This window comes from Humulus lupulus, chromosome 3 (assembly GCF_963169125.1).
Source record: "Humulus lupulus chromosome 3, drHumLupu1.1, whole genome shotgun sequence".
Classification (NCBI taxonomy): domain Eukaryota; kingdom Viridiplantae; phylum Streptophyta; class Magnoliopsida; order Rosales; family Cannabaceae; genus Humulus; species Humulus lupulus.
This window is the reverse complement of record NC_084795.1, coordinates 281,963,931-282,036,019: the sequence shown is the minus strand read 5'-3', so window position 1 is coordinate 282,036,019 and position 72,089 is coordinate 281,963,931. Positions and strand designations below refer to the sequence as shown.

At 39.6% G+C, this 72,089-nt stretch overlaps 4 protein-coding genes across 4 annotated transcripts; 3 read left to right on the top strand and 1 right to left on the bottom strand.

Annotated features, from left to right (window-relative positions):
* Window positions 1-45,844: 45,844 nt before the first annotated feature.
* Window positions 45,845-48,548, top strand: LOC133821704 (N-acylphosphatidylethanolamine synthase-like). The gene is made up of 4 exons (XM_062253860.1): window positions 45,845-46,183; window positions 47,059-47,144; window positions 47,461-47,598; window positions 48,276-48,548. Exons 1-4 carry the CDS (start codon window positions 45,859-45,861, stop codon window positions 48,546-48,548), a joined length of 822 nt encoding a protein of 273 aa, XP_062109844.1. The 5' UTR covers window positions 45,845-45,858.
* Window positions 48,549-50,959: 2,411 nt separating this feature from the next.
* On the top strand, window positions 50,960-54,980 carry LOC133824726 (N-acylphosphatidylethanolamine synthase-like). Its single transcript, XM_062257699.1, has 5 exons — window positions 50,960-51,402; window positions 51,938-52,023; window positions 53,214-53,351; window positions 54,299-54,577; window positions 54,681-54,980. The coding sequence occupies exons 1-5, from the start codon at window positions 51,015-51,017 to the stop codon at window positions 54,717-54,719; spliced, it is 930 nt and encodes a 309-aa protein (XP_062113683.1). The 5' UTR covers window positions 50,960-51,014; the 3' UTR covers window positions 54,720-54,980.
* Window positions 54,981-55,364: 384 nt separating this feature from the next.
* LOC133824725 (syntaxin-related protein KNOLLE) lies at window positions 55,365-56,700 on the bottom strand. Its single transcript, XM_062257698.1, has one exon. The coding sequence runs from the start codon at window positions 56,547-56,549 to the stop codon at window positions 55,611-55,613; it is 939 nt and encodes a 312-aa protein (XP_062113682.1). The 5' UTR covers window positions 56,550-56,700; the 3' UTR covers window positions 55,365-55,610.
* A 4,126-nt stretch (window positions 56,701-60,826) lies between these two features.
* On the top strand, window positions 60,827-65,660 carry LOC133824724 (aquaporin SIP1-2). Its single transcript, XM_062257697.1, has 3 exons — window positions 60,827-61,291; window positions 61,886-62,158; window positions 65,235-65,660. Exons 1-3 carry the CDS (start codon window positions 60,992-60,994, stop codon window positions 65,394-65,396), a joined length of 735 nt encoding a protein of 244 aa, XP_062113681.1. The 5' UTR covers window positions 60,827-60,991; the 3' UTR covers window positions 65,397-65,660.
* Window positions 65,661-72,089: the final 6,429 nt, after the last annotated feature.

Here is a 72,089-nt window from a genome sequence, read left to right as displayed (position 1 = left end):
GGTGTTTTTAAGGGTTTTTGGCTCGGGGTTTCAATCCTTAAGGCCCCGGATCGAATCTACTCACCGTGCGGGCATGTTTCGAGGTCTCGAGAGTGGGGTTTAGGTTAAGACCCTTTCATTGTTGATTTTCATTAATGGAGGTTATAATTGGTTATGATTAGGTAACTGCTAAGGAATCAAAAGGTCGATCGTTCTCAGGAGTTCGTTCTTATTATATTTCTTGCTCGAACCAAAGGTAAGAAAACTGCACCCTGTGTATATGACATGCATGATTATTGTTGAGGCATGTTGGTTGATAAATGTGGACATTGATTGCATATTAAATGCTAGCGGGTGTTGTTTACTTATGTATGGCACTGATTAGTCAGGGACGGCACTAGTCCCATATCACTAACCTAAGAGTCAGAAACGGCATAAGCATCCTGAACGCAGGGCTGACTAAAGATTAGATCTAATTGATATCAGCATTGAATGACTCTAAGGCATTAATGCTGGACCGACCCTAAGGTTAATGAAACTTATAAGCGCTTGACTAGTCTAAGCTAGTTACTCAGAGCCAAGGCCAAAGGCCTAGGTGACAGCTTGTCACATGGCAAGGGAGCAGTACTCCATGGTTATGACTCTATGGTCATGAGGAAGGTTATGTTAGTGACTAGTCATCATGCACCTATCATGTTAAAACTAGTGAAATGTTCACTTATTTGTTAAGCCCCGGTGACCCTATTGTCACATGGCTAATGGGAGCTGAACCCAGCTTAGTGACTTTTCAACTGTCACTTATCTGTTTTGGACTGAAAGTCCTGAATGATTATTATGATCATTGTTGATATTATATTCATGCTATATTGTGTTTTCTTGCTGGGCCTTGGCTCATGGGTGCTATGTGGTGCAGGTAAAGGGAAATAGAAGCTCACCCAGCCTTGAGTGGAGAGCTTAGGTGGTGTTGTGTACATATGCGGCTGCTTGACCACCACGGCCAAGGAGTTCTCAGAGGAACTAGGGGGTTTACCCTATTTTTGCCGCTTAGGTCAGCGGGTTTGTAAATTTGAAACAGTAATGACCATTTTGAGTTGTAAATAACTTGTAAATGTTTTTATGGGCCCATGAACAGTTTTATGTATTAAATAAAATATATAATTTCCTTTTAATTGATTTTCCACCTTAGCCTGTTAATAACACTTAGAAGCACGTTTTTAACCAAAGGACTCGGGTAGCGAGTCAAATTTCCTGTTTACCGTTCACCGTAACTGTTCTGGGGTAACTAGGGCGTTACAACCTCCGCGAGATGTTCACGTTCCTCCCCGCAGGCCCCGTGGGTGACCTCGTAAAAATGCTGCCACATGAAGAACGGAGCAACCTCCGCTACCGGTAGAACGGCCTGCTCCCTCGAGGCCCCGTAGAAACACCCAGGCCGAAGCTCCTGTCAACTCAACTGTTGAGTTACCAGCCGAAACTAGGAATAACTAAACACCCCCAGTGGCTCGGAGCCAGAATCCTGGTAACATGCAGAGCGTTCCCGAACTAGCACGGGTGAACTCGGGACCTTCTAGGCCCCGAGATGGGTGGCAACCACCATCACCCATACGACACCCACCGTCGCCGATAAGATATTCCTCACTTCCTTGGAGAAACACACAACCAACTCAGGGTGATAGGGAAAGGCGGGCTGGACGGAAACACGAGAATGGGGAAACTACTAGAGAACGTAGAGGTGCTCAGCCTATAAGAAGCCAAATGTCTCAATCTCACACTATAGAGACGAGACAGCCTAAAAGGGATCCATCTCAAAACAACTATGCAACGAGCCTTGCCAGCGAAGGCTTAGAAGACACAAGATCAGTCAGTATGTATGACCGAGGACACAGAAATACTGGAAATCAAAGGGACCACCCTGACTTACGGGAACACCTCAATCAGAATCGGGGTAATGGTAACCCCTCGAACCCAGACCTGAGAGTCCACCTAAATGGATGCAAGGATCCCATGCGAAGGCGTGAACCTGGAATTGTGATCAATGATGACCAATTTCAGGTTAGACCCCCTGTGGATCTAGTCCAGGAGAGGATTGATCAACTAGAGAAGGCATTCAGGCTCTTACAGAATGAACGAGGTCGGGATCGGGACGAAGAGTCTGACGAGGAACTTGAACCCTTTGCCCCCCATATTTCCAGCACTCCGTTTCCTCAAGGATTTCAGATTGCTCATGTCCCACCATTTGATGGGAAGTCTGACCCATACAGTCACTTAAGTACGTTTAACACCATTATGAGAGCAAGTAATGTGGGCTACGAGCTCAGATGCATGCTGTTTCCAGCTTCGCTTACAGGACCAGCAAAAAATTGGTTCGAAAAATTTAAGAGGAATTCAATTGCTTCTTGGGAACAGTTGTCCAGGGATTTCAAGAAGCAATTTAGAGCCATGATTAGAATAAGGCTCGAGGCGTCTGCCTTGACCAATGTCCGGCAACAATCGAATGAAATGCTGAAAAGTTACCTTACAAGGTTCAATCTGGAAGTCGCTCGAGCTCATGATGTAGATGACAGCAGCCATTTAATGGCTGTCCGAGCCGGGGTAATGCCGGGAAGTCCCCTCTGGGGAGATATGCAGAGGAAACTTGTGAGGTCCATAACCGAATTTAATCAACGAGCTCATAGGTTTATCAATTTAGAGGAGGCGAGGTCAACGCTGAATATGGCCTCTCAGCCCATAACTACAACGACAAACTTAAACTCTGCCTCGACCTCGGCGGACCCATCAGCCTCGAAACCCCTGCAGAAAATCCTTCCAAAAGAAAGAAAAATGAAAGAAGTAACCCCGAGGCGGAAGGGGGAAATAAGAAGAAAGGGGAAAGGTATTTCTCTGTGTACAAAGTGTACACCGAGCTCAACAAGTCTTGGGAAAATATTTACTTGGCTAACGAAAACCAGGTCCCTTTCAGGCGTCCAGACCCCATCAAAAACCAGAAATCCAAAAGAGACTCCAGTAAATACTGCAGATTTCATAGAGCAACCAGACACACAACCGATGAATGCAGGCAGCAGAAGGATGAGATCAAAGGTCTGATCTCGAGAGGATACTTCAGGCAGTATGTAAGGAACCAGAACAATAATCAGGCTTCTACCAGCCAGAAGACAGCTGCACCACCGCCTGCCCAAAACAATAACTCCTGAGCAAGGGAAGACGAGAGACCCCCTCCGATCGATGGAGAAGACGTCGTAACCATCTTGGGCGGGCCTCATCTCGTAGGATCGGGCAGGAATGCCCAAAATTGATACGTAAATGAGCTAAAAATTGGTGACGGGTCCCCTTATGAACCCGAACCTAGAGCTCCGAAATACCAAAAAGTTGAATCTCAACCTATAACCTTTACGGAGGGCGACGCGTCCCATGTCCAATTTTTGTTAGGAGTGTGTCCTAAAAGCATGTAGGGACATTTGTTTATTCTGTGAATAAATAAATACAATGGTATTATTTTTTTTATATTTAGATTGTTAAATTATTATTTGAATAATTTTGTAAATATAAAAAAAAAATCAATATTCATTATTGAGGATGTGATCTTGTATTAGTATGATTAAGATCACATGAATGAATAAAAATAGTCAACAACAACAAATGGGCATATGGAATTCTTTAATTGGAGTTGTAAGTACGGTTTATTGAGTATCATAATGGTACAAATAATCTAGATTCGGATTATTGATGTGGTAAGACATCTCGGTAAATGTGCTTTATATAATATGATTGTACGCCCTGATTTTCCCACGGGCTGATTAGTAAGCCGAGCTGCGACCTAACCATGATTGCCTCATGAATGACCCCCATTCCGGAGCTTTTGTCTCGTGGTCGTACCTCCTTAGCTCGGGAAATCCCCAAGGGCTCGCCAAGACTGCCCAAGGCTGGGAGGACTCTGAAGGCCGAAGGTCGGGTCAAGCATCCAGCCCGTGGTACAAGCTGGAGTTGAAGGCTATGACCCTTTATAAAGTCAGCCACGCAAGGTAAACGTGCACATATCAGACATCACGTGTCTGATATCTCCCTGACTTCTCGGACACGCAACAGGAACGTGCATATTCAGACACCCACGACTGGGTTGGGCCGTGCGGCCCAATATCTCCTTATCTATTGATTTGACCACACTTATGTGTCAGGTTTAGGAATTAATCATGAATGTCACAGAGTTGACATGATAGATAAAAGGGTCACGGGATGACCCTCTTACCAACTCCCAGGTGCCCTCTCCTATAAATATGGAGACCCTGGGACTCAATAAGGGTTGGATTCTCTCTTGTAAGAAATACCCTATACCCCGAATACACTAATAATATCGACTAGTGGAGTAGAAGGATTTTAACCTTCGAACCACTTAAAAAACGTGTCTCGAGTAGCCATTTCATTTTTCCTAAGATCATATATCTGTTTCGGTTCAACCTTAGCACTAATCCCTTTCTCTTCTTTTCTTAATTTCTTGTTGGCGAAGAACCGCGTCAACAGTTTGGTGCTTTCATTGAGAGCAAGTCCGATTAGTGTTGTTGCAAACATCCAACTATGGTGACTACTCGGTCCAGGCATGGTAACGAGACAGAACAACATGATGGGCAGGAGGCTCATCATACTACCATCCCTGGTGAACAAGTTCCTGAAACCCAGCAGCGGCCAGGAAAGCAGCCAGCAGGCCAAGATGATACTGGTAGTTCAGCGCCCCGGCCGCCTAATCCAAACCCATGTTATTATACTGCGGTGGAGATGGAGAACGCTCAGCTAAGGAGCCAGTTAGCAACAGCTAGTCAGCAAATCCAGGATATGCTGGCCCGACTACCCCCTCTCACAACCGGCGTTAACGTCAGAGAGAGGCAAGGCGAGGCTCCTAAGTCTCGCCGGGGTAACCGGTCCAGGCATAGCCGTTCGGATAGACTTCCAGCAGCCAACTCCACCCCTTCATCACACCATCGGGAGGCAGACTTCAGAGGAAGGCCTAGAGCCGAACAACAGCAATACAGCCATTCAGTCAGAACGTCGACTCCTAGCTCCCAACCATCCTCGAGCGCGCCCAGGAGAGCTCGAGGAAATTCCTGAAGGAGATCCGGGGAGGGCTCACAGCATCAGCCCTTCCCCAACAACCGTCCCGCGCCCCATCCAGATCGCCAGGTACGGGACCAGCGGGTTGGCAGGGCCGAAAGGCCCCCACCGAATTTAATCCGACCTGACGGAACCAGGATCGCCTCTCCAATCAGACATCTTCCATATCCGATCAGATATCTGTCTCCTCCTCGGCCCATCCGAGATATCCCAGCCTATGGGAGTAATAGGAGAAACCCGCCATCAGCTGAACCTTCCCGGCGTAGCAGGGCACCAAGGGAAAGACCGGATCATCACCACCGAGGGCGGACTCTAGACCTGTCTAGCAGGAGCCACGAGATCGACAGTCGCCGAAGTGATCTTTCAGGAGGAGACCTGCATCAGCATTTGAGTTCGCCACAAAGTCACCAAACCACCCAGGGAGGCGACCTTCGAGATCGCCTTAACTCTCATAGGGGAGACCGGTAGGAGGAGATAGCCACACTCGCTCAAGGGGGGCCCTGTCCGAAGTACGTAACGGAGGGAATGTCCCAAATAACCTATCTCAAGATAAGAGGGGCAATAACCCACCAAATATGTACAATGGGACCGGAGTTGTTGACTAGCCCCGGAATAACCACGGACATCAGGACCAAACCCTCGAGCGCCTAACTCAGATGGAGGAGCTGATGAGGAAACTCCTGTCAGAAAAAGAGAAAGATGAATATGATTCGGGGGACGAAATGGAACTCTTCGCCCCCAGCATAGCAGCAACGGCGTACCCATCTGGTTTTCGTATGTCACACTTGTCAAAATTCAACGGGGACGGAGACCCCTCGGACCACCTGGGGATGTTCAACACCTTAATGATGGCCCACAACATTGGCCCTGAGCTGAGATGCCTAATCTTCCCTTCTACCCTGACTGGGCCTGCCAGGCAGTGGTTCAAGCAAAGTAAAAGACAGTCAATCAGCTCCTGGAAGACTTTCTCAGCAGATTTCAAAAGGGCATTCCGAGCGTCTCAGGCCGCCCGTGTTCAGGCCAACTCCCTGGCTAACGTAAGGCAGCAGCCCGGCGAGACTCTAAAGGCCTACTTGAGCAGATTTGTGAACGTCGCTGCTCGTGCCAGAGACGCGGATGATAGCTCCAAGCTCATGGCCATGAGAACTGGAATCCTCGTCGGAGGGGATCTCTGGAAGGATATACAAAGGAAGGGAGTCAGTTCGGTTAACGAATTCCTTAACAGGGCTCAAGAGTGGATAAACTTGGAGGAAGCCGAAGCCGAAGCTGCGGGAACCAGCCAGGTCCCCGAACAGCCCGCTGGAGTGGGGACGGAGGTCGTGGCAGCGACCCAAAACGTCACACAGAACAACCAGCCCGGTGGAGGCAAAAGAAAGGGTAATGGTGAGGGCAGTCAGCATGGCCAAAAGAAGAATAAGTCTGTGGACAAAGTCAAGCCCATCTTCGCGACTTATACGGAGCTCACCCAGTCTAGGGAGAATATCTTCCTAGCCAACTCTACTCGCCTTCCCTGGAAGAGGCCCGAGCCGTTGAAGCACCAAAAAGGGAAGAGAGACACCTCCAAGTTTTGCCGCTTTCACAACGATGTTGGTCATAACATCGATGACTGTAGGCATTTAAAGGATGAGATTGAGACTCTCATCCGAGTCGGTCCTTTGGCTTAATACACACGGAACAGGGTTCCAGCCGCTCGACCTGCTCCAGAAGTACCAGCTAGTCAGGCCGGGTCTCGGATCGATCAGGACGTCCCCCCTCCCTTAGTTGGAGGAGAGATATCCACCATATCTGGAGGGTCGCATGTGGCTGGTTCGAGCAGGGGTGCCCAGAAGAGGTACGTGAACAAACTTAAGGCGCACAATGGAGAAGAGTTCATTTCGGAGCAGCGCTTGCCAAAGCAGCAGCGATTGGAGAAGCAGCCGATCATTTTTACAGAAGATGATGCGGACCGTGTCCAGTTCCCGCACAATGACCCCCTAGTCGTGGCAGTTCAGCTTGCCAATCGAAGGGTTAGGAGGGTGTTGATCGACAATGGAAGTTCGGTGAACCTCCTATTCCGGTCCACCTTAGAAAAAATGGGTTTGACCATCGTTGAGTTGAAGGCGACCTCCATGATGCTGTATGGTTTTTTGAGAGAAGGATCCGCAGCAATAGGGACGATCTAGCTGGTGATCACCTTGGGGGAAGGATCTCGGACAGTCTCCAAGCTCCTCGAGTTCGTGGTCATTGACTGCTCTGCTGCGTACAACGCAATTTTAGGACGACCTACACTCATGGCTTTCGAGGCCGTCACGTCCATTCGCCACCTCGCGGTGAAGTTCCCCACATCAACGGGAATATGCACTATCTATGGCGATCAGCTCGCTGCAAGGGAATATTACAGCATTTCCATGAAGGGAAAATCTAAACCCAAGTAGCTGGCAATGGCCATTCAAGGTGGAGAGGAATCTCAGGGACCCTCAGTGGATCCTGAGATTGAAAAACCTCAAAGCGCCAAGGGCGAAAATGACGTCTTAAGTGAGGATATTGACCCTCGAATAGGCGAGGACAGATCCGAGCTCCAAGCAATTGAGGAGCTCTAGGAGGTGAACATTGATCCACAGAATCCGTCACGTACGGTCAGGCTCGAGAAAAACCTCTGTAGCAAGAGGAAGGCGGAGCTGATCGAATTTCTGCGGGACAGCCTGAACATGTTTGCTTAGTCCCATGAAGACATGGTGGGGATCAGCCCCAGTGTCATCATGCATACGCTTCATCTAGATAAAAGCGTTCCCGCCAAGTCCCAGAAGCAAAGGCGTTTAGGAACAGCTCGAGCTGAAGCCCTGGAGGAAGAGGTGGCTCGGCTAAAAAAATGCGGCTTTATCTGTGAAGCCAAGTTTCCAATATGGGTTGCCAACCCCGTGCTGGTGCCGAAGCCTAACGGGAAATGGCAGACCTGCATCGACTTCTCCGACCTGAATAAAGCTTGCCTTAAGGATTGCTTTCCATTTCCCAGGATTGATCAGTTGGTAGATGCCACGGCAGGGCACGAGCTCATGTCCTTTATGGACGCGTACTCAGGCTACAATCAAATCGCGATGAATCCGGCGGACCAGGAACACACTAGCTTCATGACCCCGAAAAACGTCTACTGTTACAAGGTCATGCCTTTTGGTCTGAAGAACGCCGGGGCTACCTACCAAAGGCTGGTAAATAGAATGTTTGCAGATCAGATCGGAAAAAACATGGAAGTGTACGTTGATGACATGCTAGTCAAGTCAAAGACTGCAGATAACCATGTTTCCAACCTGAAAGAATGTTTTAAGATATTACGGGAATATGGTATGAGGCTCAATCCACAGAAATTCACTTTTGGGGTTGCGTCGGGGAAATTCCTGGGGTTCATAGTCAATACCCGAGGAATCGAGGCAAACCCCGACAAGATCAGATCACTGCTCGAACTTCCTTCGCCCAGGTCGCGAAAAGATGTCCAAGGTCTGACCGGAAGGGTAGCGGCCCTTAACCGGTTTATTTCCAAGTCCACCGATAAGTGTTTGCCCTTCTACAACATGCTCTGAGGAAACAAGAAGTTTTAATGGACAGTAGAATGCGAAAGCACATTCCTCGACCTGAAGGCACATCTTGCCGAGCCGCCCATACTGTCCAAGCCCAAAGCAGGAGAGCCTCTTTTTCTCTACATGGCAGTCACCGAGGACGCAGCAAGTGCCGTTCTGGTACGAGAAGAGGACCAGGTTCAGAAGCCAGTCTACTACATTAGCAAAAGACTTCTCGGAGCTGAGTCCTGATACCCGTTGATGGAGAAATTGGCGTTCTGCCTCATCATGGCCTCTCGAAAGTTCAGGTCGTACTTCCAGTCCCACTCGATTCATGTCATGACCGATCAACCTTTAAGGCAGGTTTTGCAAAAACCTAAAGCATCGGGACGTTTGTTAAAGTGGGCCATCGAGCTTAGTCAGTTCGAGATTCTATACACTCCGCGAACTGCTATAAAAAGTCAGGCCCTGGCCGATTTTATGGCAGAATGCGCAGGATTCCAGGAGAATCCCGCAGAGAACTCACCCCAAGTCAGCTCGCCCCTGGCTTCGTGGAGGATCTTTGTAGATGGTTCATCCAACGAGAACGGCTCCGGGGCTGGAATCATTCTGATATCCCCGGAGGGACATAGATTCCACTCGGCGCTAAGGTTCGGATTCAAAGCCTCCAACAATGAGGCCGAATACGAAGATCTTTGTATTAGTTGTAGTATGTTTATAACTGTGGATTTTGGTTCAGACCGGGATTTAGTTGGACACTCATAGTAACACTTGTAGATTTTCTAAGTTTAACCTATAGTTTAAGAATATTAATTTTAACCTAAGGTTTGATTAATATGATTGATATTGATGGTGATATTTATTATATTATAAGGTTTAGATAGACCCAATAAGATAGTAACACTTATCATATGTATAATTATTAAGAAATTATTATTTTAATGATAAAATAAGAGAAATATAAGACTTAGTCTTCACCAAAATCTAATAGGAGCATGACATTTATCACAATTTTATTTATTTGTGGATTAGGTTGATATTTAGATAATTAAATAGATTTTTCGTAACTTTAGGGTACTGTAACTTCCAACCTGTTTTTGACCCAGTTATATTAGGAATTTCGAAAAATAGTATTTCTTAAAAGTTGTAGATAATTTAATGAGCTTTCTAACGGTATAAAGAGAGTCCAACTCGGAGTTTTACAACTCCAGATATGTTGATTTTACTGAAGGGGAGTTTAGAGTTACGAGATTTATGGAGTTAGAAGTTAGGATTCTATTTGTTTTTATTATTTTTAAATCAAGCTTTGAATCCTTAAATCTCTCTGAAAAATTTGAACAATTCCTAAGCCTTTGGCTGAAGGATATTCAAATATTTTCAATTAAATTTATTTTTTTTATTCAAAGCCAAAAAGAAGATTTTTATTCCTAGAACTCTATAAATAGGACCTAGCACCAAGCATTTTTCATTCATTCATCAAGCTAAGTTCAGAAGCTGCAAGTTGCTAGGTTATTGTGAGAGTGTAAACACTTGAGTTCGGGATTATAAGCTTGATCACTATAAGCTTACCAAACACTTGGGAAGTAAGGTCTTATAGCATTTCGGTTCAAGGTTTAGATTGGTCTTACAAGTGTTCAAGGTATTTCCACACTCTAGTTCATTGGTATTATTTTATTTTCTTTAAAGTTCTCATAGTCTTCTACTCCTTCTAACCTTATTCCTATTCTTGGTTAGGAAATCCAAGTTTTTAAGCACAAGGTTTTTGGTAAGTATGTTTTAATATGTATAGTTCCTTCATCTCTTTCATCCCTTTTTCTTCAATATCAATAGACTCACCCTTTCACAAATGGTTTTTAGGAGTGTTCCAAAGTCCCTATTCTGTCCTCATATCCCGGTAATTTTGGTAAGGAAAATAGGATAGAATCTATATGTGTATTGCTTATGTTATCTTATGTATATGTTATGAAATATGATGTGTTATGAATATGCTATAAATGTGTATGTTTGTAGGCTTGGGCTTATGCCCTATTTGACTAACGAGACCCCAAAAAGATTATGGGCATAGCCTACTTAGCTAGTAGGACCCCACTAATCTCATGGGCATAAGCTTGTTTAGTCTATGGGACCCCAAGTAATAATGGCCATTATAATAAGTGTATGTATTAAGTGTTATGATATGTTTTTATGTTGCACTATGAATTCTTATGTATATGGCTATATGTTAGATTTTCCTTGCTGGGCATTAGGCTCATTCCTTTTTGTTTATATTTGCAGGAAAATAGGTCTTAGTGGCGGGGAAGGTTCTTGGAAGCTTAGAGAATGTGTATTGAGGCGGAATGGATTCAAGAGCCGAGCGTTTCGATTCGAGGATGTAGTTTTGTTTCTTATGGTTTTTACATGTATCTTTCCGCATTTTGTTATGTAAATCTCTTTTTAGTTATGTCATGTTTTGATTTTAAAACAATGGGATCCCATATCCTACTTGAGATTTTATGTAAGTTTAACTCTTATTTTTACAAGTTTCTTAATAAAGTTATGGTATTTTCACTTGTAAGTTTTATTAAGGATTAGTATGTATAGTTTTCGTTAATGGTCCAAAAGTCTAGAATAGTTGGGTCATTACACCTGGCTGGGCTGAGGATAGCCCGGGAATTGAAGGCGATCTCCGTACAGTGCTTCAGTGACTCCCAGCTCGTGGTAAACCAGGTTCTAGGCGAATATCAAGCACGGGGACCCAAGATGGCCGCTTACCTGGCAAAGGTAAAGGCTGAGCTGTCTGCGTTTGAGCAAGGCTCGATCGAACAGATACCTCGGGAGCAGAACGATAACGCAGATGCTCTTGCCAAGCTCGCCACCTCCGGAGAGACGGAGACCTTGGGGTTGGTACCAATAGAATTCTTGGAGAAACCAAGTATAGAAGGAGACAGGACAGAGGTTGAGATGATCGATGCCAGGCCGACCTGGATGACGCCCATCCTTGAGTATCTCGTCGAGGGCAAGCTGCCTGAAGGACGCAACGACGCACGACGAGTCCTGTATCAAGCTCCGAGATATACGATAGTCGATGGTGTGTTGTACCGACACGGGCACTCCCTACCTCTCCTCCGGTGTGTTCTTCCAGATGAGGCAGAGGCCATCCTGCAGGAGGTGCACGAGGGTTTTTGCGGAGACCACGCTGGGGGGCAAAGCTTGGCCTTAAAGGTCCTTAGGTAGGGATATTATTGGCCAACTCTGTCCAAGGACTCAATCTCATACGTAAAGAAATGCGACAAGTGCTAGCGGTTCTCTGCAGTTGCTCGAGCTCCTCCGGTCGAGCTGAAGATGATCTCGTCCCCATGGCCGTTCGCTGTTTGGGGAATCGATTTGGTGGGCGCCCTCCCAACTGGAAAAGGCAGGGTCCGTTACGCCGTGGTAGCCATCGACTATTTCACGAAGTGGGCTGAGGCAGAACCTTTGGCAACGATAACGTCCAAAAAGGTGCTTGACTTCGTGGTTAAAAGCATTATCTGTCGATTCGGTCTGCCCAAGAAAATTGTCTCCGATAATGGTACTCAGTTCGACAGCGACCTATTCACCGAGTTCTGTGAAAGATACAGAATTGTCAAAAGTTTCTCCTCCGTGGCGTTTCCTCAGGTGAATGGCCAGATCGAAGCTGTCAACAAGACTCTAAAGGCAAGCCTCAAGAAGAGATTAGATGAGGCAAAGGGAGTCTGGCCAGAGCAGCTTCCCCAGGTCCTATGGGCATACCGGACTTCGCATCGGACTCCTACGGGTCATACTCCTTTTTCCCTAACCTTTGGGAGTGAGGCAGTCCTCCCCGTAGAGGTTAAAGTGCTTTCGCATAGGGTCCAGTCTTATGACCAGGACCGCAACCACGAGCACCTGTGCAATTCCCTTGACCTGGTTGATGAAAGGCGAGAAGATTCGCAACTCCAGCTCGCCCATTATCAGCAGAAAATCACACGCTACTTCAACAACAAAGTAAAAAAGCGCGTCTTTAGCCTTGGCGACTTGGTCCTAAGGAGAGTTTTCCTGGCCGGGAAAGATCCCAAAGATGGAGTCTTGGGACCAAACTGGGAAGGACCGTACCAGGTCATCGAAATCATCAAGGAAGGAACTTATAAGTTAGCTTGGCTTGATGGAGGGGTAGTCCCGCGGACTTGGAACGTCGTCCATTTAAAGAAATATTATCAATGATTCACTTGTAAGGCCTAGAAGGCCATGTCTTGTGTATGAATGAGAATCAGCTTCTTGTACGTGTTTGCAAGTGTAATCTAAAGTAACTACGAAAGACCCTTTCCCAGTTACTTGGGGGGGCATATGGTACCTGGATATAACCAGGTCTGCTTAATGACTTAGAAGTTGGTTCATATCAATTGACCGCTGTTTTTCTTAAAAAACGCGAGATATTGACAAGGATTAACGATAACTAAGTCCCATCCTGGTTTTAACTGGGTCATAAAACTTAGAAGTTGATTTAAATCTATTGATCGTTGTTCTTCTTAAAGAGCTCGAGATATAGATAAAAGTTAACGCGAACTAAGTTTTCAAATTAAGTTCCTGGTTTTAACCGGGTCATAAAACTTAGAAGTTGATTTAAATCTATTGATCGTTGTTCTTCTTAAAGAGCTCGAGATATGGATAAAAGTTAACGCGAACTAAGTTTTCAAATTAAGTTCCTGGTTTTAACCGGGTCATAAAACTTAGAAGTTGATTTAAATCTATTGATCGTTGTTCTTCTTAAAGAGCTTGAGATGTGGATAAAAGTTAACGCGAACTAAGTTTTCAAATTAAGTTCCTGGTTTTAACCGGGTCATAAAACTTAGAAGTTGATTTAAATCTATTGATCGTTGTTCTTCTTAAAGAGCTCGAGATATGGATAAAAGTTAACGCGAACTAAGTTTTCAAATTAAGTTCCTCGTTTTAACCGGGTCATAAAACTTAGAAGTTGATTTAAGTCTATTGATCGTTGTTCTTCTTAAAGAGCTCAAGATATGGATAAAAGTTAATGCAAACTAAGTTTTCAAATCAAGTTCCTGGTTTTAACCGGGTCATAAAACTTAGGAGTTTATTTAAGTCTATTTGATCGTTGTTCTTCCTAAAGAGATCGAGATATGGATGACAGTTAATGCGAACTAAGTTTCAAAAAAAAAAATTGTAACCAAAGTGCGCAGAGACAAGAAGATCAATTAAAAACATAAAACCAAATTGTCTCGAGGTGGAAGCACCTCATGCGAAGGTTACACAAAAAATCATAAAAAATAGTGAAGGGCACAAGAGAGGAAAAGCCCTAAGCTCCGCCAGGTGGCCCCTTGGAGGTCGCCATCTCACCTTGCTCAGCGGCGCCAGAGCCTTTGTAACGACCCAAATTTACTAATAAGGCTTAAGGGCCTTGATTAGTGTGCCGGGAGGGCATGATGGGAATTATGTGTGATTATTATGATTAAGATGTATGATTATGATTTTAAGCATGTTAAATGACTATGTGAATTATATTATGTGATAATTATGATATATGAATTGTACTGTGAGGGTGCTGTGATACAAACGTGATGCACGTGCCAAGACGGTCCTAGGAAACTAGATAATGGTAACTGGTGATTTGGTAACCTGCGTAACCGTTAGTAACTATAGAGAGTAACAGGTCTTATTGGGAAAGTGGTAGAATTGCAAAGTTAGGGAAAGGACAAATAAGCCCTTGAGGTCTAGTTAGTAAGTGATATTAATGGAGGGTTAAAATGGTATTTTGGCAGTTAGTAGATGAGTTTCAGCTGAAGAGGGAATATCATATACGTGTAACACTTTGGGAGTTGGTTATGCTGAATTGTGGAGACCTAGAATAAGAGCAAAAAGGAGATAGAAAGGAGAAGCAGAAATCTAAACTCTTGGAAGGAGAATCAAGGGATGTTTGAAGTTATCAACCAAGCTTAGGCCAAGAAAACTCAGAGGTAAGATTTTGATTATGTTATATCCAAGTTTAAAGTCTGAATTTTAGTTAAGGAAGGTGAATTGAGATGAGTTGGTGGCTGGTTTTATGTAATTTCAGAATTGGGAACCAAGGGGGAAGGAGGTCAAGAGCTGGAGGTTGAACCTATCACTTAAGGTAAGGTCTCTGTATGTTTATTAGGTTTGTTTTGTTAAGGTATAGGGAGTTTGAAGTGTGGGTTGTGCTTGAGTTCAAGCAGTTCATAATTTCTCTGGTTTGAGTTGTCAAGTGGGAAATTCAAGAGTGAATTTTAGGATTGAAGGTGTGAGTGAGCTTGGGCATGAAGTCTTTGAGTTGTTGTGAGGTTTGTTAGGGGTTTAGAGTTGGTTTTGGGGCTTAGGATAGAGTTTGGGGTGATTTGGAGAGGTTGGAGCTCGGGAAAACGCGAAGGGAAACCCAGAAATCTGGGTCTGCGATGGTGTGCCGCGGCACGACTTTTGCTTGCCGCGGCCTAGGGGTCTCTGGAGGTGGGTGCCGCGGCACAAGGAATGTGGTGCCGCGGCACAAGGCAAATTTCAGGGTGTTACATTTTGTAATTTTTGGCCTTTGCTCCGGGGGTTCGGGGGATGTCTCCGGGGTGTTGTTCTAAGGTTTTGGGGGGTTCCGAGAGTGTGGGTTAGATACCGGGAAGGTAGTCTTGGATTGTTTAATGATGAAGAATATTATATTTGTGTTGTGAATAGGACTTTGGAGAGGCTCGGGGTAGGAGGACCGTGCTTGTGGCTACCTGGCATCGGAAACCAGTAAATTGAAAGGTAAGAGAACTGCACCCGAATGTATGATTGTGATGGGACTAAGTGCTCCCGAGATTTTGTGTTGTGTCATCGTTGGTATTATGCCAAGGGACACGTATAAGCGGTCTAAGAGTACCGTTCATGATTTTTAGCGCACGGGGCGCGAATTGGCCACTGGGAGCCAGAAATAATAGGATAACAGAGGGAGCAGCCTGTGAGCGCTAGCCCTGGTTATCGTCTGTGCAATATGCATTATGAGTTGAAATTATTTGTATGTGGTATACTTGAATGATGATATACTTGAATTTATGAGATGCTGTATGAGAAATTGAGTTGATTGCTAATTGTTCATGCTCTGTTATTACTGTGTTTTCTTGCTGGGCCTTGGCTCACGGGTGCTCCGTGGTGCAGGTAAGGGTAAGGGCAAGCTGGATCAGGCCTGAGGTGGAGAGCTCCGAGGTGAAATGTACATAGCCAGCCGTTCGATCACCATGATCGAGGAGTGTGTCAGGACAGAGATCATCTAACTGCTCATTTTGCCTTAGTATGGCTGTTAATGTATATAAACTTTGTAACTTTTGTAGTATGGCTTTTAAACTGTCATTTTTGGGATCCCATGTACATAAACAATGTTTAGCAATGAAAATGTATCTTTTGAGACCAAAACGCTTTTAACCCTAGTTCCTCTACTATTTCAATAACACGTTTTTACTTTAATGACTTGATTAGCGAGTCTGGCACTTTATAAACACACAGTGTAGCGGTCCTGGCTATCCAGGGCGTTACAGCCTTCCCCGGCCTCGGAGGGCGCTTCTTTGTCGAGGCGAGCCTGGAACTTCACCAGCAGGCGCTCCCAAAGACTCGCTGACAAGAAGGAGTAGTCAGCATCCGGGTTGTACACCCAGCAATGGTAAAAAAGGTCTTCCAGGGACTTTTCCGAAGTTGTCTGCTCGGCCTTTAGGGCGGACTGGGCAGCCTGAGTCTCAGCCTTCGCGGCATCTAGGTCTGTCCGCGAGGTGGCGAGGGAAGTCTCGAGCTCTTGGACCTTCGAGCGAGTTTTTTCTAACTCGGCCTGCGAGGCCGCCAAGGCATCCTTAACCGCCTGCAGGGTAGTCTGGTGCTCGCTCCTCATGTCCTCAATCTGAGTTTTGGTCCTGGAAATGCTTCGATGAAGGGCAACGACACTCTGCGAAGGTGAAAATACAATTGCCTCAAAAAAAAAGAGAAAAATAGGGCAAATTGTAATAGTAAAAGCCTTAAAAGAATAAGTCAGCTTACCGTTAGGGTCATGCCCAGTGAAGACTCCAGCACATCCACCGGGCTCATTGTCTCGATGGCCCGAAGCTCCTTCTCGTTGAACTTGTATATGTGGCTGACGGCGTAGTTCGCCGACTCATACACCGTTCCCCGGAAGGCCTCTGGGATCTTCTCCAGGTCTTGGGGATTGACTGGGATGCGTACCTCAGGGTGGACAATCGCCGAAGCCCCGGCCTCCGTTTCTGAGTCCCGGATGGTGATAGGAGCTCGCGGAGGAGGTGGGGGCATGTTGCTCCCACCAGCAGCAGGAGGATTAGTTCCCACGACCTGAGCGGTGGGGAGCTGCTCCTTCTCCTTTGCAGGAGATTTAGTGGGAGGTCCAATAGGTTTCTTCAAGGTCCGGAGCTTCTTCATCTTTGGCCCAGAGGCCCCGGCGAACGCACCTCGCAGGCTCTCTTCGAGCTGAGACATCTCTTCTGCCAAAGAAAAAACATGGTTAGTACGAGATTTAGCAATCATATGGAAACCAAAAACAAAGGGGGAAAAAGAATAATTAAAGTACGCGCATGCTAGAGTAAGCCCTACCCCCCGAGCTAGAAGAAGAACCTACGGTTACGACCACCAGTTCCGGAATTTCTGCGGGAGAGTCTATGTCAATTATTTCCCAAGCTGGGGCAAGTTCTGGGTCCGACTCTGGTTCCGGGCTAGATTCTTCTACATATTGCCTAAGTCCCGGAGCCACGGCACCTCTGATAAGGGACGGCCAGGACCTAAGGTTGGTCCCATACTCCTCGAATAGGATCGACCTAAAGGAGGAGGTGGTATCTACGACTACGGTACCCCTAGGTAGGCTATCTTGGTAGTCCAGCATGAGCTGATCGACGCAGTGGAGCAAGGTTGTGTCCAGGTCCGGGTCACTTCGGTGACGATGGACGAGCTGTCTGGGGTTGAATCTAGCTAGCCGAGGGTCGGCAATGGCCCTATCTAAGTTCCTAAACATATAAAGGTTACCTTGGCCCGAGGGACCCGCGGCTGCTCCGGACTAGATCCTCTCTTCATCTGTTATCTGGGCGACCTCCGGTGCCCGCTTCCTGTTCCTCACAAGTGGAGTCTCGTCCTCCTCGTCCTCGTCTATCGCGACCTCCTCCACGATGACGGGCATAGAGGTGCGAGCTGGGGGAGGCCCTCGAGGCCTCCTTAGATTCAAAGTCTGATTTGGGAAAATCAGCTTACAAGCCACCATCGTCTCATCCGTCACGAGCCCCCGGTAGTCCTTCTCACTGGGGGGCAAGCCCGCCAATGTCTCGTATTGACCCCCGAGGGTCGCAGATTTCTCTGTCCTCGCAAAGATAGCTGCAGGATTAATCCAAGTCAGAAAGGGACACAGGAATTGTACGGAACTTAACTTACGAGCTAAAGATAAAAAGCACTTACGAGGACGATTGAAGTAATGGAGCTCGCAGTTCCTGAACCCTGTCGACATAAAGAATTGGTCTTTAAAGTCATTGGGGTGGCTGGGCAGCTCGATGACCGCAGCCGTATTGGGGAATCAGGTTAGATAGTAAAACCCATCACCTCGCCCCCGCTGATCCGGGCTGGCCTTGAGGCAGAAGAAATACAAAATATCTGCAGGAGTGGGGACCTCCCACTCATGCTTCAAAAATAAGTATCTCTACCTCTCCAACAACCGACAAGAGTTGGGGGGGAGCTGGAAGGGGGCCAACTTCACATAATTCAAGAAGTCAGCGAAGTACTGGTCCAGTGGCAGGAAGGCCCCCGCCTTGAAATACTCGTCGCTCCAGGCCGCGAATGATTCGTCAAGTGACGCGCAGCTCCGCTCACCCTCGGTGGGAGGTCGTGCCACCACAGATGCCTTCCCCAATGCGATGTTGTGGGAGAGGAAGATTTTATTGATCTTTGCCTGGTCAGTGATCTTTGAGACGATCCTCTCTGCCTCAAAGAACGCGTCAGGAGCCACCTCGAGCTCCCGCTCCACTGCCGGCCCAAAGCTGGGGATCGGAGAGTCCGGTATCACCGCCTTTCCTTTGTCCTACTGAGATGCCGAGCTGCCAACTGTCTTCTTTGGAGCGTTCCTCTTCGGTGCCATCAGGTCACCTAATGAGCAAAAGAAAATGTTTCAGAAAAGGCGACCTAAGCATATGGAAGAACAAATTATTATTTACACGAGCTGAGGTAAGCCCAGCCCGTGGAGAATGAGAACACGCGGTTCAATGAACACGCGCCTGTGCCCCCAACAGATCCCTGATTACTCGGAATATGTGTGTCAGGAAGGTCAGATTAAAATTTTTCCTTGGAGGGAAAGTTCCAATAGGCATGAAGGGCAAAACCGCCTGTGAAGCGTATCCCCTAGGCTACCCGGTTTTGCCCCCAAAATATGTCAAAATTCCTACCCAGAAAAGGCATCCTGCAAACCATACTCTTAAGTGATTTCCTACGGCAAAAATACCCTAACCTAAAAGGCTTTCGCCCTTCATTCCCACAAAAACCAGTAAACCCATGCATGTGACTATAGTAAATATTTACCTAAGTTACAGCGAAAAATATTTTCAAAACACGCATGGTCAGGGAACTTACAGATATTTGATTGGAAGGTGGATGAAGGTGTCGCCTAGGTGGGGGCTTCGCCGGAATACTTGTCCAAAGCTTTGGAGGAGTCCTCACGCCTGAGCTTCTTGGATGCTGAAAATGGTGGTCACAAAGAAGAGGGTTTCTTTTTTTTTTTCTTCTGAGATGAAGAGAGAAGAAGGAGAGAGTTTCTGAGAAATTTTGAGTAAAAGGGTGGCCCATGCATAGGGTGGCCACCCCTTTTATATATATGTGAAGGGTCACGTTAGAAGGGCTGTTGGATGGCCCTGATATGGGATCCAAGGCCCTCCACTCGAACTATGAAACGACGGCTGGGCATAGGATAGGCCATTAAATGCGGTCCTCGAAAGGCGTATCGTCACCAACCACGATGTTCTACGTATCGAATGCCTGCGTAAAGAGTGGAAGGTGAAGAGTTCGTGGGGAAGCCTAAAAGCCCCTACTGTGGCCTTATCCGACGTCGTGTGCCACGAGCAGGTGCTTAGGGGGCAGATGTACGCCCTGATTTTCCCACGGGCTGATTAGTAAGTCGAGCTGCGACCTAACCATGATTGCCTCATGAACGACCCCCATTCCGGAGCTTCTGTCTCGTGGTCGTACCTCCTTAGCTCGGGAAATCCCCAAGGGCCCGCCAAGACTGCCCAAGGCTGGGAGGACTCTGAAGGCCGAAGGTAGGGTCAAGCATCCAGCCCGTGGTACGAGCTGGAGTTGAAGGCTATGACCCTTTATAAAGTCAGCCACGCAAAATAAATGTGTACATATCAGACATTACGTGTCTGATATCTCCCTGACTTCTTGGACACGCAGCAGGAACGTGCGTATTTAGACACCCACGACTGGGTTGGGCCGTGCGGCCCAATATCTCCTTATCTATTGATTTGACCACACTTATGTGTCAGGTTTAGGAATTAATCATGAATGTCACAGAGTTGACATGATAGATAAAAGGGTCACGGGATGACCCTCTTACCAACTCCCAGGTGCCCTCTCCTATAAATATGGAGACCCTGGGACTCAATAAGGGCTGGATTCTCTCTTGTAAGAAATACCCTATAATTGTATACCCTTAATACACCAATAATATCGACTAGTGGAGTAGAAGGATTTTAACCTTCGAACCACTTAAAAAACGTGTCTCGAGTAGCCATTTCATTTTTCCTAAGATCATATATCTGTTTCGGTTCAACCTTAGCACTAATCCCTTTCTCTTCTTTTCTTAATTTCCTGTTGGCGAAGAACCGCGTCAACAATGATTATATATGACAAGGACCGATATGAATTAAAGTCTTTATCCAAAAACCATTTAACAATAAAGACTTGTAATTCATATCATAACTGATGGTCATTTATAGATCAACCTAAATCCTGAGTGTTCATGAACTCATGTTCATGTTCATGTTCATTAAATCTTTTGATTCATTCGTTAAGGTCTCTTCAAAGAATGAGGCTAATGACTTTTGTTTTGGAGATTTAATATCATGGATGGCTGGGAACATGTATCAACAATACGAAATCTAATCTTTCCTAACAGGTCGTATATTAGTTCCCTTAAGGGTTAATTCTGGAACTGAATGATTTTGAGCTCAAATCTATAATTAGATTATAGATTAATTATTCACTAGTGAATTAATGGTACTTAAGCAATAAAAAGTAAATTAGAAAGGTGAAATGGTAATTCTTCCATTCTAATTTATGAACTAATTAATTAGAGGGTTGAACTATTGTAAGATGGTTATATCAATGGACGACTTAAGATAAGATTTCTGTAAAAGTATATCTATAACATAAAGAGTGCAATTCTGAATTTATAGTGGAGAAATATCATAATTAATAAATTAACTATTATAATTAAAGAGTTTAATTATTTAGTTTCAATTTATTGGAGCTTAATGTTATAAGCCCATGGTCCCCGAAATGGCTCAAACAAACACTGACAAAGGTAAATACAAAAATGGGCAAAAAGGACTTATGTGATAAGTAAAATATTTTTCTATGTATCAAACATAATTATTGTATAATTATGTGTAATTAATTAATTATTTGATTTAACAAAAATATAATTAATTTTGAATTAATTTATTTTTGGGATTTTTGGTATTTAAATAATAATAATAATTGGGAAAAATCACATGCCATCACTGGCATGTGGTACACGTGTAGCACAGTGCACAGTCACTGTGCTACACGCATAAGAGACTGAGTAGTTTCTTGGTTCCACAATTTTAGTTATTTAAATATTAAATAAATAATGAGATATTGTAATATGATTAAAATATTATTATTTAAACAAAAATTTGATAACTGATTAGTTATTTTCAAATTGTTTAAAATAACTAAGATTTTATTTTAATATATTAAATATAGGATATCAGTTTTTCAGAACGTAACTTTTCAGGGATAGAAAAATATCTAGAAATCTCTCTCAGAGAAAGAGAACAGTGATACATACAAAAGTCACTGTTCTTCACAAAACCTAGGTCCGAACTTTATCAAATCTCATGTGTTGAGAACATCTGATAAATAGATTTTGCCTATTATTTTGTATAGCGAGCCCACACTCGTTCTTTGTGTGCTGAGAACATTTTGGAAGATCTTGGTGTGAGATCTCAAGGATTTAGCCATACAAAAAGATAGCAGCAAGGAAGGATCTGAGGTAATTTTTCTATTCATGTCTTTTATTCAATATATATATGCATGTGAAGAAGTAGATCTAGAAATCTTATAGGATTAAATTAACAATTTGATCGTTGTTCCGCTGCATATAATCTCTGATTTGATCAATAAAAACCAACAATTTCCTCACAACGACCCATTGGTCATCACCCTTCAGCTCGCGAACAAGAGGGTTCACCGAGTCCTGATTGATAATGGGAGCTCAATGAACATCCTCTATAAATCCACCTTAGAAAAGATGCGACTCGCGCTTCGTGACCTAAAAGCTTGTGCAACGATGTTGTACGACTTTTCAGGATAGGGGATTGCCTGTATGTGGTCCATCGAACTCCCTGTGACCTTGAGAGACTTCCTAGTCTCAACAACCAAGATAATGGAATTCGTAGTAGTGGACCTACCATCGGCCTACAATGTGTTGCTCGGGAGACCCGCCCTAGTAGGGCTGGGGGCAGTTTTGTCTGTGAGGCATTTGGCCATCAAGTTCCCGACTTCTAGTGGCATCGGGACACTGAAGGGAGACCAACTGGTAAGAAGGGAATGCTATAGCATTTCCATTAGAGTAAAGAAGCTAACGAGTGCACAAATGCTCGTCATAATTCAGAATAAGGATGGGATAGTCCTCAAAATAGACAAAGAAATCGATCCAAGAATAGAGGAAAAAGTTGACCTCGAACCACTGGAAGAGCTCGAAGAGGTCAGACTTGAGGAAGCAGACCCCCCGAAGACAGTAAAGGTAGGGAAAAACCTTCCCGAAGAGACGAAATAGCAATTAATTTTCTTTTCGGAAAAGAATCAGGATGTTTTCGCATGGTCGCATGTGGACATGGTAGGGATAAGTCTGAATGTAGTAAGACACGCTTTGAATATTGACAAAAGCTTCCCCCGAAGCAGCAATAGCAAAGACTACTGGATGACGACAGGAAGAAGGCCCTAAAAGAGGAAGTCGATAGGTTGAAAGCAAACCGATTCATCCGGGATGCTTTCTACCCCGATTGGGTAGCCAACTTGGTGCTAGTTCCGAAGCCTAATGGGACATGGCGGACCTGTATCGATTACTCAGACCTCAATAAGGCCTGTCTTAAGGACTGCTTCCCTTACCTCGGATCGACCAGCTCGTAGATGTCACGGCAGGACATGGACTTATGTCGTTCATGGATGCCTATTCTGGATATAACCAGATTTTCATGCATACCCCTGACTAAGAGTATATGAGTTTCATGACGGACAAAGGACTATATTGCTACAATGTTATGCCATTCGGACTCAAGAATGCTGGAGCCACTTACCAACGACTCGTAAACATGATGTTCTCCGAACAGATAGGTAATCACATGGAAGTTTATGTTGACGATATGTTGGTTAAATCTCAACATAACAATAACCATGTAGATGACCTCGAAGAATGCTTCGCTGTGTTACAAAGGTATAACATGAAGCTCAACCCTCAGAAGTGCTCTTTCGGAGTATCTTCGGGAAAGTTCCTAGGCTTCATTGTAAACGCCCGGGGAATAGAAGCAAATCCAGACAAGATCCAGGCTTTGATTGATATGCCCTCACCTTGAAATCATAAGGATGTCCAAAGTTTGAATGGAAGGATGGCGGCGCTGAGTAGGTTTATCTCGAAATCTAAAAACCGTTGTCTTCCATTTTTCAACCTTTTGAGGGGGGTAAGAAGTTCGAATGGACAGAAGAATGCGAGTTAGCTTTTCAGGAGCTCAAGAAGCACCTCGCGGAACCCCTATCTTGTCAAAACCCATCACGGGAGAAGTTCTGTACCTGTACCTTGCAACGACCGAGCACGCCATCAGCGACGTACTCATCTGAGAAGAACAGAAAGTGCAAAGGCCTGTGTACTATGTCAGCAAAAGATTGTTGGGGGCAGAATCGAGATACCCATTGATGGAGAAGTTGGCTCTCAGCCTAATCCATTCATCTCGAAAGCTCCGACCTTACTTCCAGGCACACCCCATCCATGTACTGACCGATCAACCACTAAGACAAGTCCTGTCCAAGCCAGAAGCCTCGGGCCGGCTGCTAAAATGGGCCGTTGAACTCAGACAATTTGAGATCACTTATCATCCGAGGACGACCATAAGAGGACAGACCCTGGCAGACTTCATAGTGGAATGCACTGGAGTGACTAACAATGAAGTTATAACCCTGGCCCGCGAACTGTGGAAACATTATGTTGATGGGTCTTCCAATGAAAATGGATCGGGGACAGGTGTAATTCCGATCACCCCAGCAGGAAGTCGATTTCACTCTGCTTTGCGATTTGACTTCGGAGTGTCAAATAACGAAGCTGAATACGAAGCTCTACTGGCAAGACTTTGTATAGCCAAGGAACTCAAGGCCAAAGTGATACATTGCTACAGTGATTCCTAGTTGGTGGTTAATCAAATTTTAGGGGAGTATCAGGCTCATGAGACGAGAATGGCTGCGTATTTAGAAAAGGAAAAAGCAACACTTGAGCATTTCGAGTTATACACGATAGAACAGGTCCCCCGAGAACAAAACTAGAACACAGATGCCTTAGCCAGACTCGCTTTAATCACCGAGGTCGACAAGTTGAATGTCGTGTCGATTGAACATCTAACGACACCCAGTATAACTGAGCCTGAGCAGGAAGATGTTTGCATGATAAATTCCGAGTCAACCTGGATGACTCCGATAGTAAAATACATCGAAGCTGGCATTCTCCCAGAAGAACGGACCAAGGATCGAAAACTGATATATCAAATCCCCAGGTACACCATTATAGATGGAAGGCTATATAGAAGAGGATACTTGTAACGACCCAACTATTCTAGACCTTGGACCATTAATAACTACTATACTAATCTTAAGAAAACATATATATGAAATAACCATAACTTTATTTAAAAACTATAAAGTAAAGGTTAAATACATAAAAATTCATTTAGGATATGGGATCCCATTGTTTTGAAAATAAAACAAAACATAACTTAAATAAATTGGTTACAAATTTAAGTGCGGAAATATAATACATAGAAATCATAACTAAAAGACTAAAAAAAAACTTCATCCTCTAATCGAACACTGAGCCCATTGATTCCATCCTGCCTCAATACACATCCCCAAGCTGCCAAGAATCTTTCCGCCGCCATAACTATTTTCCTGTACATATAAAACATAAAGGAATGAGCCTAATGCCCAGCAAGGAAAATCTACTACAAGCATGAAACATAATCATACACATAACTATAAGCTATAAACATATAACATATATCTATAAATACGTACATCATAAAAGACTATACTATTAATGGCCATTAAAACATGTGATAAACCATCTACGTCCCCTTTCTAATATCTGAGGTAGGTTAGATCACATGGTAGGTTTATGATAACCCATCTATGTCCCCTATCTAATATCTGAGGTAGGGTAAATCATAACCATGAAACATAAGAAAACATAACATAACATACTATAGCATAACTTATCATAACATATCAACTTAACATATAAGCATATAAAATTATCCTATTTTCCTTACCAATATACTGGGATGATGAGAACAAAGTCGGGATTTTGGAACACTCCTAAAAACCATTAATATAGAGGTGAGTATTCTAAAAGAAAGAGATGAATGGACTAAAAACCACCGAGAATATTCTTACCGACAAGAAACCTCTAAGTTCGAAAGATGCCTAACCAAGAATAGAGAAGACTGAGTTAGGACTATAAAACTAATGAAACAATACTGAAATGAACTAAGAATAGGAATACCTTGAATGCTTCTATGACCGAACTATACCTCGAAACCGAAATACACTATAAACTTACTTCCCAAGTGTTTATTAAGCTTATAATGATTAAGCTTATAACCACAACCCTAAGTGTTTATCACTCTATAGTCTCACTAGCACCTGGAAGGCTCTGATTAATGCTGGAAGAATGAATGAAAAGACTTGGTGCGAGTTCCTATTTATAGAGTTCTAGGAATAAAAATCTTCTTTTTGGTTTTGAATAAAAATAATTAATTTAATTGAAAATATTTGAATATCCTTTAGCCAAACGATTAGGACTTGGTCAAACTATTCAGAGAGATTTAAGGATTCAAAGCTTGATTTTGAAAACAAAAATAATAAAAACAAATAGAATCCTAACTTCTAACTCCCTAAATCTCGTAACTCTAAACTCTCATGCAGTAAAATCAACATATCTGGAGCTGTAGGACTCTGATTTAGACTTTCTTTATATCGTCAGAAATCTGATTCAATTATCTACAACTTTCTAGAAATACTATTTTTCAAAATTCATAACATAACTGAGTAAAAAATAAGTCAGAAGTTACAGTACCCTAAAGTTACGAAAAATCTATTTAATTATCTAAATAACAACCTAATCCACAAATAAATAAAATTGTGACAAATGTCATGCTTCTAACAGATTCTGGTGAAGACTAAGTCTTATATTTCCCTTATTTTATCATTAAAATAATAATTCCTTAATAATCATGCATATGACAAATGTCATAATCCTATTGGCTCAATCTAAACCTTAGGAATAACCATGCTCATGACAAGTGTCATATTCTTATTAGCTCTATCTAAACCTTAGGTTATAATAATTGTCATATTAATAACCAGCAATATTAATTAAACCTTATGTTATAATTAATATTCTTAAACTATAGGTTAAACTTATAAAATTCATAACTATTGCTATGAGTTTCCAACTAAGTCCCGGCTTGAACCAAAATCCACAGTAATGAACATACTATAACTAATACTAGCTATTACTACTACTACTACTACTACTACTATCTAACTAGCTAAGAAAATTCTGGGACTCTACAATACTCCATGCCGTTACTCCGATGTGTGACTCCACCTGAGGCTAATAAGAAGATCATAGAAGAAATTCATGAAGGATTATGTGGAGACCATACTGGGGGGCATAGCCTATCCAAGAAAATCCTACGCCAAGGGTACTTCTGGCTTACCATCAAAGTAGATTCGTTCAGTTATGTCAAGAGATGCGACAAGTGCCAACGGTTCGCCACAATCCCTTGAGCTCCACCTTCCAAGCTAACTATGATGACCTCCCCGTGGCCATTTGCGGTCTGGGGAATCGACCTCATAGGTTCATTGCCAATTGGCAAAGGCAGAGTCAGATACGCAGTAGTCTTCACGAAATGGACTGAAGCCGAACCTCTGGCGACAATGACCTCGAAGAAAGTCTTGGACTTCGAGGTAAAGAACATCATATGCCGATATGGGATGCCAAGGAAGATTGTGTCTGATAACAGTACTCAATTCGACAGCGATCTGTTTACCAACTTTTGTGAAAAAAATGGGATAATAAAGAGCTTCTCCTCTATGGCCCATCCTCAGGCGAATGGCCAGGTCGAAGCTATGAATAAAACCCTAAAGAGTTCTCTAAAGAAAAAGTTGGAAGAAGCTAAAGGGAAATGTCCCGAAAAGTTGCCCCAAGTTCTATGGGCATATCGAACCACAGCCCGTACTTCAACGGGACATACCCCATTTTCTCTGGCATATGGATGCGAGGCTATACTGCCAATCGAGGTCAAAATTCCCACAATTCGTGCCCTCGCTTATGACCAAGCCTCGAAACAATCCCAGCTTGAAGTAAGTCTGGACCTGATTGAAGAATGAAGGGATGAAGCTCAACTAAAAAATGATGCATACCAACATCGAGCTACCCGGTATTTCAATAAAAGGGTTCGAGATAGAAAATTCGGTGTGGGAGATTTGGTGCTGAGGCGTGTATTCTCGGTAGCACGAGATCCAGTTGCTGGCGTGCTCGGGCCTAATTGCGAAGGACCTTATTAGATCGAATCAGTCATCCAACTTGGCGTATACAAGTTGGCAAGATTGAATGGGAGTTTGGTACCACGAGCATGGAATAATAAACATCTACGACCTTACTATCAATAGTGTAGGAATGATGTCACCTGTAACCATGCTTGTATATTTTTACTATGTTCCTGTTAATAAATTATTCGAATAAAGTTTGATTTCGTTCTAAGATGTTGTATTTTTTGCAATCTCTCTTAATTTAATAACCTATGGTCACACTTATAGGATATTAAGGGAGCATTAGTGGTACATATACCATCAGCTTGAAAAAATGAAATAGCATATGCGAAAAGCATACAAGTGTTTGGATATAACCAAATGCGCGAGCTAAGATAGTTTGGACATAACCAAACTATAAAAAACATACAAGTGTTTGGATATAACCAAATGCGCGAGCTAAGATAGTTTGGACATAACCAAACTATCAAAAACATACAAATGTTTAGATATAACCAAACATGAGAGCTAAGAAAGTATGGACATAACCAAATTATCAAAAGATAAGAGTGTTTGGATGTAACCAAATATGCGAACTAGATCAAAAATATAAGTGTATGGATTACAAACCACACACGACCTTAATAGGTTTGGAACAAACCAGCTAAATCTAATCGAAAGTAAGTTGGAACATAAACCCACTTCGCGTTAAGTCGAAATCGAGGCTGGAGAATCTTGCAAAACGATAGTTTCGACCTCTTTTGGGCAGAGGCAGTGTTGAACTGCTTAAACATGTATGGATCTACAAAAAAGTAAAGCAAAAGTTTGGTCCGTGAAAACGAGAAATGAATATAAGTGAATGAAAATTTTTACTATGACCACATGACTCTACAAACTTTCATCGCAATAATTCTCAAAATGTAATTATGGTTACTCTTAGTAAAACCTGAATTCAGAATTTCATCAAAAATGTCATCCTCGCCTTCTGACAATGAGTTGTCTTCTCTAAGGAGCTCGATGCTTTTTCCTTTCCCAGGCCTAATAGGGAAGGTAAGTCAGTGAGAATTTTTAAGAAGAGGCTGTCTAATGATGAGACCACCTGGTTGGCGTGGTTGAGGAGATGGTTCAGGAGAAAATTGGTCAATCACTACTTCGGTATCGACATTAGACTAATCATTTATATCTGCTTCATCAGTTGTGTTGCCCACAACAATATCTTGTTTTTTCTGTAACAATCCCACCAATTGAAGATTCTCCAAGGTGACCAACTGCTTAACATCCTTATTCTCAATGGGCATGTTAGTGAGATCCTCTGCCCGGGAATACATTTCTCCGGTTGGGAGAGGTTGATTAAAAGGGCCTGCGTGCATAAAAGCTAGGTTGTTGGCTTTGATGTCTAGAGTAAGAAAGTATTCCGTATAATACTTTCCAGGATTCGATTTATGGGCAATTCCCTGAAGATACTTAACCCATTTTTGCCTATGAAAGAGGTGGAAAAAACATGTATTCTTGTGGCTGGGGTTAGTCCTAAGATCGAATAAATAATTTACCTCATACGGGGAGGTGAGTTAACCAAACAGAAAATGAGTGGAAAGTAAAAATATTTACTACCCGGTGAAAAAAAATTTTGAGCAGTGAAAACATTTTACTACCCAGATAAAAGTGTATGAGAGCAATAGTGATAATTTGATGCAGTTCAAAGAGAAATTTTTTTTAACCACACGGCATATTCCAAGGTCAATCTGATCGGATGTTGTATGTTTTTGTGCTTGGGTGGCGTTTAGGTTCCCGAAGGTGGGAACATACCCAGGCGGCTAAGCATATGATCGAGTAGATGAAGGGACACCAAGGAGTTGAGGCATCTCGAGCGACTAAGTGGTGTCGAGGAGAAAGTTTCTGAGGAGTCACGGCACTCGAGTGATGCGTGGTCCGGTCGGCTAACAAGTGTCCGAGGAGTTAGGGCATACCCGACTGGTTAGGCATGGGTTCTGCCAGCCAAGGCGAACCTAATCCGCCACAAGCATAATTCCGAGCAGCTCACACGTGCTCCGAGCAGCCAAGAAATCCAATTGGAGCAAGCTAGTCCGAACAATGATTTTGTTTTAAAAAATTCATCACTCGGCAAGCACAAGTTCCCTAAAAAAACGTGGGGCACTGTAATGCCCCAAATTTCCTAATAAGGTTTAAGACCTTGATTAGGAGGCCGGGAGGGCCATAATTGATTTATTATAGTATTTATCGATTATATGCATGTTTACGTTGATTATATTATTATATGATGGTGAATGCATGCATATGGGAGAATTTATTATTGTGAGGGTATTTTGGTAATTTGGCCACTGTGGGCGTAATTGTATATTTTGGGTGCATGGTTGTGATTAATTAATATAGCCACATTATAAGGTGGGTTGGTTCGAGCTATTCGACATGAGACGATCATGAGATGTTAGTGTTCAGTCTAGTCATAACGGGTTTAAGTTCGGGGCTCGGGGTGAGTCTCGGGGTGAATTTAATGATTAGAACATTACCGGGAATTAAAGGGTAATGGGATATGATTTATTGGTATTTGGGAATATTGAGAATAGCGGGAATTGGAGAGCGTTAATTATAATTAACGAGATAGGCAGGAAAGGACAGTTTTACCCTCGGAAGCTTTTAGAGGGGTTTATTGGCTTAGGGGCATTATGGTCTTTTGACCTTAAGGATTTATATCAGCCTAAGGGAGTTTTAGAAGGCTGTGGAAACAGAATAAAACAGAGCCAACCTCATCCTTTCTTTCCTTCTCTCCCGTACAAGTCTTTCCTTCATCCTTCTCTTTGAATTTTGAGAGCCACCTTGAGGAGTTAAGCTTGGAGATCAAAGGGGGAAGCTAGGGAACTTGTCACAGCCATTAAAGGGGATTCAAAACCGTGTTTGAGGTGAGTTCCAGTTGTGAATTTAATGGTGTGCTCTGTTTTTGAGTTAAGTTTTTAGTTTCTAAAGTTTTATAAGCTTAGAATTGGACTTTGTGAATTGTTGAGTTTTTGGTTGGTTTGGGCTTCAGGTTTTAGTGGTTTTGGACCATTGGGAAGTTTGGGAACTTTGATTTGATGATTTGGAGATGTTTGGATGGGTTTTTTGGAAGGTTTTAGAAGTGGAAAAACGAAGAAAAATGGCTGGTGCGAAGTTGGGCTGCGACCCTGTTCTTGGGCGCCGTGGCCCTAGCTTGAAGAAGGTGGTGGAGCACTACTACAAAAAAGGGCAATTGTGTCAGTCAAACGCGTCAGTCAACGCAGTTGACTGACGCTGTTGACCAAGAATTAACATTTGTGGCAGTTGGACACTGCCACAAATAAGGGCCCAATTGCGTCATAACGTACACTGATGTTGTTTAATGGAACCGTTTGTGTCAGTGGGGCACTGTCGCAAACGGGCTGTTAACGGCGTCAGTGGGCCACTGACGGTAACGGGCGTTTGCGTCAGTGGGGCACTGACGCAAACGGCAAAAGTAAAACGCGCGTTTTACTTTTGCCGTTTGCGTCAGTGCCCCACTGACGCAAACGCCTGTTACCGTCAGTGGCCCACTGACGCAACTGGGTCTCCCTTAATAAAACCCTCATCGTCCCAGCCGAGCCCCATTTCACTCAAACATAATTTCAGACCGTTTTCCTCCCAAACCAGCGGCGCCCAACCGAGGTTCTCCCCATTTAGGTACGTTTTTAGCCATTTTTTTTTTCAATTTTAATGTTAAAATAATGATTTATATATGTTTATGAAACTTATATATAGTTTTTTTGGATTTTTTTGTATAGATTTTGTTTTTTGAAGATATAATTTGAAAACCCATAATCTTTATTGGATTTTTGGGGTTTTCTACATCAAGAACTCACATTGCACAATTACCACAAGTAAGTGTAATTTTATTAATTTTTATGATTTAAATATAATTTTTGTGAATTTTTTTTTTATAAATTGACTATATTTCGGATTTTTTAATTTTTAGATAGTTTTATTAACTTTTTTTTTAAATTTAATTAAATTTCGAATTTACTATATAAATGAGTATATATATATAGATTAATGTATATATTTTGTATAAGTTTCATTTTATTAAATGTTTAGTTTGATTATTATTAGTAAATTTTTGTTTATATTTTGTTAACTTTTTAAAATTATTTTTAAATTTTGGGTTTAATTGGTTAAATAGGTATATATTAAAATTGTTTGTTTTTTTAAGTTATATTTTATTATTGATTTAGTTAGGATATTTATAGTCGATTTTTATTTATGTGAGTTGTTAACTTTAAAAAAAAAAAAATTATTTCGGGTTTAAGTAAACAAATGAGTACATATAACAAATTATTTGTTTTCTTTAAGCATTTTATTGTTTATTTAGTTACAATATAGCTTTATGATATTTTTCTTTATATTTTGTTAACTTTTTTATTTTTTTTTTGTATATTGTTATATTTGAGTAGGTATTTTGTTGACAACTTTGTTGGTGAGATCAAGCTTTGGAGGATTTTATATTAGAGGTAATATTTTAAACCTTAATGTATAATTAATATATTGAACTTAGTAGCATGTACGAATTATAAAATAGTGGAGATAGGATCTGGGACTGTGTGCTGCGGTGATATAAGGCTGTAATTGTGCATGTTTGATTGATTACTTGATTTGTTGTATTTATGTGATGAATATATGTTTATTTAAATTTTGGGAAATATGATAGAAATAGGGGAAATGCTGGTAAATTTTTTTTAGGATTTAGTAATTTGAGAATTATGCATGTTTGATTGATTAGTTGAATATTTTTGTGTATACCATGTGATGTATAAATGCACATTTTAAATTTAGGAAATGTGAAAGAAATAGGGGAAATGCTGTCCAATTTTTTTTGGACATATTGTTTCCTTTATTTACTTTTCAATTAAGTAATCCACGAACTTAATTGTTAATGTTTGTTACTTTGTTTTTTTTTTTTTTTTTTGTGTGAAGTTTGACAATGGATAGAGATTGGATGTCAGCGGATAGATTATCTATGAAATATAGGAATGGAGTTCAGTTTTTCTTGGAATTTTGTGCAAGAAATACTCAATCTCCTAATATTATTCCTTGTCCATGTGTTAAGTGTGGTAACGTTGTGAGGATGCCAATTTTTAAAATAAAAGACCACTTATTTAGGAATGGAATAGACAAAAGTTATAAAGTATGGTTTTTGCACGGTGAAAGAATGAAAGGAGCTGATGAGGGACCATCTAAGAATAGTAAGTATTTTGATGTTGATTACGAAGTTGATGATGTTGCAGAGATGATTGATGATGCACAATATGAATCACATGTGGATCCAATTAAATTTCAGTCAATCTTAGAAGATGCTGAGAAACCCATTTTCCCTAATTGTATAAGGTTCACTAAATTATCAGCACTGCTTAGGTTGTATAACTTAAAAGCCAAAAATGGGTGGAGTGATAAGGGAATGACAGAGTTGTTAACATTTTTAGGAGAATTATTACCCGAAGGTAATGAAATACCGTCTTCATTTTATGAAGCGAAGAAGACATTGCGTTCGTTAGGCATGCAATATGAAAAAATACATGCTTGTCCTAACGATTGCATCTTATATCGAAAGAGATTTGTTGATGCAATTGCATGTCCGACATGTGGCGAGTCTAGATGGCAAAAGAAAAAAAATTCAGATGCAGTTAGAAAAGGTGTCCCTGCAAAGGTTTTATGGTATCTTCCACCGATACCTCGTTTGGTTAGGTTGTACCGAAATGATGATCATGCTAAAAATTTAATTTGGCATGCTAAAGATAGAGTAAAGGATGGCAAGCTAAGACATCCAGCTGACTCGCCAGCTTGGAAAACAGTAGATGTTAAATGGCCGGAATTTGGGAATGAACCGAGGAATATTCGTTTGGGTCTTTCTGCTGACGGAATTAATCCACACAATTCTCTTAGTAGTAAATATAGTTGTTGGCCTGTAATGCTAGTCATCTATAATCTACCGCCATGGTTGTGTATGAAGAGGAAGTTTACCATGTTGACCTTGTTGATATCTGGTCCTAAACAACCTGGAAATGATATTGATGTATACCTAGCTCCTTTAATTGATGATTTGAGCACATTGTGGTATGAGGGGGTTAATGCTTACGATGCTTATAAGAAAGAAAATTTTAATCTTAAAGCAGTGTTGTTGTGGACTATTAATGATTTTCCAGCCTTAGGTAATCTTTCTGGATTTAGTGTGAAAGGGTACAAGGCATGTCCCATTTGTGAAGAAGGGACTCATTCTGAATATTTAAAACATTCTAGAAAGATTTGTTATATGGGACACCGAAAGTTCTTATCCGAAAAACATAAATTTCGCAGTTTGACAGATGCCTTTAATGGTAAACCTGAATTTGGAAAGGCTCCACCACCTTTACTTGGAGGACAATTGTTAACAAAGTTGAACAAAGTCCAATGCAAGTTCGGAAAACCTAGAAATTTTACAAATAAGAGAAAAAATGTTAGACGTGAAAAAACAAAGGAGGTTGTAGATGGTGTGACAGGTTGTTGGAAGAAGAAATCTATTTTTTTTTGAGCTTGAGTATTGGGAGCATTTGGTTTTGCGGCACAACTTGGATGTAATGCACATTGAGAAAAACGTGTCAGATAGCTTAATTAGTACATTGCTGAATATTCCTGGTCGGAGTAAGGATGGAATCAAAGCTCGGTTGGATTTAAAAGTAATGGATATACGCAGTAAGTTACAACCAGAGGTTGGTGAGAGACGAACTTATTTACCACCTGCATGTTATACCCTGTCTAAAGAAGAAAAACGAAGTGTATGTCATTCTTTGTCGAATGTGAAAGTACCGGAAGGTTATTCTTCAAATATTTCTTCTCTGGTAGATATGAAAATTTTGAATTTAGTTGGAATGAAGTCTCATGACCATCATACACTACTTGGACATCTTCTACCGGTAGCTATCCGCTCTGTGTTGCCTAAAAAAGTTCGATATGCAATTACCAAACTATGCTTTTTCTTTAAATCTATTTGTTGTAAAGTGGTAGATGTGCCGAAGTTGGACAATCTTCAAACAAATATTGTGATAACTATGTGTGAGTTGGAGCAGTATTTCCCACCTTCATTTTTTGACATAATGGTTCATTTAATAGTTCATTTGGTTAGAGAAGTAAAATTGTGTGGACCAGTATACTTGAGATGGATGTACCCATTTGAACGGTATATGAAGGTTTTAAAAGGTTATGTTAGAAATAGAAGTAGACCTGAGGGTTGCATAGTTGAATCCTACATCGTTGAAGAAGCAATGGAGTTCTGCTCAGAATACTTATCAGGTGTTGCGAGCATTGGACTACGTTTTTCTAAAATTGAGTTTGAAATAAGTAAAGGTGGTAGAGGTGGTCTTGTTTCTGAAGTAAATAAATCTGATCGAGATGAAGCACATCGCCTAGTCTTACAAAATATTGATGATGTTCAACCTTACATCGAGTAAGTTCTTATACATATGCATGATCAATCTTATTTTTCTCTTTCATTATATTGACAATGATATAAATGATATTTCTTGAAGAGGACATTTCAATTGGATCAAGACTACTTATCCTAATAAGTCTCGGAATAAAAAATGGGTACAAGATGAACATTATCGAAATTCCAGCACTTGGTTCGAGAATGAGGTAAAATACCTGTGTTGTTCTTGTTTGAGTGTTATTGTATTTTATCTTGTTAGAATTTAATATACTTTGTTTTATTTTATTGTATTCTAGGTTCTGATTAACACCACAAACAAAGTGTCTGAAACACTAAAATGGATAGCACGAGGTCCTTCAATGAGCGTAATTAAGTATCAATGCTATTATATTCACGGTATTCAATTCAACACCGTAGAACGTGATAATATTAGAAAGACACAAAATAGTGGTGTTACTATTATCGCCCAAACTTTTCAAATATCTAGTTCCAAAGATAAAAATCCCATAAATTGTGATATGACATTTTATGGGGTGATCAAAGAAATTTGGGAACTAGATTATGTGACTATTCGAATTCCAGTCTTCTTGTGTGATTGGGTGAAAAGTGATAATGGGGTCAAAACAGATGACTTAGGATTCACACTGGTGGACTTAAATCGAATAGGACATAAATCTGACCGCTTTATAATGGCATCACAAGCCAAGCAAGTATTTTATGTGAGTGATCCAGTAGATGCTCGATGGTCAGTTGTCCTAACAAGTCAACCGAAAGATTATCTGATCAAAGAGTCTGGGAGCGATGACATTATACTTGAACAAGAAACGTTTACCATTGATTCACCGCCTATTGATGTCACCATTGACAATGATGATGACTATATACGTGAGAATGGTGAAGGGTTGTGGGTAGAAAATTAAAGGTATATATATTAATTTTATGATTTTGTTTTTATGTATTTTGTGAAGTTTATACCAGATAATATTTTTGTTTACTTAATTGCAGGTACATTGATTATGGATCCATCATATGATGAAGATGGCAATCCGTTTGTTGATGATCATGGTAATGGTCTAGAGGGGATTAATCTTACCGCACCAACAAATACACAAGATAAGAAATATAGGGGTAAATCAAACTGTAGTGATGTATTCAAAGCAAGAAGTGAGGGTCGCAATTATGAGGTCGAGTACAATCGTTTTGGCCGAGCGATGGGAAAAGGGGGGATCAAGATGAACAGCACCATCGGTCTTCTATCACGCACAACCCTTCCTTTAGATATCGACAATTGGAAACAAATGCCAAAGGATAAAAAAGAGACTTTATGGGGTCAAATACAGGTAACCTATAATATTGACTATTAAATTTATCATAATGAATTAATATATTGAAAAAAGTTTAATATTTTTGGGTTCGTTTGTGCAGGAAACGTTCAAACTTCCAAATTCTTCTAAAACATACGTCCTCAAAGAAGCAGGAAAAACATGGAGAAATTGGAAAACAAGACTAACAAAAGATCTTATATATGTATATAAGAATGTAGCTCCTGAGCTTCTTGCCAAGCCGCCATCAGAGTACATCGAGTATTACAAACCGGAAGATTGGAAGAATTTTGTTGCAAAAAGACTAACCCTAGACTGGGAAGAGATGAGAAAACAAAAACAAAATGCTCGGGCTCAGAACAAGTATCCACATCACTCAGGGCGTGGTGGTTATGCACTGGTAGAGCAAAAAATGGAAGAGGAATTGGGTCATGAGTTGACCGAATATGACAAAGCTGAGATGTGGACACGGGCACGGATGAACAAGAATCGAGAAGTTATTGATGAAGAAGCTCGAGATGTGGTCAATAAGATTGTAAGTGTTCTTCGATTTTTTAAAATAATTGTAATGGTTAATCTGTGTGTTAAATTCTAATCGATTTATTTACTATGTATATAGGCGGAATACAGGCAAAAAGTAACAGAAGGCGAGTTGGTGGAGGAAGGTTCAAACGATATACTAACAATGGCATTAGGCACTCCAGAGCATGGAGGACGTGTTAGGGGGGTCGGTGCACATGTCGCTCCCCGTCAATTTTTTCATGTCCCACCGCCAAAAAGATTCAATCACAAACAAAAAGGTGTGGAAGTTGCTCGTTATAAAGACCTTGAAGAGAAATGGCGTCAATCTGAAGAAAGGGCACGTCAACAGGAGGAAAAGTTAAACCAGTTGATGGCGCATATTGCATCTCAACAGAGCGGTGCATTTGGATCATCAAATGCATCTGGTTCGGGTGTAGGAGGAGCCTCAAACACACCATATGCCCCTCCACCACCGACACAGGCACAACATGCTCCGCCACCACCGACATGGACATCATATGCTCACTGACCACCCTCACAGCTACCACTTGCTCCTCCACCACCGACGCAGGCACCATGTGCTCCCCCACCACCACAATCAAATTTTCCTGAGGAGGTAATAGTTTCTTATTAATTCATTATTGCATATATTTGATACAGTAAAAATAAACTAGTTTCTCGAAAAGTCTAACAGATTATTTGGAATGTAACAGATTAATTGTAAGTTGTGTCTTGGTTCGACACAAAATATAGTTGCAGAGGGGAAACTTGTAAGTACCTGTTGCACAGAAATACATAGCGTTCAACTGCCTCCTGGAAATTATCGTGTCAGAGTTGAGGTAGCCATTCAAGAGAACGCTAGTTTACCATATCCGCTTACAATGGAAGGTTATACATTGGTTGGACAAGCAGTCGGGTATGATGTTGGATGGCCAAAACATTGGGTTCTTACTAATCAACAAACGAAAGAGCCACTTGCACCCTCTACTCAACAACCAAGACAATCAAAGAAAAGAATAGAGGCATTGACACAGGAGCCTACAGAAGTGCCTATCACAAAAATATTGAGGTGTTTGGTGAAGTTTATTGATAAATGGCAAGCTGACCGTGTGGTAGAGATTCCAATTGTTGAAAGGGTATTTGGATTCGAAACTATCGCTCTATTAGGGAAAGATGATATCCTCCACTTGTGCAACTATGAGATGATTGGACAGACTGAGCTAGCATTATACATGAGGTACAATGGTGTTTATAATCTTAGTTTATTTAGTTTAACTTGAAATTTAATAGTTTATTAACTTTTTTAATTATATGTAGCTTCCTCGATGATTTGGTGCAAACGAAGGGATTGAACCACATGTACACTTTCATGCATCCCGCTTTAGTGTCTACTAATGCAGGAACCAATGAAATACGTGCTAAAAATCTCTTTGATCGGTTTCTACAGATGGAGCTAGAGACACAGTTTCTAATTTGTCCTTGGAACAACAAGTAAGTCAACTTAATTTTATATTCATACATTTTGTTTATTGATAAATATCTTACACAAGTTTTTTTATTGCAGCTTTCATTGGATGTTAGTATTAATTCAGCCCCACAGTCATTCGGTAGCTTTTTTGGATCCTGTAAACTCACATTTCCGTCCGGAAATCAAGGAGATAATTATCATGTAAGTTTTTCATTTTACTTAATTAATTTATGATTTGATTTCAAACTCATATATGGGTAAATATTAATATTGTGTGCAGGGCGTTGGATCAATATGATACACACCGAAGACTAAAAGAGTCAATCAATCTAAAAGTTTGTGTTCCTAAGGTAAGTAAATTATATTACTTATCGTATTCAACTTTTTGACATATTTATATTATAATAACTTACTAAATATAATACTTAACTTTGGATAACTATGTTGTAATAGTGTCGAAACCAGACTGGGCCAACCGAGTGTGGCTTTTACATTATGAAATTTGCTAGAGACTTGATTTCACAGCCTATACCGAAGGCCTACTTGAAAAATGAGGTATTGTTTTGCTTTTTAATTTTCATTTAAACTATCGTTCATTATTTTATTTGGATGATTATTTCTAACTTATTATTTTAAATATTTTCTAATTAGTTTACGAATACGAGTCCATATTCGGCTGACGAAATCAACGAGATACGGGATGAGTGGACTGAATCAATTATGGCGTATCTCAATTAGCAAATGAGCAAGTGGGTGAGGAAATTTTAGTTTAAGTAGGTTTGACACTTAGAAATTTAGAACACAAGAGTACATATATTAACTTTGATATTTGAATTACTTTTATACTCTAGATAAATGTTTATAAAAACTTATACTGTTGTTTTTCTGTTCATACGGCTGTTTTTCTGTTTCTGCTGCTGTTTTTTCTGTTTCTGCTGCTGATTATTTTTATCAAAACAGGCCAGGGAAATTGGCATAAACATTTGCAACTTCCCTGGTTAATACTTTATGTGACAGTGCCCAACTGACGCAAAAAATACTCGTTTTTAACATTTGTGGCAGTGTCCCACTGACGCAAACCAGAGTGTCATTTGTGTCAGTGGGGCACTGCCACAAACTGGCATTTGTGGCAGTGCCCCACTGACGCAAATGCCTGTCATTTGCGTCAGTGGGGCACTGCCACAAACTGAAATTTTGTGGCAGTGCCCCACTGACGCAAATGCCAGTCATTTGCGTCAGTGGGGCACTGCCACAAATGCCAGTTTGTGGCAGTGCCCCACTGACACAAATGACACTCTGGTTTGCGTCATGGGCAATTGCGTCACATAGTACACTGACGCAAAAACTCAACTGTGACAGTGGTAAACTGACACAAATGGCCTTTTTTGTTATAGTGGAGGCTCTATTAGGGGGGCGCGCCGTGGCATGGTCCATGTAGGGTCGCGGCCCTTAAGGGAAAAATTGCCCAAAAGTGTGTTTTTGTGATGGAAACTTAACTCTAAGGGCCTAGGATCGATCCCACTACTTAGTTGAGTGGGATTCGATGTTCCGGAGGCTTGGGTTGGGTTTGGAAGTATTTAATTACTCATTTTGATGAGGTTTTATATTTGGTTATGACTAGGTGACCGCTAAGGGCTTAAAGGTTGATCGTTCTCAAGGGTCGTTCTTTAAATCGTTCTAGCTTGAATCTGAGGTAAGAAAACTGCACCCTGTGTATATGTGACATGCATGACTGTTATTGATGCATGTTGCTTGATTATTAAGTATAACGTGCATGGCTATTATGATGCATGTTGGTTGATGATTGAGTATGACATGCATGGCTATTCTTGATGCATGTTGGTTAATTATTAAGCGTGACATGCATGGTTGTTATTGGTGCATGTTGGATTGCTGGATATATTGCATATGATGCATGAGAAACATGTGATTAGGACATGCTTTGTATACTGGGTATGATATCGTTCAGAGCTTGAGCCTCTGTGTTTATGCATGGTCCTAATTGTACTAATACCTGTTTAGTAAGCATGTTGAATACCTTGTTTGTGGATAAGGAACATGTGATATATGATTGATGGCATGACTTACTTGTGTATGACACTGACTAGTCAGGGACCGACTCTAAAGTCGAGAATCATGCATTGAATGACTCTATGGCATTAACGCTAGATCGACCCTAAGGTCGATGATCACGCATTGAATGGCTCCATGGCATTAATGCTGGATCGACTCTAAAGTCGAGAATCGTGCATTGAATGGCTCTATAGCATTAATGCCAGACCGACCCTAGGGTCCAGATACTTGCAAGCGCTTGCCTGGTCTACGACTGGATGATTATAGCCAAGGTATATGACCCCGGTGACTGTTTGTCACATGGCTAGGGGACGCTGTCCATAGCACGACTCTAGAGTCGGGAGGAAGGTTATGTTGGTGACCATGCACCTGTCCTGAACAAACCTATGAACGAATCACTTGTCAGTTAAGCCCTGGTGACCCTATCGTCACATGGCTAAAGGGAGCTATGCTCGTTACTGTGACTTTTGGCTATTGTCACCTATTTGCTTGGACTGATAGTCCTGAACGGTTATTATGATCGATGTTGATATTATATCATGCTTTATTGTATTTTCTTGTTGGGCATTGGCTCACGGGTGCTACGTGGTGCAGGTAAAGCAAGAGGAAGCTGGACCATCCTTGAGTTGGAGAGCTTAGGTGATGACGTGTACATATGCAGCTGCTCGTCCGCCACGGCCGAGGTTTAAAGTGGAACTAGGGTTGAACCCTATTTTGCCGCTTAGAACGGCCTGTTGTAAATATTTTCTGTAATAGACTCTGAGATTATATTTTCGGGATCCCAATGTATATGTTAAACGTTCTAGTGAAACGTTACATCTTAACAAAAGTTTTTAATCCCTAACCCGCTAATCATACTTAGTTCACGATTTTGGCCAAATGACTCGATTAGCGAGTTTAGCACTGTTTACAAGGCACACCGTAACGGTCCCTGGAGTTTGGGTCGTTACAGGCACAAACACATTTTCCTATTCATGGAGTACACCAACAAGATCAAAAAGAGAATTTCAAGGGTTTCAAAAAGTTCTAAGAAAACTTCAAGTCATACAAACCCATGAACCTGAATATGAAATGGAGGATGGAAAACTATTTTTTCTTTAAAATTTCATGAAATAGAAAGTAAAATTGGCTAACCCAAAGCCTAATCTACATCAAAACAACCACAAAAGCACTATCCTACAAATATTCATCACAAAATTCCAAGGAGAGCATATCAAAAGTGGGCTTCGACATTCACTTATTCTAACCAATATTTGTGTAGAATTTTAAAGCTTAAAATGCTTAAAAGTGAAGATTAAGAAGAGAAAACTTACCTAAATGGATGGAAGAGCCTTGGATTTCATGGGAGTTTCCTTTGAGTTACTTGAAGAAAATGGGACACTCTTCAAAGCCTTGATGAGGAGTTGGCCAAGGCAAGGAGGATTCTTTTTTTTTTTTTGTGATGTTCTTTTTGGCCTGAGAAGGTTAGGCAAGCATAGGGTTATTTATAGGAAAAGAGGGGAGTCCTCAACTCTTAATTTTTCCTATATCCCATCATACCACTTTCTGGGAAATTGGTAACTGCCATTTTTGTGATATGAAAAGTTTAATCGTGCGTTTTAGGGAGTCTTACCCGACCAAAGGGAGAATTTAACTGGTCAGGAGGAGGGAGTCTTACCCGACTAGACACATCAGAATGGGTGTTTGTCTGAACAGGAAAGTGTTTAATTGGTCAGGAAATGATTTACCCGACCGGATAAGAATTTTGTATGGTTAGGAGGGAGTCTTACCCGACCAGACACATCAAAAGGGGTGTTTATCCGACCAGGAAAGGGTTTAACTGGACAGGAAATTATTTACCCGACAAGATAAGAATTTTTTCTATTCAGGAGGGAGTCTTACCCGACCAGACACATCAGAAAGACAGTTTATCCGACTAGGTAAGGATTTAACTGGTCAGGGAGTGTTTCACCCGACCAGTTACATCAGAAAGGGGTTTCACTCGACCAGTTATGTCAGATTGAGGAGTGCAGCCGACCAGATGTGTCCGAATCTCAATTACAACTTCAACCTGAATCGCTCGTAACTACCGCACGAATCTCTCAGATATCCCGAAATAATAGCTATATTGTTGTAATTTGAATTTGTTTATTACTTTATTAATTAAAGTTAGTTGAAAAAACCAAGGACCAGTCCAATTGGGATATTTTTCATGTACAATCCATGAGCCTATAAATAAAGGGCTCATGGCATCATTTTAGGGGATCTGATCTTTTGGAGACTTTTAGACTTTCTAATTTTGAGACTGTGTGTAACATCCCCAATTTGCTAATAAGGTTTAGGACCTTGATTAGCGTGCCTGGAGGGAAATAAATGAATTAACATGTGAATATATGAATTTAAATGAATATGTGATTAGAATGCATGTTTAGGTGGTATAAATATGCATGTGAGCCCCGTTTGCATGTTAGGGGTAAATTGGTAATTTTAGCCCGTTGAGGGCATAAACGTGATAATTGAATTATATGATTTGTACCATGTGTGAGTGGTGATATTATTATGATGCACGTGTCGAGACGGTCCTAGGGAGCTAATTAGTTTAAAAGTCACAACGGGATTAAATACCCGGCTCGGGTGGAGCCTAGGGGTATTTTGGGGATTTCGTAAATTGAGTTTATTTTTGTTTTGTGAGTTAATGGTTATTGGTAATTGAGTAACTATTAGTAACTGCTAAGAGTAACAAGTTTAGATGGGAAAATGGTATAATTGTAATAAAGGTGAAAGGACAAAAATGCCCTTGAGGTTTAGTTAGGAAAGAATTTTTATGGAAGGGTAGAGTGGTCACTAGGCAAGGATTAGATAAGGTTCAGCTGAGGGAAAAAGGACTCACGTTTTACACTTAGTCACAATTGGGTTTATGCTAGAATTTGAGGAAAAAGCTAGAAGAAAAGGGAAGAAGAGGAAAGCTGAATTTGGGAACCTAGGAGGAATTCAAGAGGGTTGGAGGCAACCAAAATCAAAGTTAAGCTAGGATTGTTCAAAGGTAAGGGTTATGCTCTGTTTTTGCTTGAGTTTAAGGTTGATTTTCAGGGATTGAGTGTGGAAATTTAAAGATAGGATGGCTGGTTTTATTTGAAAATTCAGTTTGGGTAATCAAAAGGAAGGTGGCTTGAAGATGGAGTTGAGGAGAATTCAAGCTGAGTTTTGATTGAGGTATGAATCTTTAACATGTTTAAACTTTGTATCTGGTGTGGTTCAAAGATTTTAGAAGCCATGGGTTAAGTTTCTGAAATAATGAAACTCAAGAATAGATTTTGAGTGTGATTGTGTAATTGAGCTGGTTTTTTATGTTTATAGGTTGCTAAAGGGTTCATTTGGGGTTTTAAATTGATTTTGGGGCTTAGGTACTTGTTTGGGTTGAGTTGGAGTTGTTTTGGTTCGGGAAAAATGTAGGGGAAAAACCCAAAAAATCTTGGTTCGCGTAGGGGCGCCGCGACCCTGTTCTTTGGTGCCGCGGCGCAGGCTTGCATCAGGATCAGGAAAAGTTTCTGGGCGCCTAGGCCCTTGATGGGAGTGCCGCGGCCCTAGGCAAATTTTGACAGTGTAATTTTGCATTTTTAGGGATTTTGCCCAGGGGATCGGGGGATGGTTCCAATACATTGTTCTAGGAAATTAGAGGTCCCGAGAGTACGAGATTGGTCCTGGGAAGTGGTTTTTGGATTGGTTAGTATTAAAAAGTGTTTTATATGTGTTGTGACTAGGATTTCGGAGAGGCTCGGGATAGAGGACCGTGCTTGTGACCTTGGTGCATCGGAAAGCCCGAGATACAGGTAAGAAAACTGTAGCACCTGTAGAGCAGGGCTTGGGCCCATAGTGTTGTTGCAGGGCATGGCCCTAGATTGTATTATTGTTACGGTGTAGCTTTAATTGAGTTATTATATGTTTGAATGCTGTTTGAGAATGCTATATGTGGTTATAGCATAATGAACGACAAAGGAGCCGGGAACGGCGAAGGGCCGAGAACGGCAATGGGGCCGGGAATAACACTCAGCACATGGAGTGCTTATAGTTAGGGTGAGACCCCAATGGATACATGGGATATCCTTACGATGAAGACCGAGATCCCAGGCTTTGATAATGCTTCTGGGACAGCGTGGTCGTATATGTTTAATGTGCTGGTCTATCTGTTAATCTGTGGATTTTATTTGACATAATGGTTATATATTATGCGTGTATTATTCGCTGCATGAGTTTTCTTGCTGGGCTTCGGCTCACGGGTGCTCTGTGTTGCAGGTAAGGGCAAAGAGAAAGTCAACCAGCCATGAGTACGAAGAGCATGGGGGCGGCGTGTACATGTTTGGCCTGCCCGACTGCTTTGGTTGGGGGTATTTTTGAGAAATGGTTGTATAAACCCTAATTTTGATGGTTAATTACTTGTAAACTTGTTTTGGAGTTGTAAATATTTTATAAACTGTATTTTGGGATCCCAAACGTAAGGAACTTGAAATTTTCAATGAATTAAGGGTTTTCAAAGATTACAGTCTTGATTTCAGTTTAATCACACTTTATTATTAAAACCTCGTTTAGAGTAGAGTGCACATTTTAAATCCACTTAATAACAGCTCTAAGGGAGTAGGGCGTTACAAGGGAGTAGGGCGTTACACTGGAACTTGAAGTATTCTTTGGGCATTTTCTGAAAGAGCTGAGAGAGAGAAATCTTGTATTCTCTATAGAGAGAAACTTTGTATTTTTCTATTTATACTTAAGAAACTCAGTTGACTCAGGTTCATCTGATCTTAAGTGTAGGCTATATATATCACAACTCCAAGTGGATTAGACTATTACCAATAAATTGGGACTAAACTACTATAAAATTAGTCGTGTTATTTTTATTTTCTATTCAAGGCTATTGTCTTCATTCTTATTTTTGCGCCTACCCACCATTGGCCAAAATTGTGGTCATTGGAGAAATTTATATTTTCTAGTTTATATACAATCTCCGCCATCTTATAACAATCGTAGGGAAATATATATTAACAATTTTTTATACAAGAAAAGTCAAAAAAAAACAACTAACAATTGCTGGTTGTGAAAAAGTCAATAAATCTTGTGCCCCCCTCATGTTTCACATGGCCCATTTTTAAAATATTTAACGTAATAATGATAGCAAACACCACATGCACCATCAAACAATTTAATATTACGTTACTACATCTCTGTCTTCGACCTCATCAGCTTCCGAGAACATGTCAAATCATCATCACTCTCTGCAATATATTGGGGCCGGAGTCTCTCTTCTCTTGAATCTACACACAGAAAATAATAATGGACTCCACCCTGCTAATAATGGAAGAACAAGACCAAGACGATGGGAGGAGGAAGATGGAGTGGGCTGGGAGAGAAAACCACTTGGGAGGAATACCTCGAAAGATTGCTTTCATGGCGATCGGTGGAGTCGCTAAGCTACTAACTTCCTATCTCAACTCCACCACTGTTCACAATCCACAAACCCTACTTGGTCTTGTTCGGTCTCGGCCTCCCGGTGTGGCTCTTGTCACTGTGGCCAATCACTTGTCTTTCTTGGATGATCCTCTTATGTGGGGATTTAAGGGATTTCCATCTATGGATTCCAAGCTTGCTCGTTGGGTATTGGCTGCTCAAGATACCTGCTTTACTAGCAACCTCTCTTCTTACTTTTTTCGAATTGGTACGTACGTCTACTATTTCTCTTCTATATATCTTTTTAGCTTTTAAATAAATTTATATACAAAAAAAAAAACAATCTAAAATTTAATTATAAAATATCACTAAATTATGCTCTCATTTGTTGTTTTTCAATCAAAACAAGAGAAAATGACATGTGAATCAACTATTTATATTGATAATTCATGAAAATCCAAATTTAGAAAAATTGGGTATGATTATTTATTGGTTCTCCACATAGTTATTTTTATCTAATTAGTTGCTATTTATGAAGTGGGTTATTTGTATTTTGTATTATATTTTATTGTAATTATGAATGTCTAGCCTTTCTCTTTTTATTTGTATATTTTACTCTAGGGTAGTTCTCTAGTTGTACCACCAGAAAGGGGAACACGATGTATTGTGTTTCCGATACTTAAATAAGTTATAACTTGAAAAAAATTATATAGCAGACCCTTTATTAGTTTTCGACCTATTTTCAGTATAGTAAATTACTTAGAAATTCTCAAAATCTAGTGGTTTATTATTATACCATTATATAAAATAAAAATTATAACTCATATAGGTATCAGAAGGACACATTGGTTGTCCCTTTTTCATGGGTGCCACTTAAGAATTTTCCTAACTTTAATGGCCTCTACAACATCATCATAATCTAGCTAACTCCTGTTATAAATAATGAAACTTTCGTTAATTTGTAGCCATGCTAGCCAAGAAGCTTTCAATAATGGCTAACTTATTCTTCGCTAGTACATTATTTGTTTTTATTTTTAAAAAAAAAAAGCAAAGCTAAATTATTATTAATAACATTTAATTTTTTCTAAAAAATGTTTACATTGTTATTAGTCTTTCTAAAAAAATTAAAGTTGTTTTTATCAGGGAAGTGCATACCTATCATAAGGGGTGGTGGGATTTATCAAGAACACATGAATGAAGCTCTTGAGAAATTAAGCACTGGATCATGGGTATTCTCTTCTATTCTCATTAATCTTGTTCTCTTTCTATTAAAAAGTAGGTTGCAACAATTTGTGGGCAGGATGCTGGCAAGTATAGCTTTTGTTGAAGGAAGTTCTAACTAACTACAATATATCTGGTCCTAAAACAAATTTTGCCGAAAACTATTCATAATTTGAGAACACAAAAGAACTTCATCGGTAGGGCTATTTTTGAAGCCCCTACCATAGAAATTTTATATATTATTAATTACTATAATAAGAAAAAGAAATTGTGTATTAATATGCAAAAGAGTCTTTATTATTCCAACTTAATTATATCGGGCAGCTACACATATTTCCGGAAGGGAAAGTTGCCGAAGAAGATGCACCTATAAGACGATTGAAATGGGGAACGGCCAGTCTCATCGCTCGTGCAGCAACAACGCCTATAGTTTTGCCAATTGTTCACCATGGTTTTGATGAGGTTAGTTTATTTAATAACGAGTAATGATATGTGCACCAAAAATATATATTCAAACATTACACATAGTGACGTGACAGTTTAGTCTATTCAATCACATTGATCAAAACTAGAACCCACTGCTTTAAAAAAACAGTGTCACGTCACTGTGTGTAATATTTGGGTGCATATTTTGAGTGCACATATCGTTACTCTTTAATAATTTTGAATAATTCTACAAGGTACTAGTAGTACAAGACTTATATTAGTATATGGTGTTGAGTACCATGGTACTCTATGATTGCTTATTTATTTTCACTTTTTCCAAGTATTATTTGGTACAATATAATATGTATATAAATGTTGTTAGGAAAATCCTATATATTCTAAGAGTATTGATATGTGCATCCAAAATATACACATAAATATTACACACAGTGATGTAGCAGTTTAGTCTAGCCAATCACATTTATTAAAATTAGGACCCACTGTTTTAAAAAACAGTGACACATCGCTGTGTGTAATATTTGGATGCATATTTTAGGTGCACATATCATTACTCATATTCTAAATGTATATCTTTTTATTGATCAAATTTAAGAATAAAACTTTGAGCTTTTTAGCATATATGCTTGATTTGGTCCCCAAATTTTCGAAAGCATGATATGTTATTGCTCATTTTCTCTTCAAAATGTTTGCAGGTATTCCCTCGAAGAACTACAGATGGAAGAATGCCAACTTTTCCATCACGAAAGAAGAAGGTTAGAATCATTGTTGGAGATCCAATTGAATTCGACCTTGAAAAAATGAGGCAAATGGCTACATCTCTATCTCATACTATTTCACTTAATCCATCTTTGGGATGGCCAACCACTCCTGATGGTTTGGATGAGGCAGCACAAAGATATCTCTACTCCTCAATCTCACAAAAAATCCAAACTGCCTTGGAGAGCTTACGATCCAACTCTTTGTAAAAATTTGAAAAGGTTTAACTCAAATCATTCTTTATTATAATGCCAAATAAAGATCTAATGGTGAATCCATGTAGAACGAACACTGATTCTTTGCAATTGTTACGACCGTTTTGTGTTTCTAATTTGATTAGGCTATAAGGCATCTACCACCAACCAAGTGGCCTAGTAGTAAAGTGACATGTCTGATGTCCTAGAGGTCAGGGGTTTGAATCTGAGTGATTCTCTCTGGCAGCGTGGAGCGACAGTCCAAGGAGTCTTAAATGTGAGCACTATGTGCGCCAGTCCAGCCACCCTTGCTCTCTGGCTTAGGATCCCTTTAGCACTAGATGGTTGATGAGGCTCAGGTGACGCTCCCCATAGTAGGTGGGGGTGACCCGTCGAGTAGGGTTGGCGAACATTCACTGGCGGAGTTGGAGCTCTCGTGTTAACACCCAGAGAAGGGAGTCACACAGGTAGCCCCCTCCTCCTCTTTTCTTTGTAAAAAAAAACGCTATAAGGCATCTTAAATTATCCAATATTTATTATTATAATTTAACACAAGTGGTGTTCATGAGCATCCAAATACTATTCTAATTTTCTAATAACACTTGAGAATTTTTTTTTTTTTGTTGCTTTCTATATTTGTTTTTTTTTTATTTTGTGTCAAGTTTAAGAATTGTATTTTTTTTAATACTCGTAAAATAGTTTACTAAGTAAATACTCAATAAAGGATGTTTCTTTTGTTGAAAATAAAAGAAAAATATAATATGTGTGTGTTTCTTTTCTTTTTCTTTTTTTGTATCTTTTGTATTAAGATAAACGTTTCATTTGAATACCCAAAAAAAAAAGTTTGAATTATATTCTCGATGAGTTATAAACTATTATTATAAGAAAATATGTATATAAAAAAAATCATTTTGAAACACATAAAAAAAAAGTATAGTTTTACGGTAATATTTAGATAATAATATATTTTTGTTTTAAATTTACATAAAATAATATTTATTTTTAGCATATGTTTTGAAGATCATGTTTTTCTACTTCAAAAAACTTGAAAAATTATACTTTGAAAAATAAAATAGATCATAAAAAGAATTGAAATCTATAATTAATTATTTTAAAAAATACATTTTCAAAAGAACACCCAAAAGTGAGTCATCGAATAAATAGATATGGGCGGAAAGTAAGAGCTTATTTGGCATTTTTCTTTATTGTTTTTAAGAAAAATGAGATGTTTGACTAATTTTTTTTTTAAAATTCTTTTAAAGGAAGAAGCTTTAATAGAAAAAAAATAATAAATATATATTTTCAAAGATAAAGTATTGTGAAAGTCTCCAATAAATATTAAGTTAAAATGATGAAGAAAAAAAAAATGAAGAAAGATAAATTAAGGGGAAAAATGAGGAAAGTGAGAATGAGAAGAAATAAAGTCAAGGGATTGAAAGTGATGAGAAACAAAAAAAAGGATGAAAAAAATTTAAAAAGTTTGTTGCATGCGTAACTAATTTTTTGTATGTGCGTGAGAAACAATATGTTTTTGGCACTGTAAATTGTTTCTTAAAATTTATAGGATGTTCTAAATAACTATAATATACGCAATCATAAAAAAATCGCACCGAAAACTATTTATGGGTCAGGAACACAAAAGAGTCTTACTGGTGAGTCTCTTTTTCTAGTCCCTTCCATAGAAACACACACTAAAAGGAAATTAATTTTTATAAATATATAGAGAAATTCTATAGTAAGATATCATTTTTACCTCCTATCAGTAGGGTTGTTTATGTTTTTTGAACTTGGAGAAATTATAACTCAAATGTTTTTTATATGATGACATATTTTGTAGTTATAATAGGCATTCCATTAATTTTCAGAAAATTCTGAATAATTTATTGTGCCAAAAAAACAGAGTTCAAAATAATGAGTTACACGTAGATATAACAAATTAGGCACGCATGCAACTAACTATTTTAACTATGATTTCAGCAAAGTAAATTATTTCGAATTAAAAAAAAAATGGTAGGATGCTTACTATAACTAAAATGTACAACATTATATACAAAAATTTGGAATATAATTCGGAGAAGCCCCTAAATATATATATGGAAAAAAATTCCATAAAATTAATGGTTACTAATCATTATGATGATATGACAACATAGCGACTTAGTATAACAAGTTACCAACAGCTAAAAATTGTTTTCTACATTAATTTTGAATTGTTATATATAATGCTTAAATAAGATTTTTTTTTAATTTTTTAATTTAATAAATATGTGGCGTTGTTATCCTTTTCAAAAATTTTAAAAAAATTAAAATTTATTTTTAGAAATATTAATTAATAATTATAAATAAGGATGATTTATCTTATCTTACCATTAATATATATATTTATTTATATATTTGATAAATAATTTGAGTGAAGTGGCCATGAAAAAAGAAGTAACAGTTTCACGCACTCCCATTTTCTCTGAAATCTACACACACAAAATGGACTCGACGCTGTTAATGGAAGACCAAGACCACGACCACGACCACGACCATGGAAGGAAGATGGAATGGGCAGGGAGGGAAACTCACTTGGGAGGAATACCTCGAAAGATTGCGTTCATGGCGGTCGGTGGACTCGCCAAGCTACTCGCTTCCTCTCTCAACTCCACCTCTGTTCACAATCCCGAAACCCTTCTTCGTCTTGTTCGATCTCGCCCTCCCGGCGTGCCTCTCATCACTATTTCCAATCACGTGTCTGTCTTGGATGATCCTCTTCTGTGGGGATTCCGGGGATTTCCTTCCATGGATTCCAAGCTCGGTCGTTGGGTATTGGCTGCCAAAGATATCTGCTTTACTAACAACCTCTCTTCTTACTTTTTTCGAATTGGTATGTCTATTTCTCTTCTTCTTTCGTGGAGATTCTGTAGAGGGAAAATTGGGTTTGATTATGATTGTGTTGATTCTTTATTGCTTCTCCATAGTTATCTTTAGTTGATATTTATAATTGCTTGGGTTATATATCAAGCTTTAGAAGACCTTGATTGGATATGGATACAGATTGTTCAATGGCTGCTTATGTTGAATCTTTTTTCTTTGTATATTTTACTATAATGGTCCTGCAACATCACCATAATCTAGCTTATCCTACTGTAAATTATGAAAAATTGGTTACATTGGAGCCCTAGAAGCTCTCAAGATACTTATTATATTCTTAGTTTTGTAAATTGTTACAAGCTCCATTGATAAGCTCGAGATAATATATTGTGTGCTTGTGCTTGATTATTTGTATTTCGAAAAAGATTCTAATATGTCATGGAAAATTTTCTGAACACTGCCGACCTAGTGTTTTTCACATTCGAATTTTTCTATAAATGTTTACATTGTTAAGTCTTTCTAAAATCTTTAAAGCTTTTTTCTGACAGGGAAGTGCATACCTATCACAAGGGGTGGTGGCATCTATCAAGAACACATGAACGAAGCTCTTGAGAAATTAAGAACTGGAGCATGGGTATTCACTTCTACTCTCGCATTTTAAAGAAAGCCATCACTAATCTTCTACTCTTTTTATTATAAAGTAAGTTTCAACATTTTGTGGGGAGGGTGCTGCCAAGTGTAGGCCCTTATTGATAGTGCGTTTCTTACTTGAGTCCTTTCTTGATCATAGAGACTTAGTTCAGGTTTACTCTTCCGCTCTGATGATTAATCACGTGTTAGAATCTAGTTATTAATAATGTGTTCCGAAGTTCTATTTTCGAGTATCTTAAGTTGCTTTATGCATACCTGAATTTTGAAAGTTGTACAGTTAGTTTTCCATCTGTTTTATTACAAAAAATGCATACTAGTCCAAGTCGGTAAACTTTTAAAAAGCGGAACAATTAGTCTATAATGCATGGACTATTCCTGTTACAAATCGATCAGAGGGACTAAAGTATTTGTTGATTTGTAATTTAAGAACCAAATAGAAGATTAATTCTTGACTATGATTCTCTTTCTAAATCCTTGTTACAGATTCCTTTTCTTTGCATTATGTAAATCCTTGTTAAATTTGTGCAGAATTCACTAAGGCTTTGTGGTAAGAGGGAGAGAAGATAGGAGGGAAGGAAGAGAGAAAGGGGAGCACTCTTCTCTTATTCTTATAATTGGTATGTGAGGAATGAGAGAAGGCAAAAATCTTCACGCTTGTTTAGTGGGAGGGAAAAGTGGAGAAAATTGAAGGTTTTATTAGCATAATTACCATTCTATCATCAGTTTTTATTTTAATTATATATATACTCTTAAGTCTAATTATTTGAATTTTTAATCAAAGCCTAATTGTGTGACATATCTCTCATAAACAACTTGATTTAGAGCGATCAATAAGTGGCTCAAACTAAGGACTTGATGTCCATGGTTTGATCAATTCCCTTCTAAAATTCTTCTTTCCACACGACCATGATACCCTAAATAGAAAAAATAACCTCTCAAGCCCCCCCTTCTTAGCTTGTGAAAATGTTTTATTGTTGGGGTGAGAAATGTTGTAATTCATGAGTGTAAAAGTCCATTGAATTGCATGTGTTCTTTCAAGATAATTACTGCTAATGGTCATTCTAATTATCTATTGCTGTTAATTTAACTTCAGATATTATTAGTTTACTATAATTAGAAAAAGAAAATTGTAAGTCAATGCAAAAGAGTCTTACACCAGCTTGTATTGGGCAGCTGCATATATTCCCAGAAGGGATAGTTTCCCCAGAAGATGCACCTATAAGACGATTGAAATGGGGAACAGCCAGTCTTATCGCTCGTGCAACAATAACGCCAATAGTTTTGCCAATTGTCCATCGTGGGTTTGAACAGGTTGGTATTTCTTTATTTTCCCTAAAACATGTTTTTAAGACTTTTTCCATGCCATTCCTTGTTCACTTTTAACAATAGTGGAAGAAATTAGATTACACTGGAACATGATTTGATACAACATATTCTAAATTGTTTTACCTCTTCTGGGTAGTGCTTACTGAATTTGGTTATTTCAGTCTGGTGTCCACTGGGTCAAGTGTCCAAAATTCATGATATCTACTGTAATCGGCAAGTTTTTATTCACATCTTTCCACTTGCAATTTGTGTCACGTTACCAATTAGGTGCACTGTTCCTTGAGGTTGGTTTCCATATTTTATGAATCTCTTGATATGGCATTTATTGGATGGTTAGAGTCCTGCAATATATAAGATGAGGAGGAAAGCTAATGAAGGCTTCAGTTTCCAATTTAGATTTTGAAAGCATGGAAATCTGTCATATCAATTCAGATAAGAACCGTATATGAACTCATAATTCCCTTAGTCACGTGGTCAAAATGGTTGTCCTGTTTAGAAAGTAAGATATGAATGGATTGGATTAAAAATAAAATTAATTAGTATGTTAATCATTTGCCAATTATAAACAATGCAAAAAAAAAATTAAAGTTAGATGCAAAGTTATTAAAAACAAAATTCTTAACGATTTGGAGTTGGCTCATCACATACAACAAAGAAAAAATAATGAGAAAGATATGGTAATATATCTATATATGCTTCTATTTGCTGCTACTGAACTGATGACATCTGTGCATTTTTAAATATTTATAATTATCTCATGATTTCGTTGAATATCTCGGTTCATCAAATTTGAGAGTTAACTTGAAAGCTGTTCAGGATATGCCTGATTTTGTCCCCTGTTTTTTCAAAGCATGTTCTGTTTGCTTGTCTATGGCATGTGGGTGGGTTTATGTTTCAGTGTTTTCCTTTTTCTTTTGTTAAAATTTACACAGGTAATGCCTCAAAGCGCTCCTTATGGAAGAAGACCTCTTCTTCCATTAAGCAATAAAAATATTAGCATCAGTGTAGGGGAGCCAATTGAATTCGACCTTCCGAAAATGAGGCAGATGGCTACTTCTCTATCTCATAGTATTTCACTCAATCCTTTACTGGGATGGCCAAGCACCCCTGATGGTTTGGATGAGGCAGCACAAAGATATCTCTACTCCACAATCTCGGAGAAAATCCAAACCGCCATGGAGAGCTTACGAGTTCTTGGTAACGATGAAAAGGTTTAACTCGAATCATTCTTTATAAAAGTAAATTATGTAATTATGTTTCCTTACACTTCATGGAATTGGAATGCAAAAAAAAAACCACTTCCTGGACGAACAGAAGTTGACCGAATGGCTACGGTACAAGGATGATCTTTAAAAAACCAGACTTAGAGACCTAATGTTGAAGAAGGATCACTAGTTCTTTGCAAATGACCAGCCATGATGAGGATGAGAGCAACAAATTTGTGCCAGTAAAGTTCTTGTAATTTCTGATCTGTTTTATTTGTAAAGTTACCTAGTCTTGTTTTGTATATTAATTATTCAAAAAAATGGTTCATATTTGTAGAGAAATTTATGGGATTACTTGATAAGATCCCGTTTATTTTACACATTATAAACATTATTATAATAACATTTCCTATAGTATTCTTGTTTATACACATATAACTTAAGTACGACGGAAGAATATACAAATAAATATTAGCTATAAAATTAATTTTTTTTAAAAGTGACTAAAAATTACAATGTAATTTGCACAAAATTTATCTTTCTAATGATTTGTTTTTATTTGGAATATCATTTTGATCCCATTAGTAACAATGTTTCTTAACAATAATAGTAGATTTTTCATATTTTGTTTGAGAACAATTTTACCATTTTACTTGTTGGTTAAAAACACCAAATTAATGAGATTTTAACTCGAACTTTTGTAATAAACAAAATCTCATTAATTGTAAAATTGTTCTTAAACAAATTATTGTGAAAAAAATCAGTTACAATTTTTGTATCATAGAAAAGAAGATGAAATAGATAAACAATTGAATCATTTCATAACAGGAATGAATCTACAGTACTTCACAAAATGAATCTCAACAAATTGGTATTAAGTAAGAAACTTAAACTGAATAAAATGAACAGTAACACTTAAAAAGAATTCCAAACCCTAAGAATCACCAACTTCATCTTCTCCACTCTCACTCAACCAAACCAGTTGAGAACTTCTTCAGACTCAAAACCCTAAAAACACAGTCCAATCCAATCCAAAACCCTAAGAAGAACTAAAGCTGGTAGCAATGGGAACAACAATGATGAGAACGATGAGCAAGAGAAGAATGATCCCAATACACATCCACTTCCTGCTCCCTTTCTGGTACTCCTTCGCACTCTGCAACTGCTTACTCCCATCCTTGACGTAATGAGCAGCGTTCATCACATGGTGCTCGATATCATCCATCTGATCTCCCTGAGCTTCCACCATAACCGCCATATCCAGAAACACCTGATGAAGCTCCAAGAGACTCTTCTCGATCTCCTTCGCCGACTCGTGCCGGTCCTGAATCTCAACCACCGTTTCCAGAACCTTTCCTCTTCCGTGCTCCTGAATCGCCCTCTCCAGAAACTGCTGGTCTCCACCGTCCGATATGATCTTCTCGATCACGTCGTCCCCGGGGGTTTCTCCGGTCACGGTGAAGTATCTTCTCCCGACGGTTTCCTTGTACTCCGACATCATTCTCTGGCGGAGTCCTTGGAAGTCCATCATGAGTTCCTTGAGCTTTTTTCTCAGACCGCTCGTGACGGCGATTCTGGTCCGGTAAATCGGAGTTCCTTCTCTCTGGCCGGAGAGTCTTTTGTTGGCGGCGTTGGCTCTGTCCATGTCCTCGAGCTTGGATCGGATCGCTCTAGCCTTCTTGAGGACGGCCACGATGTCGGAGTTGATTCGCTCCCGGAGAGTTTTTAGGGCTTCGGACTTGTGAAGGGATTTGCTCTCTTCGTTGGCTTGGTGGAGTTGTTCGAGAATTTCTCGGAGTGCGGTCATCTCTTGCTTGACTTTCTCCGCCTCTTGGAGGAAGAGACCGAGATCGGTGTCCATGGCGGAGGCGGAGGAGGACGACATCTCGACGTTGCCGGCCTCGAGGTCGATGTCTTTCATGGCGGCTTTTTTGAGATCGACGTAGCTGGTGAAGGATTTGGTCATCAAGTCATTCATTTTTGGGAGATTTGTTTTTGGAAAGTGTTTTCGGATTTGGAAATTTTGGGTTTGGATTTGGAAATATGAGATGGGATTTTAATAAGTGTTGAGTAGTAGCTTGCTTTTTTTCAGATCAATTATGAGAATTGTGAGCTTTGGATTTGTATCTGTTTTATTCAAACGGATAACGGCTATTATTTGTACGTTTTTTTTTTTTTTAATTCATAAAAAAGGATCAGAAAGTAGCCGTTGTTTTTGTTCTCAACGGCTATATTTTGAAACGAAACGTTAAAATGATGGAAATGAGGTTGAGATGAGATGAGATGCAATATTAGTGAATCTGGGCTGAGCTGAAGTCTTTGGGCCGACATGGGCCATTGATCCATTCTCCTTCTTACAACGAGGGACTTTTTTTTAAGTTTTTTTTTGGTTATTTTTACAATCTTAGAATTTTTTATTTTATTTTAAGGGTTTTTATCATTTTTTTATCTGTGTTTTGTCTTATTACCTGTTTAGACTATGTATTTTAATAAATTATTTTTTAAACCCTATATTTTGTAAAATAGTACATTTAGCCCCATAAACCCAATTTTAATTAATAGATTGTAAATATCATTAAAGGCCATACCCAAATTTTGTTGATTATGTTGTACTATGCATTCAGGATGTATTTGTTTTGAGTAGTTGAGTTGTCTTGGAAAGTGTAGAGGGACTTAGGATGGATGTAATATTAAACTCTTGTGTACAAAGGGGTTTACTTTACCCTTAAAATACAAGTGGGTCTCACACAAATTATTAACTTTACTCCCTTAAAATTTGAACCAAACATAGTAAGGTATTTAGATTCTCATTCTCACATTTACTTTACCCCATACCAAAACCCCCTCAATATGACTCAAAACATATATGGGCATGTTTGGCTAAACTTTCCATTTACCTTTTAGCTTCACAAGACGTTCTTCCTTAATAAATTATTGAGACTAGTTTCACTTAAAAGAATTTCTAGAGCTAAAAGTCAAAATATATTAGAAATTCAACCAGAGTTAAAAGTATTTTTAAAGTTTCAAATAACTTGAAATAGCTTTTAAAAGCCCAACCAACCAGCCCATATACCGTGGTTGTTACATAACTAAATCCCTACCAATAAGGCAATTACTTCATCTACATGAGGTGAGGTTCAAAACAAGCAATGATAGGAATGGTAGAAGATCTTTGGATTTCTCCTTCTTCTTCACCATGTTTAAGTATATATTTTTAAACCTATCCAAAAATTCTAATGACCAATTTACAACCATAATATATTTGGGAAGTAAATTATTATGGACACCAAAGTAACACACAAATAATTTCCAAATCATTATTTGAAATCACGTGATTGAGTTCCAAATCATAAGAAAAGAAGAATAATCAGTACTCTTAAGAGCTTCACAACCTGGCAAATCAAATATATCGTAGAGATATTCACTCAATACTAATCATTAAGATTAAGTTAACTAAATTGAGAATTCAGTTCAAACATACTTTCTCATGTAAATAATATAAAATAATTTTAATTACATTTGTAATTATTTAAGTAAATAACATAAAAGTTAAATGTGCCATAAAGGTTAAAAGGGTTTAATAAACATATTTACACCCCATGATACCATTATTCAATTTTATAAACAAGAAGAAAAAAATAATTGTTTGAGAACTATACTATCGAACAGGATATGTTTGGTACTTCGTATTATATATTATATTATAATAAATTATGTTTTATAACATATTTTTATATAGTAATATGTTTAGTATTTAATTGTACTAAAATAAATATAAATCAATATTAAATATGGTACTATATAAAATATATTATAAAACACAATTCATTGCAATATAATACAATACGATATAATATGAGAGATCAAAAGCTTGTTTATTTATTAATTGAATAAATTTGACTCTATTACATTAGGTGTCTTTTTTCTTTTTTCTTTTTTAAATAAAATAATAATTGTTAACGTGTTACTTATACATTAAGAATTTAAATGTAATCAAACTATTAAAAAAAGAGTACGAATAAAAGATTGGAAAAGGAAAGAAAGTGAGATGTTATATTAAGTTAAAGTTTCTGTAAAGTTTAATATGACTGATCAAAATGGCCAACTTTAGGTGCATTTCTTCAGCTTTCCAACTACTAAATTCTTTTTTTGAATATTCGAACAAACTTTATTAAAGATTCAATAACCTTTATTATTTCTTTTTCACTTCATATATTATTCTTATTTTGTTTATAAAATTTAAAATTTGAACAATGTTATAATTTATTATACGAATTTATATATTAGGGATAGATAAAAAATAAATAAAAATTATTGATTGATATTTTTTTTCGTACTTAATAAACTATGTTAGCTCTCATTTTATTAAATAATAAAATAATACATTGTTTGTTGTTTAGTTATTGGATTACTTGTGTATTAGGTTTCCTAAATTATTACATTTAATAATGTGAGCACTTAACATCCAAAACTATAGTTCTTTTGCACAATAAAATTATATGCTCATTGTTCTTATCAAATTTAAGATCAAATTATATTACAATTAATGTGCTATAAGTCTCCAAATTAGGGGTAAGTGAGGTTATGAAAAGACTAATTAAGCTTGCCACTACTAATATTTTTTTTTTAAATTATCTACTTGGCTATTTTATTTATATTTAATATGTAAACAAAAAAAAGTAACAAGAATATATATTCTATATAAAAAAATGTGTATTTAACCGTTTTATTTTTAATTTTAACAATTTTTTTTTGTTAACTTTATCATAATATTATAAATATTTAACTGAATATATATTTAAAACTAATTAAAAAATATAGTAAAAATCAAGTGTCGAATTATCATTTTACAAAACACAAAAATTGCTCGCAAATTTGGAGAATTTGATATTTTTCATTTTTTTTAATCAATATACTTTTTTCTATTATTGTTATTTTGTTAAGCACATGTAAAATATAATTATGGATTCACCACTATTTGCTCATATATGAGATCTAAGGATTCTTGAAGGAAAGAAATTAGTAGTTATTAAGGTTAAACAAAAAGAGTAATGATATGTGCACCTAAAATATATACTTAAACATTACACACAATCATATGGTAGTTTAGCATAGTCAATCACATTTATTAAAACTGTGATCCACTATTTTAAAAAACGGTGACACGTCACTGTGTGTAATGTTTGTATGCATATTTTAGGTGCACATACTCAAACAAAAATAAAAAAGTCTGCAATGTAATTGAATTTAGTCTCCATTATTAAATCTTGTTTATATAAGGTTTCATTGTAGGAAGACCACTATTGAATCTTTATTTATGAGCTTTTTTTTGCATGGAGACCATTATAGAATCTAATTTTATTTAAAATTTCTATTTTGTCTCATTAGAAGTTTTTTTTTATGAGTCTTAGAAAAATAAGATTTTCTTCCTTGATGTTTTTTACCATTCAAGTTGTGAATTTTTGTTATTATTTTTTTTTTAAAATTTTGGTTGGTTATATTTATTTCAATTTCGTTAGAGATATTAAATAATTTATATTTTTTTCATTAAGTTAGTTTTGTTATATGATTTGTTTTTTTCTTTAAAATGTTAGATTTTTTTTTCATTAAGTGTTTCATTTTTCAAAAATCAACTCTAATAATATTGTAGCTATTTAATTTTAAAAATAGTTCCTCTTAATTTTGAAGTTTAGCTATAATAACAAGATCTTATTAGATGGTTGTTATACTTAACTATCGTTTAACAAAATTATAAATTATCCTTTTGCTTCTAAATAAATCTATAAATATATTTAAATTTCATTAATTATCACAATTATATTAATTTAATTTGAGTAAATATTATTTTGGACTTTATACTTTGCAAAAATTAGCGATAGACATTTATATTTTATTAAATGACAATTCAGAGTCTGTATTTTGTATAATAAAACAAAAAAGTAATTTATAGTTAATTTTGGTCAAAAAAATTTAATTATAAAATGATGCGATGAGTTCAAAAAAATAAAAAACAATAGTTGAGAAACTAATAATGAAAAATTATATTTGAATTTTTTTTACAAAAATTAGTTATACGGTACTATTTTATCCCATTTTGTAAATATAAAATATTCAAATTATTATTTAATAAACTAAAATGTATATCCTTAATTTTTTCAAAATATGAGTTGAAAATGATAATTACCCAATATTATATAATTAATAAATAATTAAGGGGAATAAGTGGCTTATGAAGATGACTATTAGTTAGCTTTGAATCACAACAACTTTGAAGCCCCAACTACTCCCACACTCCAGTCCTGTTTGGCACCTGGGAAAGCCTGAGAAAGTGTGAGAAAGTGTCTCACACGCCATAGCTGCCCTCTGCTACCCTCCTGCTCCATATCTTGGAACATATATCGTCAATTTCGCCAATTCACAATGGTTGGGGCTATAAAGGCAGCCATTGGAGACGCAGTCCTCACCTTTATGTGGATCTTCTGCGCTTCCACTTTGGGGGCTGTAACTGCTGTGCTCTCCACCGCTTTCGGTGTTAATGGCCTCGTTTGGCCTTCTCTCTTCATCACCACCGTCCTCGTCTTCATCCTCGTCATCGTCTTCACTTTCATCGGCGACCTACTCGGTGGAGCTAGCTTCAATCCCACCGGAACCGCCGCTTTTTACGCCGTTGGCGTTGGTTCTGACACTCTCTTCTCCATGGCTCTGCGTTTCCCTGCTCAGGTCAATCATCTGAAAATCCTTTGTTATTGCTTTTTCTTTTTTTCTTTTTGTTTTTTTTTTTGGTTTCAATTTTCAGTCAAATCTGAATTTTTATATCATAAAATCTTCGTTTCAATTTTCAATTTCAGTTTTTGTTTTGCTTTGTTTCGAGTGCTATTCTTGAATCTGATGTTGTTGATCTGTGAAAGATTACCCTGAATTTCGCTTCTCCAATTATTATTCGAGTGTATTATGGGTGTCTATATATTTATAAATGAAAATAGATTTTTTATGTCACTTTCTGAATTCTTCGTAATGCATCTTTACTAGGGTGTCAAGTATTTTCGTCTCAACAGGTGTTTACAATGTATCAGTAATACCATTCTGCAAAAAATTATCATGAAAATGTCATTTTGCAAAGCAATTGTAAAAAAAATGTCTATTTTGCTAAATGCATTTATATATATTTATATATATATATATGTATGTATTGTTATGGTCCGGGGCATTTTATTGTAAGACTGCATATGGGAATGTTGTTTTAATGTTTGACTAAAGAGTGTTGATAGTTATGGCATGGGAGAGAGATTAATATGGCGTGCGTTGGTTTGACAGGCAGTTGGTGCTGTGGCTGGAGCTTTGGCAATCAAGGAGGTGATGCCGGAAGACTATAAGCACATGCTTGGAGGGCCTTCATTGAAAGTTGATTTGCATACAGGAGCCATAGCTGAGGGAGTGTTGACTTTCTTAATTACCTTTGCTGTCCTTATTATAATACTCAAGGGCCCTCGTAATTCTATTTTCAAGACGTGGTTGCTCGCTGTTGCTACCGTGACTATGGTTGTTGCAGGATCTTCCTACACCGGACCTTCCATGAATCCTGCCAATGTAAGTAAATTAATCCTCCTTTCTCATTGATTTCTTTCACCGATCGATGTCTTATTAAATGCCATAAATGATGTAATTGCGTAATTATGATGTTTGGCTCTAATTCCATTCTTTGAATTCTACAACTTTACAAAATTTGTTGGTATTCGTTGAAAGATATCTTTTAAAGATCAACTTTTCATTTGGATTTATATCTGTTTGAAGTAAATTCGGCATATTTTGTTTGTGGGATAAGTTTTTTCTCTTTATTTTACTTCTGATGGTTTTGGCAAGTCACTTAATAGGTTCGAGATTCCTTGTCGTTTTCTTTCATTTTTCCGAATCTCTAACTATTGTAGAAACCCATAGGCTGTCGAAACTGTAACGTATTGTGTGTTGATTGGGTTATGAATACAAGTAATCTAACTGAGTGCCACTCATAAATGAGGGTATACCTAGTCTGATTCAGAAATGATGATGCATGGACATTTTTTCCAGATTTGCTTTCTCTAATAATCCTTTCATTATTTTTCAGAGGAAGATAGTAACATCCTTTTTGTTGCTTTTGACACTATCTAGTTTAAAGAAGCTCTATGTTTAGGAATCGTGTTTTCTTGCTTTCTGATGTGTGTTTTTCTTTGCCTTGCCTAAATCAAGAACACTCGAGAGTGTTCTTTTGAAGTGAAATTTTAGTATATGGAAACCAAATGACTGTCTCCTTAGTTTCAGAAACTAGGATGAAACATGAAATATTATATGCATGTTTAGACAAGACAATGTCAATAGTAATGTTTATTGCGTTGGATGCCCTACATTGGCTTTTGAGAAATATTCAGAGTATGCATCCAAAAGCTTCAATATCCTTTCATTTTACCTGATGCCTGATATGGTATAGAATTATGAAAATAAATTATATGGGCTAACAAGTAATAACTGAATCCTCAACTCCCTACCTCTTTTTTCTAAAATGTACTAAGAAGAGAAATTCATTTATCCTTGAGTAATACTTTTTTATTTACATATAACATAAATTGTAGCATTACCGAATGGGTGCATTTCTTTTCATAATTTATTAGTTCATCATTGCTTGTCAATAATTAATCATTTTACACCATTCAATGAGCGTGGCTTTGAATCTTTAAATTATAAGGGTTAGGAGATATAATAATCTACAAAGAGAAAAGAAAAGTAATTTTTTTTTTATCTGCACTGATTGTAAATAGCGTACACAGAACTGTTACTCTCTTCTTTTTGTTAATTGCTTGTGATGGTTGACTTGTTAAAATTATGAGTTACTTTCTTCTTCTAGTAGAAAACTAGAACACTGTGGTGTAGCTGTAGCTTACGTTCACTGTACTTGTGCCTTTGTTCTATGAAATCATAACAAGAAGCTTTATAGGGCTAGAAACATTGTAAATTTTAAAGGGTCAGTCACAGAAGAGAGAACTCTTATTATGCAATCGAAGTCACTGTAGTTTCGGAAGATTAAGAGTGAGAAAGAGGAGGATTATTAGGATTATACAGAAAGGTTTTTCATTGTAAAAGAAATGTACTTTTAAGCTGATCCAGAAAAGGATCCTTTTGTTCTGTTCCCTTTGACCCATGCCCTCCATATTCTTCGGGGAATCATTTAAAGTATGTCTGAGATCGAACTTAACATTCTTGTTCTTTTGTTGGTGTTTGTGGAATTGTCAATTACCTAAGCAAGTTGTTTGCTTGCTTCATGTACTTTCACCTAAACTAGTCTTTTTAAGCCTATAGTGTTTTTGGTATTGGAATTAAGCTGAGCCCTTTACCTTGATTTCTTAGTGGTTTCTGTTTGATTACATTCATAGGTCTTACTGGTTGGTTATCTAATTTGAATAAATCTTGTAAAGGAACCAGGTTTTACACAATTAATGAGAGTAAGGGGGAAGATAGAGAATGAGAAAATAGAAAGTAAGGAAGGCAGAGAGAGAATTGAGAGTAAGTATTTGATAATAGGTTTACCTTCATCAACCCCAAGGGGGTGGCTCAGTTGGTTAGGGCGAACGTGAGGATCTTACCCATCCCAGGTTCGATTCCCCACGGAGTCATATAAACCTCTTGGGGCCACTGGGGCAGTCTCCAGGCTGAAGTAACCCCGGGGCAGTCTGGAACAAAGCCATAAGGACTGTCCGCAGGTTACTCAAGTGGTAATTACCACTTGGCGCCAGGGCCTCGAGGGATTAGTGGGGGTGGGGCTCCTGATACCCTCGGTTATCAAAAAAAAAAAAAATAGGTTTACCTTCATCATTTCAAGTCGTCAATGTTTACAAACTTAAGCCATATCTATAAAAGACAAAACTTTCTCAAATAGCATAAGAAGCTTTCTATCTTGAAAGCCAAGCAAGTATCCAGAAATAAAATAGCATTAACAAATCCCAAATAAGATACCACTAAGATAATCCAGAATTCATTAATATCACACACATAATTCCACATCACACAGCCTTGGCTTTTCGAGTGTAAGAAAAGGTCGAATTTGTGTTATTGTTATTGTTGGTACCAAAAAAGGTTAGCTCAAATAGTCAGATATGTGGTTTGCTCCCACAAATCTAAGGTTCAAGTCTTTTGGCATCCTCATACAATAAGAATTTTTTTTTTCTTTTCTTTTTTTCTTATGAAATTAAATATGATAAAAATAATATGGCCAAGCTTTTATATTTATTTGGGTTTATACATTTTTGGACCCTGTGTTTTGTCTCATTACTTGTTTGGACCCTGTGTTTTGACAAATTACTTTTTGGACCCTATGCTTTGTAAAATTGTTAAAATAGAACCCTAAATTCAATTTTGATGAAGAAAAAATTAAATATAACAATACAGATTTTATTTTTGTTCTGAATTGTTAGTTTGTTAAATTATTTGTGATTTTAGTTAATAAAACATTGACCGAAATCGGGTTTAGGATTCTATTTTAACTATTTTACAAAACATAGGGTTCAAAAAGTAATTTGTCAAAACACAGGGTCCAAACAGGTAATGAGACAAAATACATGGTCCAAAAAGGTATAAACCCTATTTATTTCCATGTACTTACACATACAATATTATATATTATCTGTTGTATATGCAGGCCTTTGGTTGGGCATATGTGAATAACTGGCACAACACATGGGATCAGTTCTATGTTTATTGGATATGTCCATTCATTGGAGCAATCTGTGCTGCTTGGTTCTTCCGTGCTCTCTATCCCCCACAAGTCAAACAAAAGAAGGCTAAGAGCAAGAAGGCTTGAGAGGAAGCTCTCCACCATGACGACCGTGCTCGACCGTGCTCGTCTTCGGTCGATAAGCCTGTAATAAGTAGCCTTCTCCCTTTCTGTTTACCTTCTCCTTTTCAAGTAAAAATATCATCTTTCTTGTCAAGGATTTATAGCTCATTTAATTTAGTGGTGCCATATAGACTTTTTTGTGTGTTTGGTTAGAAGAACAGTGTTTATATCTGGGTTAAGGTGGAGTTAGTTCTGGCTCCTCGTTTAATTTATTCTCCATTCCCATTCTTTTTAGTGTCTCTATGGATCCTAAGGTCAATCCCATTCCATAGAAATAAAAGACCAATCCCAACTTTTTCTTTACCAATTTTTTTTTTCTTTTAAAGTGCAAAAATTGACTAGAGAATTTGGGTCTTTTTAACATTTATTTCATGTTCTAAATACTTGTAGGGTTGGACATATGATCTAATCCAACCTATTTTTCTCAAACTAACCCAAACTAATTAAAAGTTGGAAATTATCATCCGATTCAATCTAATTTAGCCTCAAAATCCAATCCAATGAGTATTCCAATTAGTAATTGAATTGGTTAAGTTTTTTTTAATAAGATTTCAAATTTGAACTTAATTTTGAAAAACATACAAAATCATATAAAACTTTAAATATCACCACTCATTTCATCAACATTACAAGATAATCTGAAAGTTTAGAGCAATTAATACAATTACACAACCACCAAGTCTCAAAAGAGTAAAAAACAACAACTAAAAATAAAACAGCACAATACATTCAATTCAATAAAGTATAAGATATTCATTTCTAACCAAGATTTTTACAATTAAAAATGGAAATGAGATGTGATGTGATGTGATATCTTTTAGGGTTTTATCTTTTAGGGTTTTTCTACTCTAGTGTGGAAGGATGTATGGTAATATTAATAAACAACCAATAAAAATGTATTAAAATAAAATAAATATAAATATTCTTTATAAAAATTCTAATATATATTTATATATAATTAGATTGGATCGGTTGTTAATTGGATTTTGACAATATCTTATGCTAATTGATCCAATCAAATTAAAATTTAATTATTCAAATTTAATTCAATTGTAATTGGATTTGATTTTATATAATTTGATTCGTTTGAATGATTCCCACTCCTACAACATAATGCGTATATATATATATATTTAAATAAAAAAAATTAATAGATCACCTAAACCCAACATGACCTGACCAAACTTGAAATTACCAAAAATACTGAAATTCGAAGTAGGTTTGTGTACGCCTTGGTTTTCCCACGGGCTGTTTAGCAAGACGAGCCTCGGACTAATCAGGTTTAGTCCGAGGCTCCCGCAGGCCGGAGGTTCTATTTCCAGGACGGACCCTTTTCAGCTCGAGGGGGTCCTGTTTCCAGCTCGCATTTGTTGCCCAGGAGCTGAGAGTGACATCCGAAGGCCACGGACGGGAGCAGCTCGGGTTACGAACTGCTAAGGTCACGAGCTTCTCAGGAAGCTCCGACCCTATGGGAAGTCAACACGCAAGATAAACGTGCATATTCCTGCCATCACGTGCCCGATATCCCCCTGACTTCTCGGACACGCAGCAGGAACGTGCGTATTCAGACACCCACGGACGGGTTGGGTCGTGCGGCCCATTATCTCCTTCCATGCTGATTAGACCACACTTGTGTGTCAGGTTTAGGAATTAATCATGAATGTCACAGATTTGATATGACAAATGGTAAGGTCACGGGATGACCTCCCTACCAACTTCCAGGTGCCTTCTCCTATAAATAGGGAGACCCTGGGAGTTGATAGGGGTTGGACAAAGTAGTCTTTGAAGAACTATATACTTTGTAAACCAAAGACCCAGATAAGATCAATAATATTGACTAGTGGAGTAGAGGGATTTTAACCTTCGAACCACTTAAAAACGTGTCTTGAGTCACCTAGTTCTTTCCCAAAGATTTCATATCTGTGACGGTTCTACTTTTAGTACTAATCTCTTTCTCTTCTTCTCTTAATTATCTGTTGCCGAAGAACCGCGTCAACAGTTTGGTGCTTTCATTGAGAGCAAGTTCGATTAGTACTACCACAAACATCCAACTATGGTGACCACTCGATCCAGGCATGGTAACGAGATAGAGCAGCATGATGGGCAGGAGGCCCACCAGGTTGCCCTCCCTGATGAGCAAGATCCTGAAGTCTAGCAGAGGCCAGGGAAGCAGCCGGCGGGCCAAGACGACACTGGTAGTTCAGCGCCCCGGCCGCCTAATCCGAATCCATGTTATTACACTGCGGTGGAGATGGAGAATGCTAAGCTGAGGAGCCAGTTAGCAGCAGCTGGTCAGCAAATCCAGGATATTCTGAGCCGACTACCCCCTATCACAACCAACGGTAACGTTGGAGAGAGGCAAGGCGAGGCTCCTAAGTCTCGCCGGAGTAATCGGTCCAGGCATAGCCGTTCGGGTAGACTTCCTGCAGCCAACTCCACCCCTTCATCACACCATCAGGAGGCAAACCTCAGGGAAATGCCTCGGACCGGACAGCAACAGTACAGCCGTTCGGTTAGGACGTCAACCCCTAGTTCTCAGCCTTCCTCGAGGACGCCCAGAAGAGATCGAGGAAATTCCCGGAGAAGGGCCGAGGAGAGCCAGAGACGTCAGCCCGTCCCCGAAGGACATCCAGCTCCTCGTCCAGCTCGCCCAGCGCGGGACTAGCAAGCTGGCAGGGCCGAGAGGCCCCCACCAAATTTAGTCCGTCCAGACGGCACTAGGATCGCCTCTCCGGTCAGGCATCCTCCTTCTCCCATCAGATATCCGTCCCCTCAGCCCGTCCGAGACATCCCGACCTACGGGAATAGCAGGAGGGGCCCGCCGTCAGCTGGGCCCTCCTGGTGCGGCAGGGTGCCGGAGGAAGGATCAGGTCATGGCCGCCAAAGACGCACCCCGAGTCTGTCCAGCAGGAGTCACTGGACCGGTAGTGGACGGAGTGGTCTCTCGGGAGGAGACCTGCGACAGCGACTAAGTTCGGCACAAAGTCACCGTACTACCCAGGGAGGCGACCTTCGAGATCGCCTCAATTCTCACAGAGAGGATCGAGTTGGGGATGGTAGCCAGGGCCGTTCAGTGGGGGTCCGATCCAAAGTACGTAACGGTGGAAATGTCCCAAACAACCTATCTCAAGATAGGAGGGGCAACAACCCGCCTAATATGTACAACGGGTCCGGAGCTGTTGAACAGCTCCGGAATAACCCAGGATCTCAGGACAAAACCCTAGAGCGCCTAACTCAGATGGAGGAGCTGATGAAGAAGCTCCTATCGGAAAAAGAAAAAGACGAATATAATTCAGGGGATGAGATGGAACTCTTCGCCCCCAATATAGCAGCGACGGCATACCCTTCCGGCTTTCGTATGCCCCACTTGTCGAAGTTCAACGGGGATGGAGACCCGTCTGACCACTTAGGGATGTTCAACACCCTAATGATGGCCCATAACATCGGCCCGGAGCTGCGTTGCTTGATCTTTCCCTCCACCCTAACTGGGCCCTCCAGGTAGTGGTTCAAGCAGAGTAAAAGGCAGTCAATCAGCTCCTGGAAGACATTTTCGGCTGACTTCAAGAGGGCATTCAGAGCCTCTCAGGCCGCCCGAGTCCCTCCCTAGCTAACGTGAGACAGCAACCTGGTGAGACACTGAAAGCCTACTTGAGCAGATTTGCAAATGTCGCTGCTCGAGCCAGAGACGCTGACGATAGCTCCAAACTCATGGCCATGAGGACCGGGATCCTAGTCGGCGGAGACCTGTGGAAGGATATTCAAAGGAGGGGGGTCAGTTCGGTTAGTGAATTCCTTAACAGAGCCCAAGAGTGGATAAACTTGGAAGAAGCTGAAGCTTCAGCCGCAGGGACCAGCCAGGTCCCCGAGAAGCCCGCTGGGACGGGAACAGAGATCGTAGTGGCGATTCCCAACGTTGCGCAGAATAACCAGCCTGGTGGTGGCAAAAGAAAAGGAAATGGTGAAAACAGCCAGCACGGTCAAAAGAAGAATAAGTCTGTGGATAAATTTAAGCCCGTGTTCACAACATATACCGAGCTCACCCAGACCAGGGAAAATATTTTCCTGGCCAACGCTACTCGAGTCCCCTGGAAGAGGCCGGAGCCATTGAAACACCCTAAGGGAAAGAGAGACGCTTCCAAATTTTGTCGTTTTCATAATGACGTCGGGCACAATACCGACGACTGCAGGCACCTCAAAGATGAAATCGAGACTCTCATCCGAGCAGGTCCATTGGCGCAATACTCGCGGAACAGGGTCCCGACAAGTCGACCCGCTCCGGAGGTCCCAGCCAGTCAGCCCGGACCTCGGGTAGATCAGGACGTCCTTCCCCCCGTGGTCGAGGGAGAGATATCCACCATCTCTGGAGGACCGCACATGGCCGGCACGAGTAGGGGCGCCCAGAAGAGGTATGTGAATGAATTAAAGGCCCACAACGGAGCGGAGTTCGTCCCGGAACAGCGTCAATCAAAACAGCAACGACTAGAGAAACAACCGATAACTTTCACGGAGGAAGACGCAGGCCATGTCCAATTCCCTCATAACGATCCCTTGGTCGTAACAGTCCAGCTCGCCAACCGGAAAGTAAGGAGAGTATTGGTGGACAATGGGAGCTCGGTGAACCTCCTGTTCCGATCCACCTTAGAAAAAATGGGTCTGACTGTTGCCGAGCTTAAGGCTACCTCGATGATGCTGTATGGTTTTTCAGGAGAAGGATCAGCAGCGATAGGGACAATCGAGCTGGTGATCACCCTAGGAGAGGAGTCCCGGACAGTGTCCAAACTACTCGAATTCGTGGTCATTGACTGCTCCGCTGCCTACAATGCCATTTTGGGGCGGCCTACACTCATAGCCTTCGAGGCTATCACTTCCATCCGGCACCTCGCCATGAAGTTCCCCACTTCAACAGGGGTCTGTACTATCAAGGGCGATCAGCTCGCTGCCAGGGAATGCTACAGCATTTCCATGAAGGGAAAATCTAAACCCGGGCAGATGACGATGGTCGTTCAGGACGAAGGGGAATCTCAGGGACCCAAGGCGGCTCCCGAGATTGAAAAACCTCAAATTTTCGAAGATGAAAAGACCGCCCTAAGTGAGGATATTGATCCCCGTGTAGGCGAGGACAGGTCCGAGCTACAAGCTATTGAGGAGCTCGAGGAGGTGAGCATCGATAAACAAAACCCGTCACGGACGGTTAAGCTCGGAAAGAACCTCTGCGATAAAAGAAAGGCGGAGCTGACTGCGTTTCTGCAAGAGAACCTTGACGTATTCGCATGGTCGCATGAGGACATGATAGGAATCAGCCCGAGCGTCATCATGCACACGCTCCACCTAGATAAAAGCGTCCCTGCCAAGTCTCAAAAGCAGAGACGTTTAGGGACAACCCGAGCCGAAGCCCTTGAAGAAGAAGTGGCCCGGCTCAAAAAGTGTGGCTTTATCCGCGAAGCCAAATTTCCCATTTGGGTTGCCAATCTTGTGTTAGTTCCAAAGCCCAACGGGAAGTGGCGGACCTGTATTGACTTCTCCGACCTGAATATAGCCTGCCCTAAGGATTGCTTTCCATTGCCGAGGATCGATCAATTGGTGGATGCCACGGCAGGGCACGAGCTCATGTCCTTCATGGACGCGTACTCGGGCTACAATCAGATCGCGATGAATCCAGCAGACCAGGAACATACCAGCTTCATGACCCCGACTAATGTCTATTGCTATAAGGTCATGCCGTTCGGTCTGAAGAATGCCGGAGCTACCTACCAAAGGCTAGTTAACAGAATGTTCGCGGACCAGATCGAGAAAAGCATGGAAGTGTACGTCGATGATATGCTCGTCAAGTCAAAGACTGCCAGCAACCACGTCGCCGACCTGGAAGAATGCTTTGACATATTGCGAGAATATGGCATGAGGCTCAATCCTCAGAAGTGCACTTTCGGTGTCGCATCGGGGAAATTCTTGGGTTTCATAGTCAATACCCGAGGAATCGAGGCAAACCCCGACAAGATCAGGTCACTGCTCGAGCTTCCTTCCCCCAGGTCGCGGAAAGATGTCCAAGGCCTCACAGGAAGAGTGGCAGCACTGAACCGGTTCATTTCCAAATCGGCCGATAAGTGTTTGCCCTTTTACAACCTGCTCCAGGGAAATAAGAAGTTCGAATGGACAGTAGAGTGTGAAAGCGCATTCCTCGATCTGAAGGCGCATCTGGCTGAACCGCCTGTGCTATCAAAGCCCAAGGTAGGAGAACCTCTTTTCCTCTACATGGCTGTCACTGAGGACGCAGCTAGTGCCGTTCTTGTGCGAGAAGAGGACCAGGCTCAGAAACCGGTATATTACATCAGCAAGAGACTCCTCGGAGCGGAATCAAGGTACCCAATGATGGAAAAACTGGCGTTCTGCCTAATCACGGCCTCGCGAAAACTCAGGCCGTACTTCCAGTCCCACTCTGTACACGTCATGACCGATCAGCCTTTAAGGCAGGTTTTGCAAAAGCCTGAAGCATCGGGACGCTTGCTAAAGTGGGCGGTCGAACTCAGTCAGTTCGAGATTTTCTATACTCCCCGAACTACCATAAAAAGTCAGGCCTTGGCCGACTTCGTGGCTGAATGCGCAGGATTCCAGGAGATTCCATCAGAAGACTCACCTCAGGTCGCCCCCTCACGCTCATCG

Bases quoted from the DNA above. Each gene is read 5' to 3' on its own strand.
- LOC133821704 (XM_062253860.1), top strand. From the start codon at position 45,859: ATGGAGTGGGCTGGGAGAGAAAACCACTTGGGAGGAATACCTCGAAAG. The intron at 47,145-47,460 runs GTATTCTCTTCT...TATATCGGGCAG, and splicing joins AATTAAGCACTGGATCATGG to CTACACATATTTCCGGAAGG. The intron at 47,599-48,275 runs GTTAGTTTATTT...AAATGTTTGCAG, and splicing joins TTCACCATGGTTTTGATGAG to GTATTCCCTCGAAGAACTAC.
- LOC133824726 (XM_062257699.1), top strand. From the start codon at position 51,015: ATGGACTCGACGCTGTTAATGGAAGACCAAGACCACGACCACGACCAC. The intron at 52,024-53,213 runs GTATTCACTTCT...TGTATTGGGCAG, and splicing joins AATTAAGAACTGGAGCATGG to CTGCATATATTCCCAGAAGG. The intron at 53,352-54,298 runs GTTGGTATTTCT...AAATTTACACAG, and splicing joins TCCATCGTGGGTTTGAACAG to GTAATGCCTCAAAGCGCTCC.
- LOC133824725 (XM_062257698.1), bottom strand. From the start codon at position 56,549: ATGAATGACTTGATGACCAAATCCTTCACCAGCTACGTCGATCTCAAA.
- LOC133824724 (XM_062257697.1), top strand. From the start codon at position 60,992: ATGGTTGGGGCTATAAAGGCAGCCATTGGAGACGCAGTCCTCACCTTT. The intron at 61,292-61,885 runs GTCAATCATCTG...TTGGTTTGACAG, and splicing joins CTCTGCGTTTCCCTGCTCAG to GCAGTTGGTGCTGTGGCTGG. The intron at 62,159-65,234 runs GTAAGTAAATTA...TTGTATATGCAG, and splicing joins CTTCCATGAATCCTGCCAAT to GCCTTTGGTTGGGCATATGT.